The sequence below is a fragment of the Myodes glareolus genome, chromosome 2, assembly GCF_982192425.1.
Source record: "Myodes glareolus chromosome 2, mMyoGla1.1, whole genome shotgun sequence".
In the NCBI taxonomy this organism is placed as follows: domain Eukaryota; kingdom Metazoa; phylum Chordata; class Mammalia; order Rodentia; family Cricetidae; genus Myodes; species Myodes glareolus.
Window position 1 is genome coordinate 43,798,851 of NC_142027.1, and position 64,638 is coordinate 43,863,488.

Below are 64,638 nucleotides of genomic sequence, written 5' to 3' on the forward strand. Positions count from 1 at the left end.
CATGTGGAGACCTGCTGTGAAATATTTAACTATGTAAAGATGTGTTCTCTTTGTTTCTGTTGCATTTGTTTTATGAAAAGATGTGTTTCTGTTTCGCCTTGCCTGCCTAAAGCACCTGATTGGTCTAATAAAAAGCTGAATGGCCAATAGCTAGGCAGGATAAAAACAGGTAGGGTTGACAGGCAGAGAAAGTAATAGAAGGAGATTTCTAGGATCGAGAATAATGAGAAGGAAGCAGAGAATGAGGGAGAGAGAGATATGCCGGGGCCAGCCAACCAGGCAGTTCCCAGCCAGCCAGACACAGAAGAAGCAGGAAAAGTAAAACATACAGGAAGAAAAGGTAAAAAGAATGTAGATGAAGAGAAACAGGTTAAGTTATATGATCTAGCAAAATTCATGACTAATAAGACGTCTCATTGCCATGATTTGGGAGCTGGTTGGTGGCCTAAAAGAGAAAGCCTGTTACAGAGACCAAAGGGCAGTCCCTCAGGTACTGTTCCCCTGGTTTATTTGTTTGTGTACTTTTGACAAGGTGTCCTATTGTCCTGAAATTGACCAAGTAGGCTAAGCTAACTAACAGCTAGTGAGATTAGGGCCCTCCTGTCTCTGTCTCTTTAGCACTGCCTTTACAAGTGTATGCCATCATGCCCTGAAGGTTTTTTTTTTAAATGTAGGCTACAAACTTCAAGCTTACAAGGCAAGCTTTACTGACTGAGCTACCACTCCAGTGTGTGCTTTATTGTGTTGAGCTAGCTGGTGTCTTTCAACACACTAGTGTTTGTTTTATAAAATGACTGTGATAATGCTCAGTACATACATGCTTGGAATTATTGTATCCTCTTGATGGATTGTTCCCTCAGGCAAAGTGAAATGATATTCATCTCTATTGAGTAATTTTGGCAAGAACTTCTTAGTGACTTTTCTGTTGCAGTGATAAAATAATATGGCCAAAATAAATGTAGGGAAGAGTTTATTTTGGCTTTTAGTTCTAGAGAGATAGCATCTGCCATGACATGGTGGCAGCTGGTTGACTATATTTTTCTTCTTTCTTTCTTCCTTCCTTCCTTCCTTCCTTCCTTTCTTTCTTTCTTTCTTTCTTAATTTTAACCTTTATTGATTCTTTCTGGAATCAATTTCACATCACACATTCTGTCTTATCTCCCTGTCTCTTCAAATTTGACCTTGCAACCTCCCCCACAAATCAAAACAAAATTTAAAAGAAAAAAACAAAATCCAAACAAAAGATAGACAAAACTAAAACAAATAAACAAAAAGGAAGAATCTTGTCATGATAGCTGCAGTGGTCTGTGGGGTGTCACAATCAACCAGGAGCTGCCGGCCCTTTCCAGGCTATATTTTTATCATATACAAGAAGTTCAGGGGGCAGAGCCAAGGCTACTCTCAGAGACTTCCTCCAACAAACCCCTCTCTCCTAAAAGTTCAATAAACTTCCCAAACCCTAGCAACAACTGGAAACCAAGTTTCCAAATATATGAGCCTATAGAAACATTTCTCATTCAAATCACCACAGAAGTCCAAATTTTCAGATGCAAGCTTGGTTAGCCTTGCTTTTTCTCACCTTAAAAATCGTTTATTTTGTAGGGTGAAAGGACTAAGAAAAAACACTCTGACCTTGACTTGACCCCAGGACCAAAGTTTGACCCCAATCCCTGAGCTTGCTCCAGAGTAAGGCTGCAGAATCCCACCAATCCCTGAGCACAAAATCTGACCAATCCCTGAGGTTCCTGAACTCAAAATGCCACCAATCCCTAAGCACAAAATGCCACAAATACTCGAACTTGTCTCAGAATCAGAGCAAAAAAAAATCTACCAAATCCAAGCCACTCTGGAAAACTCTGCCCCTCTCCTAAGAAACCCTATACAAGGTTTGTACCCTGTTCAGTTTGCTGTTGTTTCTAACCCAAGGCAGCCACCCTCCTGGATTCTTTCTTCCCAATAAATCTCTTGAGTGAAGTTTGTTTTGTAGTATGACATGTTTGCCAGAGCGGAGTCCAGCTGTAACAGCTTTCACCAGAGCAGGAGCCGAATGGAGCAGAGCAGAGCAGAGCAGAGGAGAGGAGGGGAGGGGAGGGAAGGGGAGGGGAGGGGAGGGGAGGGGAGGGGAGCGGAGGGGAGGGGAGGGGAGGGGAGCGGAGCGGAGCAGAGCAGAGCAGAGCTGTAATTCTTTCCCAGGGGAAGCTTTCCCCTAGAAGAGCAGAGATGTTTCACTCAGGGCAACCTGAGCAGAGCTGTAACACTTTCTCCCCTCCTCCCACTTCCCCCCCCCCTGCCCCTGCTTCTCCCACTCCTCCCCCCCCCCCTCTTCTCCAGGCCAAAGAGCAGTCAGGGTTCCCTACCCTATGAGAAGTTCAAGGTCCTCCCCGTCCCCCCCGCCCAGGTCCAGGAAGGGGAAGGTGAGCATCCAAACAGACAAGGCTCCCACAAAGCCAGTACATGCAGTAGAATCAAAGCCCAGCGCCATTGTCCTTGGCTTCTCAGTCAGCCTCCATGTCAGAGACGTTCCGAGAGTCCGGTTTGATCACATGCTCCATCAGTCCCATTCCAACTGGCCTTGGTGATCTCCCATTAGATCTGTCCCACCATCTCAGTGGGTGAACGCACCCCTCGCGGTCCTGACTTCCTTGCTCATGTTCCCCCTCCTTCTGCTCCTCATTAGGACCTTGGGAGCTCAGTTTCTCTGGGGAAGCTTTCCCCTTGAGGAGCAGAGCTGTAACAACACTTGCTTCTTCAGACCTGAACAGAGCTGTAACACATCTTCAGAGCTATACTAACTTCACTGGGGAAACCGTCCCCTGCTGTAACAAAGTTGTTATACTTGTATTGGGGAATCTTACTCTGGAGTAGGGCTGTAAGCTGCTATGCTTGAGGTGACTTTGTGGTATTCCTTGGCTCCATACCTCCAGGATACCTTTCCATCTGATCTGTTTTACTAGATACAAATAGGGAAATCTTAAAGTTGAAGTATTAAGACTGCAACATTGACCAAAGACTTTCTTCTTCACTACACAAAATATGAACAGCAATTTTAAAAAAAGGTTTTTTTCCTTTTTCAATAAAATCAATGGCATGGCTTGATAATAAATAAATTTGAATACTATAGTCCAGTGAAACTTATCTGTTACCTTATTCAGAAAGTTTTGTCATAATTTACTGTATCTTTACGTACAAAATATTTAGCTCCTAAGTATCAGTCATTTATAGCAATTCTGGTAAGAACACCAATGGGAGAAAATGGTTTTAAAATGGTGTAAAAGTCGTTCTGGATTGTAGTACATCTTTTGGGAGCCAGCAGAGTCCAGCTCTACTGACTACCTGCAAAGGTTAAGGTCAGTTGCCACAGTATAGCCAAAGGGACTTAGAAAATCTCTAGTGTGAGAGGTAAGGAAATGAACTCACAGACACGCTGTTTGAGTCAAACTTTTTATTCTCCTGCTGGTACAAATTCCCAAGCATATATAAATCCATTCATTAGCAACTTGTTAGTAATTAAAAAATCTACAAGGAAAATTCTCAGGGATGCAGGAATTCTTTGAAGATACTAGCAAAACTTATACGTCAGTTTGTAGCTTATGGCAACTATAGTTGTGGGGAGGCACCAGCCAGTCTCTTAAAGGGACCACTATAGTTTACAAAGGGAGAAAACTGAACCATTGAGAGAGCTAGCGGAAAGGCAAAGAATACGTGTATTATTTTATATTTCTTAAGTGTGATTAATATCTGGATATGGTTAATCAATAAACAGCCTTTTTATCACCTGAATCTTGGGACCTAAACAAAGACAGATTATCTTCTGCATCAAAGCTGGTACAAAGTGTTAATTGCTATTTTGAATCAGAGCATGGAGGGGCTGGTGAAGGAAGCTCAGGGAAACAGTGCTATTGATCTCTTGAGGGACCGTGATATAACAATGACAGACACCTGTAAAACCACCCTAACTTGTCATATCTTTGAAGGACTTAGATCTAGCAAGGCCAGGCACCTGCAATTCCATTCAGTGAAAGGTCCTCCTGTGATCATCCCACAAGGACTTCTGTCTGGCCAAATCTCCTTGCCAGGGAATTAATTATAGAGAACAGGTTTCTAAGGTTTTTATTGCAGTGTGGGACAAAAGGTTTGACTGTCCTATTTTATTTGCCAGAATTATACAATTTGGGGAAAAAGTCATCCTATTAACAGAACACAGGAGGATGGTGCCTGACTTATGAGGATTACACTGTTTGAGAGTCCCAAAGCTGAGTTAGAAGGGGAGCATGTTGTCACACAAGAGAGTTTGCAGTTAGAGACAGTTAGCTCTTCAAAGGGCAGTGTTTTTCACGGCCGTGCCTATAGGAATTTAACCTCCATCAGATGTGTAAATCTCTGGGTTTTTGACCTCTAAATGTCATCTGATCTACTGTGTAACCTTGCAGATCTCATGATACAACATATTCCTGAAAGAATATGAATGAAGGTTTGTGATTTTATATATACACATACTTCCAGGAGTCGGCCAGTATCAAACTATTTCTATTGCTGGGTCTCAGAGTCTCAGTGGAGATGACTGCTGTGTATCTGAGTTTTTAAAAATATATGATTTGATAGTTCTCTTGTATGAATTTCAATATAATTTCTTTGCTTTATATATTTAGTATTTTAACTATAGTGTGATGTAGAGAGGTGCTCTAAGGATACTTGTGTTTGGATGGCCATCTCCTTTCTAGATTTGGAAAATTTTCTACAATAATTTTATAAAATGTACCTCCTAAACTTTTAGCTTATATTTCTTCTATGTCATGATATATAAATATGGTCTCTTAAAAATATCAAGTAGATCTTTTATACTCAGATTATAATTTCCTATTTTTGTAACCTTTTTCTATCTGAATGTCTTAATTCATCTACTTTGTCTTCAGGCCCTTACATTCTACCTTCCTCCTGATCAGTTCTATTGGTAGGTTTTACACTGAGGTCTTTTTATTTTATTGAGCTTCTCATTTCCAAAATTAAAATTTGATTTTTTCACATTCATAGAAGAAAATAGAACACCGATTGGATAAAATAAATTAATGGAATTAGTAGAAAGAAAGAAATATAAAACTGAAAGGCAAAATTATTTTTCTTTTCGTTAGACTTGTTTATTCAAGTATCCAAAAACACTCTTTCCACTTCCTCCCCTCCTCCCAATACCCTCCCGCTCTCCCCACTCCCCCCACTCTCTCTCCTCCTCCCTCACCATTCCCAAGAGCAGTCAGGGTTTCCTGCCCTGTGGGAAATCCAAGTTCCTTCCCCATCCCTCCAGGTCCAGGAAGGTGAGCATCCAAACAGGCCAGGATCCCAAAAAGCCAGTCCATGTACACAAAACAAGACCCAGTGCCATTGTCAATGGCTTCTCAGTCTTCATTTGGACCTTGGGGGCTCAGTCAACCCCCATGTCAACCACATTCAAAGAGTCCGGTTTGATCACATGCTCGTTCAGTCCCAGTCCAGCTGGCCTTGGTGAGCTCTCATTCGATCAGCCCCCTTGTATCAGTGGGTGAATGGGCCCTTCGCGGTCCTGACTTCCAGTGCTCCAATGTGGGTCTCCGTCTCTATCTCCATCCATCATCAGATGAAGGCCCCCTCTGATTTTGCTTTCCTTGCTCACGATCTCCCTCCCTCTGCTTCTCATTTGGACCTAGGGAGTTAAGTCCAGTGTTTCAATATGTGTCTCTGTCTCTATCTCCATCCATTGCCATATGAAGGTTCTGTGGTGATATGCAAAATATTCATCAGTATGGTTATGGGCCAAGGCCAGTTCAGGCACCCTCTCCTCTGCTGCCCAAGTACAATCTGGGGACCTCTCCTTGGGCCTGGGAACCCCTCCAGAATCAAGTCTCTTGCATACCCTAAAATGGCTCCCTTAGCTGAGAAATAAACTTCCCTGTTCCCATAACCATCCTTCCTCCCTCCCTCCCTCCCATTCCCCCAAGCCACCCCCGATCCTCCCGTTCTCCCCTCTCCCTAACCATCTCCCCTTACTTCCACCTCCCAGCCCCTGTGCACCCAAGTTTGCCTGGCAATCTTGCCTAGTTCTAATATCCAGGAGGATAACTATATGATTTTCTTCAGGTTCACCTTCTTATTTAGCTTCTCTAGGATCACAAATTATAGACTCAAAGACCTTTAACTATGGCTAGAATCCACTTATGAGTGAGTACATACCATATTCCTCTTTTTGGGTCTGGGTTACCTCACTCAGTAAAGCGTTTTCTATTTCCATCAATTTGCATGCAAAATTCAAGATGTCTGTAGGTACACAGGTCTTTTTCCCTTCTTCCTGGCGATTCGCAGGGCCGTTTGACCTCTGGCTCCCTGAAGATTCTGCACTAGCACTGGCTTGAGGGTATAGTTTAGAAAGAACTTGGCTCTCTTTTGTTATGGTGATTACACCTGTAAACAAGGTTCCAGCTGCAGGCCCTATACGCCTGCCATGCCTGCCTCCCGCAGCTGATTCTGGCCTGAGGCACCTGGCACCTGTCATCCTATTCCACTGCTCCTGATGGGAGGGGACCGTGCCCTTTTGAATCCTCTTGCCCACTGGTATAAATACCTGACTTGAGTTTAATAAAGTGGCCATTTACTCTTTGGTAAGTGAGCAGGTCTCTTTGTGTGTGTCTGTTTAAACCCTTAGGACAATCATCCATTCTCGTGGGCCCGAGTTCAGGAAAAGCACGCGCCTGAATCGGGCCTGGGTATCCACAGAAAAGTACGGAGGCTAACAGATGTCATCGTTTTTTACCGCTGAGTAAAACTCTAATGTATATATGTTCCACACCTTCCTTAACCATTCTTCTATTGAGGGACACCTAGGTTGTTTCCAGGTTCTGGCTATTACAAATAATGCAGCTATGAACATAGTTGAACAAATACTTTTGTAGTATGATAGGGCATCTCTTGGGTATATTCCCAAGAGTGGAATTGCTGGGTCCTGAGGGAGGTTGACTCCCAGTTTCCTGAGAAACCGCCACACTGATTTCCACAGTGGCTGTCCAAGTTTGCATTCCCACCAACAATGGATGAGTGTTCCTCTCACTCCACATCCTCTCCAGCATAGACTATCATTGGTGTTTTTGAGTTTAGCTATTCTGACAGGTGTAAGATGGTATCTCAAAGTGGTTTTGATTTGCATTTCCCTGATCGCTAAGGAGGTAGAGCATGTCCTTAAGTGTCTTCTGGCCATTCAAAGTTCATCGGTTGTGAATTTTCTGTTCAGTTCAGTACCCCATTTTTTAATTGGGTTAATTAGAGTTTTAGTGTCTAGTTTCTTGATTTCTTTGTATATTTTGAAGATCAGACCTTTGTCTGATGAGGGGTTGGTGAAGATCTTTTCCCAGTCCGAAGGTAGCCTTTTTATCTTACTGACAGTGTCCTTTGCTTTACAGAAGCTTCTCAGTTTCAGTAGGTCCCATTTATTCATTGTTTCTCTTATTGTCTGTGCCACTGGGGTTCTACTTAGGAAGTGGCCTACTGTGCCTATATCTTGTAGACTACTTCCCACTTTCTCTTCTATCAGGTTCAAAGTGGACAGATTAATGTTGATGTCTTTAATCCATTTGGACTTGAGTTTTGTGCATGGTGATAGATGTGGATCTACTTTCATTCTTCTACAGGTTGACATCCAGTTATGCCAGCACCATTTGTTAAAGATGCTTTCCTTCTTCCATTGTATACCTTTAGCTCCCTTGTCGAAAATGAGGTGTTCATAGGTTTGTGGGTTAATATCTGGGTCTTCTATTCGATTCCATAGGTCGACTTCTCTGTTCTTATGCCAATACCAAGCTGTTTTCAATACTGTAGCTCTGTAATAGAGTTTGAAGTCAGGGATGGTAATGTCTCCAGAAGTTCCTTCATTGTATAAGATTGTTTTGGCTATCCTGGGTTTTTGTTTTGCCATATACACTTGATTATTGTTCTCTTTAGGTCTGTGAAGAAGTTTGATGGGATTTTGATGGGGATGGCATTGAATCTATAGATTGCTTTTGGTAGAATTGCCATTTTTACTATGTTGATTCTCCCAATCCAAGAGCAGGAGAGGTCTTTCCATTTTCTGGTATCCTCCTCAATTTCTTTCTTCAAAGACTTAAAGTTCTTGTCAAATAGGTCTTTCACTTCTTTGGTTAGAGTAACCCCAAGATATTTTATGCTATTTGTGGCTATCGTGAAAGGTGATGTTTCTCTGATTTCTCTCTCTGCTTCTTTATCCTTTGTGTACAGGAGGGCAACTGATTTTTTTGGAGTTGATCTTGTATCCTGCCACATTACTAAAGGTGTTTATCAACTGTAGGAGTTCTTCGGTAGAGTTTTTGGGGTCGCTTATGTACACTATCATATCGTCAGCAAATAACGAAAGTTTAACTTCATCCTTTCCAATTCGAATCCCCTTGATCTCCTTATGTTGTCTTATTGCTATTGCTAGAACTTCAAGCACTATAATGAAGAGGTATGGAGAGAGTGGACAGCCTTGTCGTGTTCCTGATTTTAGTGGAAAGGCTTTGAGTTTCTCTCCATTCAATTTGATGTTAGCTGTCGGCTTGCTGTATATTGCTTTTATTATATTTAGGTATGATCCTTGTATCCCCAGTCTCTCCAACACCTTTATCATAAATGGGTGTTGAATTTTGTCAAATGCTTTTTCAGCATCCAATGAAATGATCATATGGTTTTTTCTTCCAGTTTATTTATATGATGGATTACATTGATAGATTTGCGTATGTTGAACCAGCCCTGCATCTCTGGGATGAAGCCTACTTGATCATAATGGATAATTTTTCTAATGTGTTCTTGAATTCGGTTTGCCAGTATTTTATTGAGAATTTTTGCGTCGATGTTCATGAGTGAGATTGGCTTGTAATTCTCTTTCTTGGTTCTGTCTTTGTGTGGCTTTGGTATCAGGGTAACTGTAGCTTCATAAAAGGAGTATGGCAATGACTCTTCTGTTTCTATATTGTGGAATACATTAAGGAGTATAGGTATTAGCTCTTCCTGGAAGTTCTGGTAGAATTCTGCATTGAAACCATCTGGTCCTGGGCTTTTTTTGGTAGGGAGATTTTTGATAACAGCTTCTTATTCTTCATGACTAACAGGTATATTTAGATTGTTCATCTGTTCTTGGTTCAACTTTGGTATATGGTACTTATCTAAAAAAATGTCCATTTCTTTTACATTTTCCAACTTTGTGGCATATAAACTTTCATAGTAAGATCTAATGATTCTCTGAATTTCCTCTGTGTCTGTGGTTATGTCTCCCTTTTCATTTCTGATCTTATTAATTTGCATGTTCTCTCTCTGCTGTTTTATTAGTTTGGATAGGGGTTTGTCGATCTTGTTGATTTTCTCCAGGAACCAGCTTTTTGTTTCATTGATTCTTTGGATTGTTTTCTGTGTTTCTATTTTGTTGATTTCAGTCCTCAGTTTGATTATCTACTCTTCCTGGGTGAATCAGCTTCTTTTTTTTCTAGAGCTTTCAAGTGTGCTGTTAAGTCTCCAATGTGTGCTTTCTCCGTTTTCTTTAATTGGGCACTAAGTGCTATGAACTTTCCTCTTAGCACTGCTTTCATAGTGTCCCATAGGTTTGAGTATGTTGTGTCTTTATTTTCATTAAATTCAAGGAAGACTTTAATTTCTTTCTTTATTTCTTCCTTGACCCAGGGGTGATTTAATAGTTGACAGTTCAACTTCCATGAGTTTGTTGGTTTCCTGGGGGTAACATTGTTGTTGAATTCTAACTTTAATCCATGGTGATCGGACAAGACACAGGTGGTTGCTAATATTGTTTTTGTATATGTGGAAGTTTGCTTTGTTACCAAGTATGTGGTCAATTTTTGAGAATGTTCCATGGGCTGCAGAGAAGAAGGTATATTTTTTCCTATTTGGGTGGAATGTTCTATAGATATCTGTTACGTCCATTTGATTCAATACCTCCAATAATTCTCTTATTTCTCTATTGGGTTTCTGTCTTATTGATCTGTCCATTGGTGAGAGAGGAGTGTTGAAGTCTCCTACTATTAGTGTGTGTGGTTTGATGACTGCCTTGAGTTCTAGAAGTATTTCTTTTACATAAGTGGGTGCCTTTATATTAGGGGCATAGATATTCAGGATTGAGACTTCCTCCTGATGAATTGTTCCTGTTATGAGTATGAAATGTCCATCTCTATCTCTTCTGATAGATTTTAGTTTGAAGTCAATTTTGTTAGATATTAGAATGGCCACATCTGCTTGTTTCTTAGGTCCGTTTGCTTGGAAAACCTTTTCCCAGCCCTTTACTCTGAGTAGATGTCTGTCTTTGTGGTTGAGGTGTGTTTCTTGTAAACAGCAGAATGTTGGATCCTGTTTTCATATCCAATCTCTAAGTCTGTGCCTTTTTATAGTTGAATTGAGTCCATTGATATTAAGTGACATTAATGACCAGTGGTTGTTGACTCCGGTTTTTTTTTGGGGGGGGTAGTGGAGTATATGTTTTTCCCTTCTTTGAGTTCTGCTTGTGAAGGGTCGCTAGATGTCTGAGTTATTGTAGGCGGTGTTGGGAATGTTGGATTCCTTGGGTTGTCATTTGCCTTCTAATACTTTCTGTAAGGCTGTATTTGTAGCTACGTATTGTTTAAATTTGTTTTTATTCTGGAATATTTTGTTTTCTCCGTTGATAGTGAATGATAGCTTGGCTGGGTAAAATAGTCTGGGCTTGCATCCATGGTCTCTTAGTTTCTGAAGTACCTCTATCCAGGACCTTCTGGCTTTCATGGTTTCCATAGAGAAGTCTGGTGTAAGTCTGATAGGTTTACCTTTATAAGTTACTTGATCTTTTTCCTTTGCAGCTCTTAATATTCTTTCTTTAATCTGAATGTTTTGTGTTTTGATTATTATATGGCGAGGGGATTTTTTTTTTGATCCAGCCTATTCGGTGTTCTGTATGCTTCTTGAACCTTCATAGGGATATCATTCTTTAGGTTGGGGAAGTTTTCTTCTATAATTTTGTTGAATATATTTTCTGGACCTTTGATCTGCAATTCTTCTCCTTCTTCTACCCCTATTATTCTTAGATTTGGTTTTTTTATTGTGTCCCACAGTTCCTGAATGTTTTGTGATGAGAATTTGTTGGATTTGCTGTTTTCTTTGGTCAGAGCGTTTAATTTCTCTATGGTGTCCTCAGAGTCTGAGATTCTTTCTTCTATCTCTTGTATTCTGTTGGTTATGCTTGTTTCTGAAGTCTCTGTTCGTTTACCTAGATTTTCCATAGCCAGCCGACCCTCGGCTTGTGATTTCTTCATTGACTCCATTTCAAATCTTGAACTGTTTCCATTACCTGTTTGATTGTTTTTTCTTGGTTTCCCAGAATTTCATTTATGGATTTACTCATTTCTTCAAACTTTTTGTTATATTTCTCTTCCATTTCTTTACTCATTTCCTCAATCTTTTTGTTATACTTATCTTCCATTTCTTTACAGCAGATTTTCACCTTCTGTTTAAGTTCCTCTATTATTTTCATAAAGATCCACTTAGAGTCCATTTCTTCTATTTCTTCTGGAGTAGGGTGTTCAATTCTTCTAGTTTCGTGATCCCTGGATTCTGGAGATGTCATGTTGCCTTTCAGGTTGTTGGAGGAATTCTTGCATTGGCGCCTGCCCATCTCCTCCTCTTTGGATGAAACTCCTCAGCACTCTGTGGATAGAACTCCTCAGCACTCTGTGGATAGAACTCCTCAGCACTGCAGCAGGGATAGCTGGTATTTCCAGGACCCAGGAGACAAAAGGGCGGCAGCAGTGGGGGCAGGGAGGGGTCCCATGGAACACCGAAGACCCTGCCACAGAAGCTGAGGGGGGAGGGGCTGTGCTTTCTTGGGGGACAGACCGTCCTGGCGAGCACCCACTCACCTCTCTGGATAGAACTTCTCAGTACTGCAGCAGGGATAGCTGGTGTTTCCAGGACCCAGGAGACAAAAGGGCGGCAGCAGTGGGGGCAGGGAGGGGTCCCCGGCAAAATTATTTTTTAACTGAGGTAATTGTATTGGAGAATTGTCTTTCTGGGTCCATTACAGTTAGAACCCACGAGGTGCGCAAGGGGCAAGAGCTAACTAAGGTTGTAACTAAGGTTTGTTGCGGTTTCTCCAAGATTCCATGAGTAGACTGATGTTGTATATAGGTGACCCTTGCTCACTTTTTCTGCCGCTTTGGAAATTAAGAGCATGTTGATCCTAGTAGGGATGTATTTACACCAAAGGGGCTTGCCAAAATGTCCCTGAGAGCTTCCACTAGCCCTGAAAATTTCAGAAGCATTTGTGCTAGCCAGATACTTCTGCCAGAGTCTCTGTGTGATGGGCTGTATGCTGAAGGATAAAGCCTCCAGGAGCTCTCATAAGACAGGCATGCACTCAGTCCAGACGGCCTCAGTCTGTTCATCCACATGTAGGACCTCTCTGTTCAAGCTAAAGCATATCTCGGAAGTCCAAGAGTAAATGGTAAGTGTGGACCATTGTGCTCACTGCTGGAGGAAGGATCGGTGACCGGAATTGAACAATCCACTGGCCTTGGTCTCTGTGCTTTTTACCAAGCAACTACAGTAAAGCATGTGACTCGTCTTTCTCCTCGCTCGCTCTGTTGTGCCTGAAGTCAAGCTGGAAGTTTCGCTGCCTCACAGTTACCCTGTAAACACAAGTGTGGGCATAGTAAGTGCCTCAACAGCGGCTTCATTTTCTCCTGGTGTCTTTGAGAGTATAAGACACAGTTACATAAATCCACCAGAACTGGCAGGGCAGGGCGAAGGTGCTGAGTGATCCTGCATGCCTTAGTGACCAATCACGCTTGTGTTCACACACAGGTAGTCTTTATATAGGTCAGCTACAGTTCCCTAGTTATTCAAGTGCTCTCCCTCCCCGTCTATAGCACGGTGGTCTTTCTCATAACATGGGCATATGTCAATAAATCTACATCAAGTCACAACCATCTTTCTGGGCCCATTCTGTACTTCATGGAGTCACTAGCTCAGCCAGTGGAGAAGGGGGAGCCTTTGGGGATTAGAGACAGACACCCCTTTCCCCGTGGGTAAAATGCTGTAAGATATTTATTAAGATGGTTCCTCACCTCCATTCCCGGGACTAGACTAGGAAGGTCCAGGACCCTTGTCTTTGCCTTCTTGCTGCTTGCATTGCAGGCTTCCTGCCGTGAGCTGGGTTGTTAGAGTTCGAGCCTGTACTCCTACAGAAATCACTGAGGCTTTTCTGTTCTGCTGCAAGCAAAACAAGGGGGTTCCCCACTTTTCCAGCATTTTGCCTAACGCTAACGTCAATGTTTGCTGTTTGTGTTAAAAATCTCAGGTTTACGATCCTTTATTTCCCCTGGTCTCTGTCTGTTGCTACTGCTGCGTTTTTGTTTTTTTTTTCCCCACTGTGCCCCTCTCTCCTCTCCCGGCAAGTACACACTTGGATTTCTATGTTATGTTTGTGGGCATGCTAGAAAGTACTGGGGGTCCCTAATTTGTCATCTTCCTCAGAGCTCTTTGCTTTAGTTTTTAATTCTTGATTTCAAAAGTCTTTCATTTCCCTTCCTTTAATTTCCTCCTCCAACAATTAATTACAGAATGGTTTGAGGAGGATATGGTGGGACTAAGGATTAAAAGTGAGTATAAGAAGTTCCTATCCAATAATATGTTGTTGATTTTTTTCTTTCCTATAACATATGGGTAATTCATGAAAGGTAAAAACTCTCTTTGAATTCTAGTTTCCAGCAGGTACTTTCTTGTCTCTCAGTAGAAGCTTCTTGAGCTACTTCATTTATTTTATAGAGTCATGGCCCAACCTTCCCCAACTCACTCATATGATCAATACTTAAGAGGCACAGTTGATCAGAAGTTCAATATTTTCTCAGCACCAGCTTCAGGAAGCTGCTTTGCCACACCAACTCCAGTATCGTCTGTGTGACATGACATATGTCATTATGCCGGATGGGAGCTACGTGTCCTATGGGACTAGGCTTCCTGGAGGTCAATGGCACCGGTATTAGCCACCCTTGAGGCATAGACAGGTTTCTCAATTAGCTGGCTATGCGGGATATGGGCCTTGCACAATCTCTTTCATAATAATGATAGTCTTTATATATACAAGACGAGGATTATTTTTTCAAGAACAGCTCTGAGATAGGGAAGCACAGTATGGGAATGTATAACACTACAGCAGAACCTTTGTCATACACAGGGTGTATGATGAACAAGGGAATAGACGGGTTAATGTTGATGGACAAAGAGTGTGATGTTATACTCTGAATTTTATGAATAGGCTTGCTAGATACCAACCCCCATGGTGTCTGCTGCATAAGAAGGTACAAAAAAGTATATTTCAGCAGGTGCAGCGAGCTGATTAGGAATATTTGATCACTAGATGAGATAAAGAAGGGTTAGAAAGAGGAAGGGCCATGATAGTGATAATGAGACAGAAACTTTCTATTCATAAGATGAAACCACTTGTCGGAGGTTTACGTTCCCAAGGACAAGAGTTCCTCTTCTAAGGATGTTTTATGTCTAACACCTGTTCCTGATAATATGTTTTCCTTAAATATTGTGATGTAACTAAAAGAAGTTTTCATACTGTGCCAACCAATGATACATGACCTTCTAATTTGTTCTTTGTTTGAATACTATATAATGAAAACATGAATTCAGTAAAATCGCAGCAGATTCCAACTACTCTCTTGTGTGTTGTGTCTATCTGTCATTCGCCGAACTTGTGCCTTCCTGTGTACCAAGACCCTGCTTCTCCCATGGTCTGAGTGGCTCCCCTGAGCCGGTCCATGGCACTGCTTCGTGATACAAAACTAGAAATGCTGACATAAGAGCTTGCTTCAATAACAGACAACAGAATGTAGAAAGTTAGAATGACTCTCGGTTTATATGACGATGCTGTCTTCCTCCATGATATAATAACATACAGTAAAATGTAGAAAGTTAAAATGACTCTCGGTTTATATGATGATGCTGTCTTCCTCCATGATATAATAATAACATACAGTAAAATGTAGAAAGTTAAAATGACTGTCAGTTTATATGACGATGCTGCCTTCCTCCATGATATAATAACATACAGTAAAATGTAGAAAGTTAAAATGACTGTCAGTTTATATGATGATGCTCTCTTCCTCATGATATAATAACATACAGTAAAATGTAGAAAGTTAAAATGACTCTCGGTTTATATGATGATGCTGTCTTCCTCCATGATATAATAATAACATACAGTAAAATGTAGAAAGTTGAAATGACTCTCGGTTTTTATGATGATGCTGTCTTCTTCCGTAATATAATAAAATTCTTAACTTAAAGATGTTTGTAAGGAGCTGTATATCAACTAAATATTTGATTTGCTTTTACCTAAAACTATTAATATAGCTACTCCACCTACTGAAAAGCCAGTGTGAATCACGGTGCCCATTCGCTATGTATGGTAAATTCCTAGAAATAGTCACTGGTATAAAGCTAAAAGAATGGGCAATACTTGGAACACAAGGTTTAAAATTGAATCATGGACTTCTTTCAAAATTCACAAGCTTATAAAAAATGTGTTTTCATACTATCTATTTAAGGAATAGTCAACTTCCAGAATTGGAATGCGTACCAAAACATGATGACAGCGTTCGTGCGTATGCTACCATGTTGGTTGGATTTTCATCACTGTAATAAAAATTTGAGACAAACAACTTAAAAGAAGAAGGGTGAGTTTGTGCTTGCACAGCGTTACAGTGGTCTCAGTCCACGGTCAGCTATCTCTGGTTTACCTCTTAGGTGAGGCAGCCTATCCTGGTGTGTGGTGCAGGACTCTGCTCATGTCATGGTTTCTGAGAAACAGTAAGAAAAGGAAAAAGGGGGAAGGGAAAAAAAACATTACCTAGAGACATGCTCCTAGTGAGCTGACTACTCAGTCTACATCTCCTATTGATCCAGTCACTTCTCCAAAGTCATTCATAGTCCAACTCAGACTTTAGCAATGCCCTTTGGGTGACAACTTAAATCCAAACCACAATTAGTAATATGTTACTTTCTCATAGTTCACAGTTATACTTTGTAAATTGCACATATTTTAAGTTATTAAAGATATAAAAACATATAAGAATATATGTACACATACGGGTACTGCACAGTACCTTGCCACACATGTAGTAAGAGCAGTAAGCACCAACAGAATCGAAGTTTTCTTTTATCGTCTCACTTCTTAATAAAAATTCATATGGAAACAGAAAAAAACCAGTATAATCAAAATAATCTGGAAAAACTGAATGACTGCTTGGTGAAACACCGTTACTAATTTCAACTTATACTACAGAATTAAAATCAACATGTTACTGGCATAAAAATATACACATTTGTCAATGAAATAGAATTGAGTGCCTGTATTTTCAATCCATGGTTCTACAGTTATCTGATTTTTAACAGGGGCCAAAAACACACACTGAGGAAAAGACGTATCTTCAACAATGCTCTAGTCAAATTGGAGAGCATCGTGTAGAAGAATAAAAGTAGAGGGTTCTCAAAAGTAGAAATTCAAATGGCTGAGAAACATTTTTTCAAAAATGTCCAATGTCCTTAGTTAGACACCAAAAAGATGTAAATTCAAACTAATTTGAAATTTCACTTCACCCCAGTCAGAATGGCAAAGATGATCAAACAAATGGGTTCCTTCTGAGGACTTGAGGAGAGCATTAACTTCTCCTGCTTTGTCCATGCCTGTGGGGGCATGGAAAAAGGGGTCACCTAGATTCCCAGGCTCCTCCCACCTTCCAGTCATCAGTACAGCATCTTCAGCCTTTCTCACCAACCCAGACCTTCATGATCATGATTCTGATCCTCTTGCCAGCCATATGAGAGCCTTGTAAACGAGACCACACCTTCTAGATATCATTCACCTCCCCAGTCCCAAATCCTTAGTCACACCTGCAACGTCCTTTCTACATATGAGTAACCTATTCCATATTCACAGAAATTAGGCCATCTTAACTTTGAGCACCATTGCTCATACAATCCCTTTGAGGAAAACAGAGGAAGATTCTCTGGCAGTCATAAGAACAAAATTTATATATGCACATATATATATTTTTATCAGCTCCCCTAGAACAAACTTTTTAAAGATTGCCAAGGCAGGGAGGATGAGACTAGAAATTAAAAACACTCTGCAGATTCACAGGTTCCAAATCAGTGTGGCAGGCAGAAAGCTGCGTGTTCTATTCTTCAACACCAACGAGTATTGAGATCCACTGAAGAGCCCATATAAATGCAAACAAATACAACCTAAATATTCTGCTTCAGTAGTAAAGGTGGACCTAGGATCTTAGGACCTAGTTCAAATCCCTCCTAGAAGACATTTGAGAGCCAAGCTTCTTGAATCAGATTCTTCACATGAAAGGGCAGCTCTACCATTGTGCACTCAATCCAGAACACATATTTAAGTTGCCTCAGTTGATAAAATGAAAACATTATTACAAAATTCTCCCGTAAGGCTGAGAACAGAAGGCATAGAAACAAACCTTTGCCATAAAGAAGTCAAGTCTGCTTCTGTCTCAAAAGCCACAAAGCTCTCCAGAGTGGCACCTCATTCTGCCTGATGAAGGAACTAGGGGATTTCTGTGTGGCTAGGTTAGGAAGCAAAGGATTGGGAGACACTGAACAGACTCTCCTTTGCCCCGTGTCATGGGCACAGTCTCTAGAAGTGCTCAGTCCAGTGTACCAAGGAAGGTTAGTATTAGGACAAGAGCTCCAATTCTCACAGCAAGAACACATAATCAGAAGACTAAAATTCAGGAGTACTGGAGCTGCCAGGGGGAAAGATTTGATAAGCTATGTGGTCAGCAGTGGTCAAGACTTTGCTGCTTTTTAGGGAAGTCATTCTTGGCCCAGCCATGTAGACGAAACAGCTGAGGAGCCATGTGCAAACTTGTGGAGAGTCATAAAACACATGCGTGTTATCTAATCCTCATGCCTGACTTACTAGTGAGGCCTATGTCTTCTTTCTCTCTCTCTCTCTCTCTCTCTCTCTCTCTCTCTCTCTCTCCCTCCCTCCCTCCCTCCCTCCCTCCCTCTCTCTCTCTCTCTCTCTCTCTCTCTCTCTCTCTCTGATACTAATTCTCTTATGCTTCCCCTGTAAATTTGGTTGGTCCTACCAACGGCTTTGCTAAACAAAGGAAGTAAGAATAGATATGGGTGGATCCAACCAGGTCCTTAACATTTACAAAGTTGTTTTACATGCACTAATTAATTTAATGATCCTAATCATTACCCCTTATTTAAAGATACTAATAAGGAGCTGAATGCCATGAGGATTATAATACATCTTGCAATCAAGTTATACTAAAGCCAGGTCTTAGCCATAAATCTATGTCAAAAACAAATAACAAAAAATTTAAATTTATTGTGCACCACCTATCCACCAGTTACATAATATGCTCTCAGTTCCATGAGATTGCATTTTATATCATTTGATACTTGACATGATTGTGTCAGGAAGTCATGACATTTGAAGGTAAATGGATGGAACTGGAAAAGACTCTATCGAGTGAGGAAACCCAGATTCAGAAAGACAAAGACCATATGTTCTCTCCTATATGTGGATCCTAGCACCAAAACTTTAGATTTGACTATAAAGCCTGCAGTAACTGAACAAGCCAATCAAGTAGAAAGTATCCATGGGAGGGCAGGTATTACAGGGGTAGAGAAGAAGAAGAGATAAAACAACACGAAGAGTGCTTGAAAAAGTCACAAACATTATATTTTAGAAGCATAAATTTAAGAAATACTCAAAGATTCTATGCCTTTTATTTAGATGAATAAATCATAGTATTATTTAGATCGTCTCTCAGTTTTAAACTGTATACCTGGTTATTTTATAGCAGTAAGCAGTCATTAATCAAAAGACAGAGCTCAATAGAAATGAAGAGACTGTAACTCTCCAAGACATAGAGCCTAACCTGATCATTGATAAATTCTGATCTGACATCAATAAGTTCATCCTGAAATGGATGTTTTTTCTTTGAATTTTAATTAGACAATGTAAGGGTTTTCCACTCTAGAGTCCATGGGAACCGGAAAAGTAGAGCTGATAAATGAGGCAGACTAAAGTTTCATGCAGTAGTCACCTTTATTCAGAGCACCAGACAAAGTACACTCTGAGGGTTAAAAGAATCACACGAGTAAAGTATATAATCACAAAAACAAGCTGCATGTGTCAAAAATGTGTTTTTCCATGAAGGCATATGAAGGATAGTTTAAACATTTAATTGAATAAAGGCAGCGAGCAATGCTGAGTAAGCTTTAGTAATCTCACTCCTACACACTATACCTGAGAGAAGCCCAAAAACACATTTCAAGAACAAGTCCATGTTTTGAGGAAACTGAAGTCACAAGACTCTTCTCTTGGTGTCTTGGAGTTTTCTCACGGGCACTCAGAATTCTCCTCACAGGATTTCATTCTTGGGCCATGTTCCAAAAATAAGAACCTTGAAAAACCTGTTATTTTGGAAGCGGACAGCACCAGCAACACTTCTCATGCTTCAATGTTGTAATTTCAAGCTCAAATTTATCCTGTAATTGGAGGATACTAGTCATCTCTTTTGTTCATAAAACAATAACATAGACCCCTTCCCATTTATATGAAGAGAAATATTATCCATATTTAGAATGTCAGCTGCTTATTGTAATTGTATTTTCTGTAATTTCTATTGTGGAGAGAAAATTTAAGATGAAGACCACAACAATCACACATAACTCATCATTTCACTTCTATCATGGTCTTAGCAAAACCTCTATTTGTTAGTCATATATGAAGAACATTCCTGCAAAATAAATCAGAAACTAGTCTCATAAAAATTTTTTAAATGTATAATGCCTAGAGGCATTTTGATTAAAATAAATTATCTCATATCCTTGAAATTTTCTTATTCTTGACTATTAAAAATAAAGTAAAATATTATTTTATTTTTCATCTAGAATCTATTTCAAAAAATTCTCAAAATGTACGTGTAGTAATAAGCTGTTTGTTTGTTCCTGTCTGCTCAGCCTCAAAATAATCACACAGAAACCACATTATTTGCAATACTGTTTGGCCAATATCTTAAGTGTATTTCTGGATAACTCACATCTTAAACTAGCCCATCTCTATTAATCTGTGTATCACCATGTGGGTAAAGTTCCAGCTTCTGTCTCCAGTGAGGCTACATGACTTCTCCTTGAGTCTACCTCCTTTCTTTCAGCATTCAGTTTTCACTGCCCAGCTCTACTCTACCCTACCACAGGCCTAAGATAGTTTTTTTATTAACCAGTGGTATTCACAGCATACAGAGGGGAATCCCACGTCACTTCCCCTTTTCTGTTTAAATAAGAAGAAAGGTTTTAACTTTAACATAGAAAAATTACATACAACAAAACAGGTATAAGAAAAGAATTACAGTTACAATATTTATATTTGCTTTATCTTTTATTATATCTAAGTAAGACTATAACTATAACTATTTCTCCTTCAACTCCATCAGACTCCAGAAGGATATACTATTACCTAAGTAAACAGGAAGTGCATTGTAAGTAATTTCCAAAACTCTAGAATTGACAGAGACATCTTGCTGCCTGGACTGTCACCCAAAGTTCTTCTGTATCTTTGAAGTACCCATCTTCAGCCTATAGGGCCATAACATTCAGAATTTTCCACAAAGCAGGAAATTTCAAAGACAGTTCTGCTTATATTGCCAGTTTGTCAGTTACTTTCTTCTGTGTCCTGCAGAATGTCTGGCAGACTCTTTCATGAAGAAGAAACTCTGAAGGACCATATCACCTTTAGGTAAGTTCATCAGTCATTTCTCTGTGGGTCCTGCATGTCCAGTTCATGCAGCATAGCATCAAGCAGACAAGGCAAGAGCAGTTTCTTACCCAAATTGCTAACCAACACCGTAAGGAGCCTCTTCAGTGCCCATCTTCTTCTTGAAGTAGCTTGGTGCTGGCAGGAGCAGATGTGTCTCACTGTCATGAAAAGTCCTAAGTTTTAAAAACATTTTAAATGCCATATTTTATAGTATTTGAAAAGTTTGAAGAATGCCTATCCATCTGAAATACATATCTATCCATCTAGAAAACCTAATTAACATGACCACAAGCTTGACTATTACAGATGATTATCTATTAACCTGAATTTCTTAATTATATATTACACTTTTAGATGAGCTGCACAAACCCAATACCTTAATCAAGAGCAGAAATATATATATATATATATATATATATATATATATATATATAACAAAATTGACCTTAAATTTGTATTAAAAGACCAAGATCCATACCAATGAAGAGTATTCATATCTATATCATATCTTCTTTTAAATGTAAACAAATATTTATAAACAATATTTGGAAATTTGGGCGTAGTTCTCTCCAAACTGTTTCCTGCTTTTTGTTGAAGTATTTTTGGGGAGAGTTCATGGTGACCTTTTCGGGGGGTCTTGGTCCATCAAGTCACATTAGTCTGGAAGCAATCCACAGGTTCTCATCTTCTGTGGAAACAAAAGAAGAATTTCTTTTCCAAAGCAACATATTCTTGACCCAAATTTTCAAGACAAGATACCTTTAAAGTATATACATTAGTTACTTAGCTACTTCACAGTCAAAAAGTTCAAGGAAACACAATAATATACATAATCCAGACTATCTGTGTATATTTCATCTTTATGTGCTTATTTGTTTTTACTGTTACTTTTTAATATTATTTTATTATCTTTACTCCTTTAATTTATGACTATACTCTGCCTCTTTAAAGACTGCTTTATTTATTAAAATCCATTTACACTTCTTTTTATAACTCTCTATACTCCTTTTCTTTTCTTTCCCAAGTCTATGTACATTTATCTAACACTGTGACTCGTTTAGAGTTCTTTTATGTCTGAATCTGTCCTATTTTATATCTGTAATTCTTTTCTGTCCAGGAGTATTTCTTAAAATGCTAAGTGCACTCTAAGGCTGCTTTGCCTTTTGGCTCTGCCTAGTCCAACATGGCAGGGTGGAGGTCTGTTTAGTGTGAGTCATGCTCATAACCCCGTTTTCAGGCACACAGTGGGTCTATGTTGCCATTAAGCAAGTTGTAGCACTCTGCTCACAGAACCCATTTAAATGCTCCATAGCCGGATCTTCTGAAAGAGTCAGAGTTTAGTACAAACTCTGTATGGCAGCATGGCCCAGGAAGATTTCTTTGAAACCTGCACATTTTTTTTGCTACTACCACTGAATCAGGACGACCTCTCTTAAAGGAGCTGCAGTATGCCACCAGCTGAAAAAAAAAAGGGCAGCTAAACTTTGGTTTTTTTTGTGTGTGTTTAGAGTTACTTTTCAAGCGTTCTCAGGTTTTATGTGGATATAGTAGACCACGTTGGAGCATCAGTTTGTAGTAAGAGGCTGCTTGTTTGTTCCTGGCTGCTCAGCCCCAAAATAGTCACACAGAAACCATATTATTTGCAATACTGTTTGGTCAATATCTTAAGTGTATTTCTGGCTAACTCATATCTTAAATAAACCCATCTCCATTAATCTGTGTATTGCCATGTGGCTGTGGCTTACTGGACAAAGTTCCAGCATCTGTCTCCAGCAGACATGGCTTCTTCTTGACTCCGCCCCCTTTCTTCCCTCATTCAGGTTAGTTTTCATCACCCAGCTCTACTCTACCCTATCACAGGCCCAAGACAGTTTCTTTATTAACCAATGGTATTCACAGCATACAGAGAGGAATCTCACATCATGTATGTAGTCAAAATGATACACAATTACATGAAAACGATTTTCATGGATACACATGACACAATTTCATTAAAACATATTATACTTAGTAAGACAAAGTAGAAGGATTTTTATCTCTAACTACCTGTGGGCTGTCTTTTTGCTTTTCTTTCTGCCTGTTATTTTCATGGGGGAAGCTCTGTCCTATAAGATTATCTTGTTGGGGATTACCCTCTTCCTTTTCTGAAAGTAGAGAAAATTCACCTTGCAAAGCTTGGTTTCTGAATCCTTGAAAATCAGACATGGCTGCAGGTGATGGTTGATGGAAGGTGTCCTTTGATGCACTTATATGCTCAGTAACCTAGCCTTTGCATTTGAAGCAGGCCTAGCCTCTGCTTTTATCTCTAAAGGGTCTTTTGGTGGACAGGTTCATTCAATGGAGCCTACAAGAACAAACACAATTATTTGACATGTTTCTCTCTTTTTGTCCATTGTCTTTTGTATTTTTTCATATTTGGTTATTGATTATTGAGAAGGAAGTATATGACTGCTGGGTCTATGTGTTCTGAAGTCTCATATGAAACCTCTGAAGCTTTAAACAGATGTCAAGTTCTGAGTGACTAATGAAATGTTGGCATAGAAGAGCTTATCCCTTTGATTTAATGAGGATTAAGATTGTTGAATTGTTTGAATGCCTTAATTGTTTGATAAATAGGGTGGGGCTTGTTCTTTCCTTTCTTGAGAAATCTTGGTGTTATTACCGTTAAAATGTTTCTTAATGTAATATGTTGAAACTCTATCGTCATTCTCTGTTTACCAGTCCCTGCTGGGGTGTTATAATCCCAAACAGTGGATTCTTGATTTCGGGGGAGCCAATCCAGATTAGCTCCTCCGAAATCATGTGTGTTCTTGAAAGCCATTTTCATGTAATTGTCTGTGTATCATTTTGTACTTAAGCCATGCTGGGACAAGACTCAGTCTACCCTTAGAATTCACCAGAGTAACTGAGTAATAAAACCTATGTAATATGCATGAACCCTGGAGTATAAAAGAATAACAACAAGCAATATCTAGACCCTTCATACAGGACTGAAATGGAGCCTCTCCTACCAAGTCTCTCCACTGCTCCTAGAGAGAATATTTCTTTGCATACTCCACTCTACATAAAAATTACTTGACCAAAAATTCTATATTATTAATAATTTCCCAGTACTTTTATAAACAATGCACAGATAGTTATACATTGTATAAACTCCGTAGTTCTCACTTCTGTTTGGATACAAATGTTATATATCCTTACTTGTCCCTATATTCATCAAATATATTTCATCTTTGTTTATGAAAACAACAAAAAAATAAAACCTATGTACCCTTTATTTTGTCCATTATTTTAATTTGTGATAAAAAGATTATTTGGTAAATACCTGTGCTTCTGGTAGATACCCATTAGGATTTTAAGGAGTTACCCAATAGCCAAGACTAATTCTTGGTGAGTATAGATCTTTCCATGTAAGATCATAAGATAAAGTTTAGGCCAAAAAATCACTAGTAACCTGGGATAGAGAAGTTTCCTAGGTTTTCCTTTCATTGACTGATGATCATGAACTCTTCCTAACAGGTCTCTCTCTTTTTTTTTTAATGTTTTTCACCTTCCTCTTATTCTGAGTAAACCATTCTCCTTCACTCTTCAGGCCTGGAGCTCCTTTGCTGCTTGGCACGTTGGGCAGGCAGCTCTCCTCCATTTTGGACTCTGTCATGACCACTTTGGCTGCCACTTCAACCCCTGCCACCATCTTTTCTGCATCTACACAGTCTGTCGATTTCCATTGTTTTAACCATAATCCAGGCGGATTAACCACACTGAAAAATGGAAGTAAGAAAGAATTGTCATGTGATAGCTGAAATAATTGCTATGCTCTGCCAAGAATGAACATTTCAAGGTTACTCTGACCCTCTTGCAACTTTGATGTGAGTTGTGATCTTTGAGAGTTTTGCCATTAAATATTCTGTACCCCTGAGCTTAGGTACCAAGAAACTCTGAGGCATAAGCCTGCTCTTGGTCCAGTTAATAAAGGATTCATACAGTTTTAATTGGGTTAATCATAATGGTTTCAATATCTTTCTTCTGTTAATGATTACAAAACAAGAATAACTAACACTCCAAAAGAGTAGATGGGAAGAAAAAAGAAAAAGAAAAAATGGAAAAAAATAGAAACTCAGGGTCGAAATCAATCAAAGAGAACCAAAATCAAAGAGTCAATGAAACGAAGAGTTGGTGTTGGTTCTTTGAGAAAATCAACAAGATTAACAAAGCTCTAACCTTAAAAATGTGCACAAATCATTCAGAGGAAAGTTTCGATAACATAGAGTCACCACATCCCCTACTTAATCCTTCTAATGGCCTTGCACTGCATTTTCAATCAAATCAGATGTTTATGCCAACCTAGAAGTCCAGGGAATTATCCTGCCCAACCTATGTATCCACCTGTTCCATTTCCTCCTTTGCCTAATAGCTTTCCCCAGTGCTAAGGGAAAGCTGTCAGGTTTTGAGTGAAAACAGATTCAACTAGAGAATGCCTAATGACTGAGACAAAGAGCTACACTTTGTTTTCTCAGCTATTAGATCAAGCAGGGAAAGCACTTCCACTAGCATCTTTCCAGTAATGGGAGCCTTTCACTAGTTTCAAAACAAATAAGATGTCAGGCCTAAAACCAAGTCTCAGGCAAAGGTCTGCTTTACAGGTATAATGTACTGCTCCTCTGTCAGCCTGTTCTCTCTTCACGACTTACAATTAATTTTGGGCAGTTCACTTCCTTTGCTAGGCGTATGTCCTTTGTGGGCTAAGAGGATGCAAGAGGCCCTTGAGATTAGACAATAAAATGTTGGTAGCTGATGTTGTTATTACTACTGAAAATTCCTTGGTAGGGAACATGTCTACCATTGTTTATTAATTACTTAATGAACTGAGTGCAAACACAGATCTGGGTACAATGGTTTCCTGGTTGGTTTGGCTTGGATATCTAGAGCTTACTGTCTAGAGAGGCTCTTGTGTGGATGCATCCTGGCTTTCCCTCCATCTCACCACTGTGCACTTCTGCAGCAACGAGTCTCTTGCCCTATCACAGTGATCTGAGCTTTCATTGTTTTTGTTTGCTAATTGTGATAACTATGACAACAAGTCTCACATTTTAGTTTCAGGAAATTTTTATTCAAAAGATTTGGATGTTGGGGAATATGTGATCACACTGTGCACCCTGAGTTTTCAATTACACCAATTAAACCCAATACATGATTTAAAAGAAAGCAGTTCCCCCATAGGCTAAATTTTGGTACCATTCTTGGCCCAGAACAAAGCTGAAGATTATAGTTAGGAGAGCAACTCAACTCTTTAACATCTGTTACTTCTACCCTTTGTAATAATTTTCTAAATATCATTGCTTTACTTCATGTTTTTGTCATAAGACATCCAACTGCACATTTCGTATCCGTATTTCCCTTCACCTCGCATGGTTTCTGTCTTAAGCAGAAAGGAAATAAATAGTGTGTGCTTAGGAGTTTCAGATGATGAAACTGGCAACAGTGACTGTGGATGTTCACTCTTGAGTTTTCTTAATCTTTATTATGGTTAGGCCATTGGATGGGTACAATTTGGAGTCTTATCTACTTTCTTTCGTGAGTGGCTGAGTGAATGTCAACTGTTAGCCTTAGAAGACTGGCCCCGAAGGAAGCAGAGTCATGGGTGTGCCTAACCCTACACAGAGACGTTCTAGTTACATGTTTCCACACTGGACAGCTGAATGAACAATTGCACCGAAGACATTTGGTGAGAATGAAAATAAATAAGGGTCCTTCCTACAGTTAGGAGTCCTTACTACACTTACTACACACTTCGTATAGGAGAAGCGCCTGCTAACAATGCAGGAACACTTTCACAAAAACAGACAAGTAGCTGGGAGCTTAACTGACGAGCTGGCCATTATTTTTCTCCGTCTGATGACACTAATTGCAGGTTGTCATGGGCCAGGTTTCTGTAGGTGTGGTAGATTTAACGCTATAAGCCCAGGAAGGAGCATGTTTCTGGGAGATGCCAGTGTCGTCTCTGGGATGCTGCAAGGATAACAGACTTCCCAGTGTAAGTGGTCCCCCCGCCAGCAATGAGGAGCTAGTCCTTAAGCTCCACGTCTTCCGTCCTCACGACTCACGGGCGATTAGAACAAGGGGAAAATTGCGGTAAGTTTTCTGTACAGTTTTGTATTGTCTCCCTAGTCGCTCTTGCAATAAGCATTTGTATATGAGTAAAACTGAATGTGATGTGTTAAATGTCAGCCTATTTATTATTTTTTTTAGAAAATTTTCAGCTTTACTTGAGAAAAAAGGACCAATTTTTAGCAGCCTCTTTGTTATTGGCCCAGCCTCAACTTTAAAGAGAGAAATATACTGAAACACAGCAAGATGAATAACTCAGAAGATCCCACTGGGCAGAGACACTTCAAGGTTAGCTTACCATTTCAGAATAAACCTTTTTGGGTTTCATCGTATGAGTCTGTCTCACCATGTAGCTCAGAATGGCTTCAAATCCATGCTGACTGCGGTACGTCCAGTCCAGTTCTGCAGTAACTACTGGTTTACTACAGTAACTACTGGTTTACTACAGTAACTACTGGTTTACTACAGTAACTACTGGTTTACTGCAGTAACTACTGGTTTACTACAGTAACTACTGGTTTACTACCTTGGAAAGATCAAGAATGTTTGATTCAAGCAGACTTAATTTGATTCTAGACTTTACTGGGCATTTGAGATGTTGTACAAATCATTTACTTTCTTTGCACTTCAGGGTTCTTGTTTGTGATGGGGGTGTGGATGTGATGTCAGGTCTCCAGGGTGGTGAGGACGCTATGAGATTTTGTCTCCAGAGAGTCCAGTGTTGTGCCAGTTGTGTGGGAAAATGTGATAAGATGAAAAATGGTTGTCTAGAGTCTGTCAGCCTTTTTTCTGGTCACCTTTTCTTTTATATATATATTCTTAACTTGTCTTATTTCTAACCAGTTATTTATTTGTTTGCTTGCTCATTTTTTACATCCCAGTTCTCCCTCCCTCCTCTCCTCCTGCTTCCCCTACCTTCCCTCCCCCCACCCCATCCCCCATCTATTCTTCAGAGACAGTAAGCCTTCCCTGGGAAGTCAATTAAGTCTGCCCCATCACATCCTTTTTTAGGCAGGACCAAGGCCCTTCCCCTCCTCTCTCACGGCGGCACCGAGAAACGTATTTCTCCATAGAGAATGGTCCCCTTTTCTAATATGGGGGAACGTATTTCTCCATAGAGAATGGTCCCCTTTTCTAATATGGGGGAAACAGGCCATCACATTTGATATTTGCAACAGCAAGTGACCACCGAGACAGCTTATCGTGCATTGCAGATGGCTGGGACAAAGCTGAGAGCACTCTAATGACCATGACTCTGGGGAAATACCTTTCCTTTAATGTTGGATCTAGCTCAGTGGGCCGAAAATAGGTATTTTTAGTGCTGGCTTGTATTTCACTTGACGTTGGTGGCCTTCACCTCTTTGGACCTTCAGGATTCTGATAGCTGTTGTGTACGTAAAGTCATGCCACTGGCTCTAAATTTTTAACCTGCCTTTTTGTTCCATCTATTTATCCATGTGTTTGCCACTTCCAAACTGAAACTTTTATCAGGTGTAGTTCTAAGAGCTTAGAATCTGGCAGTGAACAAATAGAAAAGTAGCTGTGGATTCCTGGGGAACTTGCCCTAGGAAGGGTGTGGAATAATCACAAGTAAAGAAATTGTGTATCATCTGCAGAGACTTGATCCAAGCGCCTCAGCTTCCCGTCTTTCTACTCATCTTTACGCTGCCATCTATCTGTCTTTGGGCTGTGTTTGTTTGCTTGTTGGGGGTTTCAAGACAAGGTTTCTCTGTGTAGCTGTGGAGCCTGTCCTGGAACTTGCTCTGTAGAACAGGTTGACCTCGAACTCCCAGAGATCTGCCTGCTTCCCCTCTGGAGTGCTGGGATTAAAGGTGTGCACTGCCACCACCACCTAGCTCTATTTGTTGTTGTAAGTAAACCCTTCGGAACCAGCTGTGATTTCTTTACAATAGAGTTTGCTTCTACCTTCTGTAGATTTCAGGGCCCATGATCACTTCCTTGTTGGTCTGGCAATAGAAAGATGTCACAGGCTTGGTCCTGAGGAGTTGCTCCCAGGCACAACTTTGTGCAGCAGCACCTCAAACTGAAGAGATACCTTTGGGGTGTTACCATGGGGGTGGGGGGAGGAAGGTAGGTTGGGGTTTGTTCCTCAAGAATATCTGGTGTCTGAGTGTCTATTTTGTTCCAAGTAGTCAGCAAGGAAATAGAGAACTTGAAATTAAGGTAGATCAGAATGGCTTCAGAGAAGACCACAAGTGAGCACAAGGACTGAGGAAAAAAAAAAAAAAAACGGAAAACTTCCTCAGGTGTGGCCACCACTCAGGATTCTGCCGATCCTGACTGCAAGCAGGGCTAACCTGCCCGTGGACCCAGCCTTCCTGTGGACGTGAGTGTGGAACTGGGCGCATTAGGAAAGATCAGTCCTGAGCTGATTCTAACCGATGACTCATTTGATTCAGACAAATGGCTGGCTATTGTTTCCTTGAGCCACCACGGGCAGATACACACAAAGCCTTCTTGTTATTGCTAACTAGCATACCCAGTCCTTTTCGCTCCTGCTTTTGCACCGTGTTTTTCTTATGCAACAGTAGCAAAGAATACAGAAGGCGAGGGTTGTTACAGGTGTTTTAATGATAGCAGATGCTAGGCAGAAGGAAACTAGGAAAGTTCCATAACTGGCAGTCTCCTTCCCTGTACCACTGAGACATATGGATAGCCATACGCCAGCTTCTGCTGAGACAAATTTCATGGGCAGTGTCAACTACACCCTTCACGAATGATACGACAAGCCTTCAGGAACTCTTCCTAAAGTGAGAGTGGGTATTTTTCCATATGAAGATCAGGTAAGAAGGAATCTCCTTTAAGAGGCAATATTCCTTCTGGGTTGAAGAATAAACCCTGTAAACAATTTAAAGAAGGCCAGCCTAAAGCCAAGATAAGAGATTGTTGACACACCTGAGAATGAGATAAGATAATGGGAAATGACACCTCATATGTCCTCAGAATGCCTGGTCTGTCAGGGCAGGCAGGTTCAAGTGCAAAGGTGGCAAATCTCTGAGAGCCTAGCAACTCATTTTTAAGTTCTGTTCTTCACTGTCAGATTCAAAGTAAGCCAGAGCTGGCCTTTCAGTAAGAGCCTGTGATCTCCAGACTCCTTGTAAGTGCTTGGGAAGTTAGATAGCCAATGGCAGGAGCTGAACCTGCTACTTGAGGGATGAGCCGATGGCCACAGATGTCATTAGCTGTTTCTTCCTGGCTCCAAACTAAATAGCCAATCAGTCTTGGCCCCCAACTAATATCGAAAGAAACAGTTCTCACCTCCGAGGAGTAAAGGACACAGTTTATTCTTGAGCGTGTATGAGGGACTGTGGCCCAGGTCACAGATTTAGGTCATCCAAAATGTGATGTTTCAACCTGAAAGCAGCGTCATGAAGTTTCACAGAACAATGGATGTCACAAATTGAGGCAAGTCTAGGGTACATCGGTGGGTACATTAGAGAAAAGGTTCAGCAAGCTGGGGGCAGTTTTTCTGTGAGCCTAAGATGATGTCTGATGACATTCTTAGCTTTTGGGTATGTGGGCCTGCTAAGTTAATCGATTACAAAAGGATTATTATCTATTACTCACAAGATATTAGTTCCCAGGCAATCACAGTGTGTCTTGTTGTGACTCTTTGCCAGGGTGTTTGGAAATTAGTGGCCCATGCCTTGGACAACCCGGGAACATTGGGAGACGGTGTTATTGTTATGGAAGGCAAGTGTCCCTGCTCATGCTGACATTACAATCCACAAAACATGAGGCAGTGTCCCCTGTGTATTTTTTTCAGGTGCTTTGTAAGACTCAGTAAGCAGAGACTCTACATATAGATTAGTGATAATAGCTCTCTTCCTGAAAATTAACAGTAAGCAAGCCTTTGGAAAGATGGAAAGAAAAAAAAATAAAATTGTCCTCTCAAAAAAAAAAAAAAAGACCCAGACCTATCAAAATGTGTGTTTGAGCCATCTGGGGCTCTTTTCAAGTTTTCGCTTCTAGCTCTCCTACTGACATTCTCACAGCATACCATAGCTATTGATAGGCCCCAAACTAAAAAGCCAACTTCCGTTTTTCGGTGTAATTGGTTTCTCCTCAGACAATGCACGTATAATCTCAGTGAAGTGGTTGATATAACACAGTGTCTGAGAACTATTGATCGCTTTTGCTATGGCTATTGCTATTGATTTTTGAGTCACATAGAATGGGAAAAGTGTAGAGAGAAAGAAACACAATAATGGTGGAGAGATGGAGATGGAGAGTTAGGGTCTGAGCCTTGCCTGTTATGAGCTGTTTGACCTGAGCAAGCTACTTAGCCTGAAAACAGTCATGTAAAATATAAAACTGGGGTGGGGTTCAATCTCATAGAACTGAGAGCACATTATGTAACTGGTGGATAGGTGATGTTCATTAAATTTAATTTTGTGTGTTATTCATTTTAGAGAGATTTATGATTGACACTTGATTTTATTACAACACAATTGCAAGCTGTATTATAAACCCCATGACACTTGGTTCTTTATTATTATCTTTAAATAAGGGGTAATGATTAGCATGATTAAATTAATTAGTGCGTGTAAGACATGTTGATAAAATTGAGAATCTGGTTGGTTCCACCCATATCTATTCTCACTTTCTTCATTTGTCAGTATAAATGGTAGGGTCAAGCAAACTTACAAGGGAGGCATAAAAGAATTAGTATCTGAGAGTTTAGAAAGATACTTTTCCCATTCTATGTGCCTCAAAAATCAATAGCAAAAGCAATGAACAGTTCTCAGATGCTGTGTTATATCAACCACTTCACTGAGATCTATACGTGCATTATCTGAGGAGAAAATGATTATACCCTAAAGACAGAAGTTGGTGGGCTTTTTTAGTTTTAGTTCCGAGAGAGAGAGAGAGAGAGAGAGAGAGAGAGAGAGAGAGAGAGAGAGAGAGAGAAATCAGTCCTAGGCCTCATCCATAGATTCTGATTTAATAAGTCACAGGTGAGGATTAGATATCACATGTGTATTTTATGACACTCCAGAAGTTTGCACATGGCTCCTCAGCTGCTTCATCTACATGGCCAGGCTGAGAACAATTTCTCTAGAGGGCAGCAAAGCCTTGACCATTGCTTATTTGACATAGCTTATCAAATCTTTCCCCCTGGCAGCTGAATTTTAGTCTTCCGATTATATATTCTTACTGTGAGAATTGGAGCTCTTGTCCTAATACTACCCTTCCTTGGCACACTGAACTGAGCACTTCTAGAGCCTGTGCCCATGACACGGGGCAGAGGAGAGTCTGTTCAGTGTCTCCCAATCCTTTGCTTCCTAACCTGGTCACACAGAAATCCCCTAGTTCCTTCATCAGGCAGAATGAGGTGCTACTCTGGAGAGCTTTGTGACTTTTAAGACAGAAACAGATGTGACTTTAGGCAGCGACTTTTTTACGACAAAGGTATGTTTCTATGTCTTCTATTCTCAGCCTTACGGGAACTTAAATATGTGTTCTGGATCGAGTGCACAATGGTGGAGCTGCCCTTTCATGTGAAGAATCTGATTCAAGAAGCTTGGCTCTCAAATGTCTTCTAGGAGGGATTTGAACTAGGTCCTAGGATCCTAGGTCCACCTTTACTACTGAAGCAGAATATTTAGGTTGTATTTGTTTGCATTTATATGGGCTCTTCAGTGGATCCCAATACTCGTTGGTGTTGAAGAATAGAACACGCAGCTTTCTGCCTGCCACACTGATTTGGAACCTGTGAATCTGCAGGGTGTTTTAAATTTTTATTCCTATCCTCCCTGCCTTGGCAATCTTTAAAAAGTTTGTTCTAGGGGAGCTGAGAAAAACATATAGCTCGATAAAAGCTCTGGAGAGTTTTGTGATTTCTGAGACCGGCACAGCCTTGACTTCAGGCAGTGACTGCTATTCGGCAAGGGCATGTTTGTATGCTTCTTATCCTGGCCTTACAGGAGACTCTTATTAATATCATTGTTCATAATTTTTTTGAATGAGGGGAGGCAGCTTAAATATGTATTCTGGACCAAGTGTGCAATGATAAAGCTGTCCTTGAATACAAATAATTTGATTCCTAATTCTGGGCTCTCAAATGTCTTCTAAGAGGCATTTAAACAGGATGACTCCTGGCTCCACCCTGGTTACTGAATCAGAATATCTGATTGTGGCTCAGTTATTGGCAGGTTTCTTCTGAATGTTTTCAAAAAATATAGCAATATTTTTATTAACTCTTTGATTACTTCATATATGCATACAATGTATATTGGTCGTGTTTACCCCATACTCCTCCCTTTAGTTCCTCTCAGATCAAGCCCTCAAACCCCTATCACATCCAGACTTTTGTTCTTTCTGTTTCTCTCTCCATGTCTATCTCTGCCTCTTCCCCTCCCCCATCTCCACCCTGTTCTTAAATTACCTACTGAGATCACGTTGAGCTTCTTTATACACATGGGTGTGGGGCCATCTACCCAGGCATGGTTGACACACCAAAAAACACACCCTTAAATGTCCTATTTGTGGCAGAACATTTCAAAGATACCTGGATCTGAGGGCCCAAGAACAAGAGACTTGGCCCCACTCCTTGTTGTAGGCTGCTTGGGATGAGCTAGGCAAGGTAGTGCTGACGGATGTTTGGGTGGAAAGTTCCATCCCAGGCCCCTCCCCTGGGCGTTGCCTCAGTCCAGACTCCACCTCCAATGTTTGTGTGAAAAGTTCCATGCCAAGTCCCCTCCTCTGGGAGTTGCCTCAGTCCAGACTCCACCTCTGAGAAAGCCTGCAAAACGATGACCCCTCCCCAGAGAAGCTCCAGACCACTCCCGCAAGCTATTTAAAGTGTCTCCCAGAGACCAAACGTGATTTTCCAGCCTTCCTTTCCCCTCTCCGAGGTTTTCCAGTCTCCCTTACCTGGTCACCCGGGAGCACTGGCATCCATTATACCTGGGCTTTTTCTAATTCCGTTTGGTGCAGAGTGATTGCCTTACATCTCTCCTCTGGTTCCAGGCGAGATCCTGGTTGACTGTGGGGAGGAGGCGACTTCTATGTCCATCACAGATTCAGGTCCTTGTTGAGCCTGAGGCTCCTAGTGGATTGTGGACATTTTTTGTAAATATAAATTGCAACATTTCTTTTTATATAAGCTGGAATAAATATTTGAAAAAAAATGTACATAATCATAAAATACTTAACAACTGAATTGGTCACATTTTAATTTTTCTGAAAAAAAGTAGTATTTTGATTTTAAAAAACCAACATTTTCAAAGATTAAACGGTCTTTTAGGCCATCATTTGCCAATTTATAAAAGGATAAGATTGACTCCCCCCAAGAAACATTTATCAGCCTATAGAGAGTGTTGGTTGTCAGACTAGAGGAGAGGGTGGGTACATGCTACCAGTGTCTGGCAGGTAGATGTCAATGCTGTAAACATACTACTGTGCTCTGGGCAGTAGCTACTCATCCCACCCCATCAGAGAATTATCTGGTCCCAATAGTAGCGCTTCTGTGGAATTCTGTCTTCTGCTGTTGTTGTGATAGGAATCATGTGTTGATTTGGGTCAAATAAGGACTCAGAGCCTATAGGTCTGTTGTAGGACATGAGCTTCTGCTTTTCCAATAAAGCCATAGGTTTGGAGTTTATTTGTTTTTAAATACCAGAATGATTATCTTACTTTGAGTATCAGTGTTCTAGACTATCAGATGGGTTTGCCCAGAGAGAGGCCAATGAGAGGCCCAGAAATCGCTTGCATATGGCGTAGATATACCACTCCTTGACATATGCCCATACCCTATTCCACAGATACTTGCTCAGCAGGGTTCATAGGCAGTCTTAGCTAGGAAATGGAAACAGCTGAATTGTCCTTTAACAGATGAATAATGAACATATGGTACATATATACATTATAGAATAGTATTATGAAATTTGCGGAATAATGGGTATACTTAGAAAATATCATATTGAGTGAGGTAACCCAGACCCAGAAAGATAGATATTGAATGTTCTCTTCCCTTATCTGCAATTCCTAGCTCCAACATTTCTGATGTTAGTATATAACACGTGGGAACAACAGAAATCAGAAGAGTAGAAAGGGATCATGGTGGGGGCTATTGAGAGGGGGAAAGCAGGATATAGGTAATAAGAAACAGTAAGTGGAGAAACAGCCCGGGGCCCTAACTGGGAAGGAAAACGGGGTGCAGTACAGAAAAGGGAGGGAGAATGGACAAATAACACCAAGATAGTTTGATAGAGTCTCAAGGAATCATATTTTATATTAACCTAAAAGTGTACAATAAATATAAATGTGTCTGTATACAATGCACACACATGAATGCACACACGCACGCATGTGTACCAATCACCAGAACGATCTAGGCTATTGCTGTTGCCCTTGGATGCCTCTTAGAGGTTTAAGAGAAGCTTCTGTTAAGATAAAGACATCACAGACTTAGCACAGAGGACTTGGTTGGTTCCAGCTGGGTCTAACCCTGAAAGTATTACTGCAGTCTAATTTCCATCGAGCCAGAAAGTGCTCTTCGCAAGTTGTCAAGGGAGGGGATTAATTAGTAGTCCTACTCAGCTGTGACATCTATGAACCACAGCAATGACTGGCATGACGAGATACCCAGAAAGGTGTAATAGTGACGCTCACATGTGGTGGTAAACAACAGCTGTCTAAGTGGATTTTAAGGCCCACTCAACAGAAATACAGAAGCTTCCCAGGACTAGTGAGGTTGTGAATCTTAGAAGAGAATCTACTACCGCCACTTTGCTAGACTAGCAAAATTCCTTAATGTTTGCTAAATCTTGACTTTCAAACCGTAGATAAGTGTAGTTACTACTTCTCGCCAAAGACTCTTCTCTTTACAATAAATGAAGACAGTTACAGAAAACCACAACTGGGTACAAACATAAAGGCCAGTGGATTGTGGAGTACCCACCTCCAGTGTCTACATCCGCAACATAGCTCCTACAACCATGGCTTAGGGAACTTGGCAGAAGAGGGTGGAAAGAACCAGAATAACAGGTAGTTTGCTGTGTGACTGTCTTTCTTCTAAAGGGCAGCATAAATAAGATCTGAGTAATTGAAATATCAATAGATACGCCGATGAACTATGGATGAACTATGGGCAAAATCCCTTGGCTCCTATCCTTGACTGAGAACTATAGTGAAATTCTTCATTGTCTTGAGATCTGGACAACTCATTTAAATTCTCTAAATCTATGCCTCATTTTAAAATGGTAATCCTTCTTCCTTCATGCTTGGGCATCAAAAATTAGGCGTGTGAAACAGTTGGCTTGGTACCTAATATTTGGTGTTTAATGACTGGAAATTTTAATTCTTATAGGTGTTATTGCTATTATAGTGAGATCTATTGTAAATTCATGGTCAAAACAAGATAAACTTCTGTATGGAGATGAGAGATTCCAGAAATGCTATTATTATCTGCTGCTTATTCTTATTTCTGTAGATCCCAGGGGATTTCCAAGGTCATGCCCTCCCAGGATCTTTCTTGATTTTTTTGAGTCTTTGGTGGAATTCAGTGAATATTCTGAAGTATATCTGCAAAAAACATAAACAGACTTACCTTCAATCTAAAGCATGGATCAATCGAGCAGAACTTTTGGATGGAATTATACTAACTGGCATGGTTTTATTCGGTGAGTGCTTCTAACTTCAGAGTTCCGTTTTCTTTTTGTGTGCATATTTCCATGTGTATAAAGAATATTTAATAGAAAATAAAGTACTAAAGATAATTTTGTTTGCAAAATACCCCTTTGTATATATTCAAATTATAATTTTAATCTTATGTACTTTATTAGAAAGATGATTGGTTTTTTATTTTATTGTTCTTTATTTTTTATTGTTTTATTGAGCTATATATTTCTCTCCACTCCCCTTCTCCCATGGTCCCTGTGCTCCCAATTTGCTCAGAAGATCTTGTCTTTTTCTACTTCCCATGTACATTAGATCCATGTGTGTCTCTCTTAGGGTCCTCATTGTTGTCTAGGTTCTCTGAGATTGTGAATTGTAGGCTGATTTTTTTCTTTATGCTTAAAAAACACTTGTTAGTGAGTATATATAATAATTGTCTTTCTGGGTCTGAATACTTTACTCAATATGATGTTTTTTAGATCCACCTTTTTGCCTACAAAACTCAAGATGCCATTATTTTTTCTGCTGTATAGTACTCCATTGTGTAACTGTGTACTACTTTTTTCTTATTCATTATTCAGTCAAGGGGCATTTAGGCTGTTTCCAGTTTCTGGCTATGACAAACAATGTTGCTATGAACATAGTTAAGCACATGTCTTTGTGGTACGATTGAGCATCCTTTGGATATATACCCAAAAGTGGTATTGTTGGGTCTTGAGGTAGCTTGTTTCCTAATTTTCTGAGAAATTTGCCATACTGAAATCCATAGCAGCTGAACAAATTTCCATTCCCACTAGCAATGGAGGAGTGTTTCCTTTATCCCACTTCCTCTCCAGCATAAGTTGTCATCAGTGTTTTTGATCGTGGCCATACTTACAGATGGAAGATGGAATCTCCGAGAAGTTTTGATTTGCATTTCTCTGATGGCTAAAGATGTTGAGCCTTTTCTTCAAGTGTCTTTCAGCCATTTGAGATTCCTCTATTGAGAGTTCTCTGTTTAGAGCTGTACCCCATTTTTAATTGGATTATTTGTTCTTTTAATGACCAGTTTCTTGAGTTCTTTGTATATTTTGGAGATCAGCCCTCTGTCCAATGTTGTGAGGATCTTTTCCCTTTCTGTAGGCTGCTGTTTTGTCTTGTTGACTGTGTACTTTGCTTTACAGAAGCTTCTCAGTTTCAGGAGGTTCTATTTATTATTTATTGTTCTCAGTGTCTGTGCTACTAGGGTTAAATTTAGGAAGTGGTCTACTGTGCCAATGTGTTCAAGTGTACTTCCCACTTTCTCTTTTATGAGGTTCAGTCTGGTTGATTTTATGTTGAGGTCTTTGATCCATTTGGAGTTTAGTTTTGTGCATGACAATAGATATGGATCTATTTTCATTCTTCTACATATTGATATCCATTTATGCCAGCACCATTTGTTGAATATGCCTTCTTTTTCCAGTTTTATATTTATTGCTTTTTATTGAAAATCAGGCATTGTAGGTGTGTGGACTGATATCTGGGTCTTCGATTCAGTTCCATTGGTCCTCCTGTCTGTTCTTATACCAATACCAGGCTGTTTTAAGCTCTTAAGTTCTGTAGTAGAGTTTGAAGTCACAGATTGTGATGCCTCCAGAAGTTTCTTTATTGTACAGGATTGTTTTGACTATCCTGGGTCTTTTGTTTTTCCATATGAAGTTGAATATTGCTCTTTTGAGATCTGTGAAGAATTTTACTTGAATTTTGATGGGCATTGCATTGAATCTGTAGACTGCTTTTGGTAAGATTTTCATTTTTACTACGTTAATTCTACCTACCCAAGAGCATGAAAGATCTTTCCATTTTCTGATGTCTTCTTCAATTTCTTTCTTGAAAGATTTAAAGTTCTTGTCATACAAGTCTTCCACTTGTTTAGTTAGAGTTACTCCAAGACATTTTGTGTTATTTGTGGCTATTGTGAAGGATGATGTTTCTCTGATTTCTATCTCAGTCCATTTAACATCTGTGTAAAGAAGGGCTACAGATTTTTCTTGAATTAATCTTGCATAGTGCTACATTACTGAAGTTGTTTATGAGTTGTATAAGTTTCTTGGTAGAATTTTGGGAGTCTGTAATGTAAACTATCATATCATCAGCTAATAGTGAGAGTTTGACTTTTCTTTTCCAATTTGTCTCTTCTTGATCTTCTTTTGTTGTCTTGTTGCTCTAGGTAGGACCTCAAGTACTGTATTAAATAGATATGGAGAGAGTAGACAACCTTGTCTTGTTTCTGATTTTAGTGGGATTGCTTTGAGTTTCTCTCCATTTAGTTTGATGTTGGCTGTTGGCTTGCTGTATATTGCCTTTTATTATGTTTAGGCAAGTTCCTTGTATCCCTGCTCTTTCTAAGGCCTTTATCATAAAGGAATGTTGTATTTTGTCAAAGGCTTTTTCAGCATCTAATGAAATGATCATGTGTGTTATTTTTTTCAGTTTGTTTATATGGTGGATTATGTTGACATATTTTCATATGTTGAACCATCTCTGCATCTCTGGAATGAAGCAAACTTGATCATGGTAGATGATTTTTCTGATGAGTTCTTGGATTTGGTTCACCAGATTTGCATTTAGAATTTTTGCATCAATGTTCATGAGGAAGATTGGTCTAGAATTCTCTTTCTTAGTAATGCTTATGTGTGGTTTAGGTATCAGGGTAATTGCCGCTTCATAAAAAGAGTTTGGCAATGTTCCTTCTGTTTCTATTGTGTGGAACAATTTGAGCAGTATTGGTATTAGTTCTTCTTTGAAATCTTGTAGAATTCTGACCTGAAACCCTCTGGTCCTGGGCTTTTTTTTGGGTTGGGGTACTTTTGATGACTGTTTCTATTTCTTTAGCAGTTATAGGTCTATTTAATTTACTTCTCTGGTCTTGATTTAATTTTGATAAGTGACATTTATCCAGAAAATTATTCATTTCCTTTAAGTTTTCTAGTTTTATGGAGTACAGGTTTTCCAAATATGAACTAATGATTTTCTGGATTTACTTCACGTCTGTTATGTTCCCCCTTTTGTTTCTGATTTTGTTTATTTGGATAGCCTCTCTGCCTTTTGGTTGGTTTGAATAGATTTGTCTATTTTGTTGATTTTCTCAAAGAACCAACTCTTTGTTTCATTGATTCTTTGTATTGTTTTCTTTGTTTCTATTTTGTTGATTTCAGTTCTCAGTATGATTATTTCCTGCCATCTAGTCCTCCTGGGTGAGTTTACTTCTTTTTGTTCTAGAGTTTTCAAATGTTCTGTTAACCTACTACTGTGGGATTTTTCCAGATTCTTCATGTAGGCATTTAGTGCTATGAATTGTCCTCTTAACACTGTTTTCATTGTGTCCCATAAATTTGGGTATGTTGTATGGTCATTCTTATTGAATTTTAGAAAGTCTTTAATTTCTTCCTTTATTTCTTCTTTGACCCATTGATGATTCAGGTGAACATCGTTTAATTTCCATGAGTTTGTGGGCTTTCTGTAATTAGTGTTGCTGTTGAATTCTAATTTTAATCTATGGTGATCCAATAAGGTACATGGGGTTATTCCAATTTTTTGTATCTGTTGAGGTTTTCTTTGTTACCTAGTATGTAGTCAATTTTTGGGAAGATTTCATGAGGTGCTAATAATACGGTATATTGCTTTATGATTGGATGGAATATTCTATTGATGTCAGTTAAGTCCAGTTGAGTCATAATATCTGTTAGTTCCCTTATTTTTCTGTTAATTTTCTTTCTGACAGATCTATTCAGTGGTGAAAGTGGGGTGTTGAAGTCTCCCACTATTAGTATGTGAGGTTCAATGTGTGATTTAAGCTTTAGAAGTGTCTCTTTTATATATGACGGTGTTTTGTATTTGAGGCCTAGATGTTCAATATTGAGATTTCCTCTTCATGGTTTTTTTTTTCTATGACTTATATGAAATGTCCTTCTTTGTCTCTTTTGATTGATTTTAATTTGAAGTCTATTTTGTTAGCTAGTAGGATAGCTACACCAGCTTGTTTCTTAGGTCCATTTGATTGAAAAAAATTTTCCCAACCCTTTACTCTGAGGTGATGTCTGTCTTTGAGGTTGAGGTGTGTTTCTTGTATGCAGTAGAAGGACGAATTCTGTTTGCATTTCCAATCTGTTAGCCTGTGTTTTTTTATAGGTGAGTTGAGTCCATTGATACTAAGGGATATTAATGACCATTGGTTGATAGCTCTTGTTATTTTAGTTTTCATTGTTGGTGATGTTATTGTAAGTGTTTTTCCCTTCTTTGGCATTTTCTGCTGTGAGATCATCTATTGTCTGTTTTTGTGGATGTATCCAACTTCCTTGGGTTGGAGTTTTCCTTCTAGTACTTTGTGTAGGGCTGGGTTTGTGGCTAAGTATTGGTTAAATCCTGTTCTGTTATGGAGTATCTTGTTTCATCCATCTATAGTGATTGCAAATTTTACTGGGTATGGTAATCTGGGCTGACATCCATGGTCTCTTAATGCTTGACATACATAATGCTTGACCAGGACCTTTTGACTTTCATTGTTTCTATTGAGAAGCCAGGTGTAATTCTGATAGCTCTACCTTTATATGTTACTTGGTTTTTTTCTTTTTCTGCTCTTAATATTCTTTCTTTATTCTGTATGTTTAGTGCTTTGATTATTATGTTGCACGGGGACATTTTTTGATCCAGTCTATTTGGTGTTCTATAAGCTTCTTGTGTCTTCATATGCATATCTTTATTTTGGTTGGGAAAGTTTTCTGCTATGATTTTATTGAATACATTTCCTGTGCTTTTGAGTTGGGCTTCTTCTCCTTCTTCTATCCCTACTATTCTTGTGTTTCATCTTTTCATGGTGTTCCATATTTCCTGGATATTTTGTGTTAAGCTTTTGTTAGATTTAATGTTTTTTGACCAATGATTCTATTTCCTCTATTGTATCTTCAGCACTTGAGATTCTCTCTTCCATCTCTTATAGTCTGATGTTTATGCTTACATTTGGGATTCCTGATAATTTCTTCATAATTTCCATTTCTATGATTTCCTCAGTTTGTGTTTTCTTTATTGTCTCTCGTTTGGTTTTCAAGTCTTGAGTGGTTTCTTTCATCTGTTTGATTGCTTTTTTTTGGTTTTCTTTAAGGAATTTGTTGATTTTTTTTCCAATTTTTTGTTTGTTTTTTTTCTTTGAGGAAATTTTTCATTTCCTCTTTAAGGGCCTCAAACATCCTCTTAAAGTTTTTTTTAGGTTGTTTTCTTCTGCTTCATCTATATTTGATTGTTCAAGTGTTGTTGTTGTAGGACCACTAGATTCTATTGGTGTCATATTGCTCTTTGTGGTGGTGAGTGTGTTCTTACCTTGTCTATGCATCTTTCCTCTGATTGCTATAGTTGGGGCTGTTTCTCTGGTGATCAGTCTTCTAGGTACCAGTGGATCCAAGACTCAAATGGTTGCTCCTCATGATACAGTCAGGGCCACAGTTCCTGTCACCTTGGAGGTCACTCAGTGTTCCTTGAGGTCACTCAGCACTCCCAGGGGTTATTCTGCAATACTGGGGGTCATTTAGGCCTGCTCCAATGCAGATTGCTTTCTTAGGGTTGCTCCCGCTGAGATCACTGCCTTGGGCCTGCTCTGGCAAAGGTTGCTAATTCGGGCCTGCTCCTATAGAAGTCCCTAGCTTGGGCCTGGTTTTGCGGAGGTCTCTGGCCTGCCCCTGCTCCCTCAGATTTTCCTGACTGGCATCTGGACCTACAGAAGTCTCTGGCTTGGGTCTGCTCTTTTAGTGGCAGCTTCCTTGTACCTGCTTCTGTGGAGGTCTTTTCCTAGGGCCTGCTCCAGGGGAGGTTACTGGCTCAAGAATGCTCCTGTGGAGGTTGCTACTTCGGGCCTGCTCTGGTTGAGGTAGCTGACCCAGGCCTGGTCCTTCAAATGTCCCTGGCTTGGGCCTGCTCCTTCAGAGGTCCCTAACTGGTACCTGGTCCCACAGAGGTGTCTGGCTCAGGCCTTCTCCCTAGGTGATTGTTCCCTTGTACCTGCTCCTGTGGAGGTCATTGCCTCGGGCCTCTAGATAGCTCTTATATCTTAAACTAACCCATCTTCATTAATCTGTGTATCGCCACATGGCTGTGGCATACTGGGTAAAGTTCTGTCCAGTGTCCACATCTGTCTTGGGCAGGGCTACATCTAGAGAGGTGATTGTTGATGTTTACTCAAAGGCCATTCTTTAATGAATTAGTCATATAATTGAATTTACCCACCCCATATTGGTGACTTTCTTTTATAAAATTAGTTGGAATGAGTGAAATAATCTCAAATCAGTTGTTCCGCTCTATCAAAAGTCCCTCTGATGGTAGGAAGACTTTAGTAATACATCAGTGCTGAGAAGTTTGGAAGAGAAATCATAGCTAAGGAGGGCCTCATTATTCACTCATTCCCTTCTTAACTTTCTGAATCAGAGAAGACGTTTAGACTAGACAATTTGCCATTATAACAGGTAAACTATTTAATTTTCCCATTAGGATTTTTCATGCTTTATTAATGAATAGGTCTTTGTTATGACCTTCAAATTATAGACTGGTTCTTTTCAAAGAGAGGCATTTCTCTGTCAATTTCTATAGAGTAACAAATAAGGCAGCATCACTAACAACATTAAACAGTTTATGGAGCTGACTAATCTGCATGCTGTGTCCATCAGGCTGGACCAGTTATCTCAGGGTTAGGGTTATTTAGATTATATTCATTAATTATGGAAAGCTGAAACTTTAGAAGTATTTTATTGAGAGCAATGACTTTATGTTAGTGATGTAATATCTAGAAATCAAAGAGTCAGCTGCTCTCAGGTTGATTTCTTAAATGTCAACAACCTAATCTTTTGAGATTTCACTAAATTGTATTGGGTACTTGAACCAAAACGACTAGTATTGAAGAACTGTTTTCATAGAGGATAATACATTTTAACACTTGTTAGCACACCCTAGAACTGATGGAGAAGGCTGTTTGTACTGTGCTGTGTTCTCTTACAGGCGCCATCAGCCTACAAATATATGCTCCTGTCTCAGAGAGTCAGTTGATGCGGGTCCTGCGCTTGCACCACACAGTCATATACATCTTCTTTGGGCTCCTGGGTGTGACCAGAATCTTAAGCTCTATCATTAGTTCTTTTCCAATCTCCCTAACCAAGTTGGCATTGTCGAATGCTTTCCTGGTACAGGGTAAGTATCAGCACTTTTTTTTCTTCTGGGCTGTTCTCAACCATTAGACATCTAGGTAACTTTTTAGAAGGTACCCTTGATATTATGGTATAGCCTTGATTGATGAGATCATTTCTATCCCAGCCACAGTGAGATATTTGGGTGTCAGAATATCAAAGATTTTCCTTCCCTACTAATTTATTTAATAGACTTAGACCATCAAAACCATTCAATGTATTCATTCATGTTTCACCTTCTGTCTTAAAGACTCATGTATTAACATCAAGATATTTTCTATCATCTACTGACTCTTTAAAAATATCCAAAAAGTAAAACTCTGCTAGTATGTAATAAGTAACATCTTGAATATTTAGCCATATTTAAAAATGAGGTTGTTGGGGCTACAGAGAGAGGTCAGCAGTTAGGAGCAACTTCCTGTAGCCCCTCTTCTAGACCCTACAGATATATGCAGTCACATATGCACACCCACCGCCCAACGACACATACATTTAATTAAAATTAAATATTAAAGAATGTGGTACAAATTTGGAGAGTTCAATGATAAACTGAACATTCTGTTCATTTGGTTTCCCATCTTAATGTAGGGGAAAAGAAAGCAAGTGCTTAGTGACTTGTCTTCATTTATTATACACATATGATATACATTAATTATGCAAATCCAAAAATAACCAGAAGATAGTCACTTCCTATCTCTTCCTCTTGCCTTCCATGTCTGTTGAAAGAACCTGCCTGCTACTCTTTGAGAAAGAGAACCAGATAAAAGACGAGTACCAACAACCAACAGCATGGTCCTGTTCTCTCAAATGTTACTACATTGTACATTTCATGAATGTATTTTCCTCTTTAAAGGAAAATTCCTCTTTAAAGGAAAATGGTGCGGGAGAATTATCTGTATTCTGTCAATCATGTATTTTAATAAAACGCTGATTGGCCAGGCAGGAAGTATAGGCGGGTCAACCAGACAGGAAGTAGAGGCAGAGTAATGAGAATAGGATAAGGCTAGGGAGAAGAAAGGTTCCTCAGCCACTCCTGCGCAGATCACTGAAGAGGCAGCATGTAACTTGCCCAGCTGAGAAAGGTACGGAGCCATTATGGCTAACATAGATGAGAATAATGGGTTAATATAAGTTATAAGAGTTAACAAGAAGCCTGACCTAATGGGCCAATCAGCTTTATAACTTATAGAGATCCCTGTGTGATTGATTTTTCTTGGGGCTTGCTGGCTTGTTGGGGTACCGGGCAGGACAGAAACCCCATCAAGCCAGCCCCCTCATGTTACAGGAAAATGTTTCAAAGAATTTGTAATCTATTCATAGAATGATACAGTGCATGTATTTAAAACTTCTTGAGGAATTCCAGATAATATTGCTGTGTGTATTAAGGTCCAGACTTTGTTGACTCCCCAAGGAAGGACTTACCCTCTCTGAAAAGTAGATGGAGGGTGGGAAGGGGGGAGAAGGGGAAGCAGGAGAAGGAGAGGGAGGGGTAATGAGGTTGGTATGTAAAATGAAAAAACTTTAATTAAAAAAGTCCAAGGTTATGGTTTATGTATGTATTTATATCTCCCAGGGGACTAATGTCCTGATGTGAGACTTCAGCTCATTTATCCGTATAGCTGTACAGTTCATAGTTCCCCAGCCCATTAGTTTCTCATTCATCATTCTGTATAGAGAATTCTCTAACTTATAGTTGCTTGAGGATGCTGGGAAGTGGTAAAGGAAAAAATAAATGTTACAGGAGGGGAAAGGATGCTTATCATTGCAACGTTCAATTTTGAAGAAACAGTCATGGCAGTGGGCAGAGAGAAGAAGAAACAAACTGTGAACAGCTCTTGGTTCCATTGTATGACAAACTGTTTTCTTCCCTCTGTCAGCTTTTATCATGTTCAACCACACTCATGGCCGGGTTGTAGTGGACATTTTTTTGCACAAGATCCTGGCTCTTGTCACTGTTTTGACAAGCGTGGTTTCCTTCATGGAGGTCCTCACAAAGAATAACATAACTCTGGAGCTGCTGCGGTCGAGTCTCATCTTGCTCCAAGGGACTTGGTTATGGCATGTAAGTTGGGACTGCGAGGTGATGGCTGTGTGCCTGCACCTGTGGCTCCTCATTTTAATGGAACTTGTGACTCTATAGTTCAAGACCTTCTCTCTGGTGTGTTCTCTGCAATACTATGTAGACCGCTGAGAAATTACGTTTTTTAAATGCTTGGTTGGAGGCAGATAGTATATATACTCAAGAAGTCAGCAAATAGAAAGTCTGAATTTGTCAAAAGCCATTTGTGATACATTTTGCTGCCCAATGACCAGCAAGTTCAGAAAATCAGTGGGAGGCAAGACATTGAGGAAGACTGGTGCTCGTGGCACACGCCTTTAATCCCAGCACGCGGGAGGGAGAGGCAGGCGGGTCTCTGAGTTTGAGGCCTGCCTGGTCTACAAAGCCCAGAAGAGTCAAGGCTGCTAAACTGAGAAACCCTGCCTTGAAAAAACAAACAAACAAACAAACAACAACGACAACAAAAAGAAATTGAGGAAACCAATATTTTCCGTGAAGCAACTACATAGTTGCTATAGAAGGGCCTAGCTCACTATAAGCCATGGCATCCATAGTGCTATATGAAAACAGGCTGAGAAAATCATGAGGAGCAAGCTGGTAAGTAGTATTCCCTCATGACCTCTGCATCAACTTCTGTGTTGTATGAGGATTGACAGGCTGTGTCCCGCCGCCTGGCTAGCTTAACCCCCGAAATAATCACACAGAAATCTGTATTAATTAAATCACTGCCTGGACCATTATTTCTAGTCTCTTATTGGCCAACTCTCACTTCTTGATTTAACTCATTTCTAATAATCTGTATCACCATGAGGTCGTGGCTTACGGGGAAAGATTCAGCATGTCTAACTCTGGCAACTCCATGGTGGCTATCTCTCTCTCTGCCTGCCTTCTTTCTCCCAGCATTCAGTTCTCTTTTCCCCGCCTACTTAAGTTTCTGCCCTATCAAAAGGCCAAGGCAGTATTTTTATTTGACCAATGAAAGCAACACATAGAAAGAAAAACCTCCTACACTTCTGCCTCCAGGTTCCTGCCTTGTCCAAGTTCCTACCCTACCATCCCTCAACGATAGATGGTGCTGTGGAAGTGTAAGCTAAAATAAACCCTTTACTCCCTAAAGTTGTTCTTGGCTATAGAATTTATTCACAGCAGTAGAAACCCTAGCTAAGACAGTATGAACCAAAATGTGTTTTCATACAGGACTCAACCACATTTGTTGAAAAAAAATATTTATTTTGAAACTATCACCAAATTTCAGAACATAGAGTTGAAAGTCTGTTTTCTTGTGTTTTGTGATTGTAGAGAGAATATTTGGATTTTTAGATAACTTTGCATGTACTGGGAACTAAGTGTCTCTTGTGGTCTTGATAGGAAATGTTCATGGCAGACTCATGTTTTCAATGCTTAGTCACAGCTTGTGGCTTAATTTATGCCATTCTATCTTGGAAAGATGTAGTTTTTCTTTTGATTTTTAAGTGGCTCTCCATTAATTACCTTGAGTCTCATAAAAGACTTTGGATTTGGACTTTCAAACAATATTGATGCTACTCAATATTTGAAGATGATTAGAGACAGTATAAATGCATTTTCTACTGTGAGGTCAATGGTCATGAGCCTTCAGTGCCCATGTAGTAAATGATTAGCTTTGAAAACATAAAAAAGTAATATTGTATGAACTCAACAGATTATATTTGGGAATATATATATGTATGTAAAAATACATATATGCATGCAGCAACAATCAAGACAAAAAGAGACCATGAATTTAAAGAAGAGTGGGGAAGAGAGTGTTTGGAGGTAGGAACAGGAAGGGAGAAATGTTCTAATTAAAACACAATCTCAAATACAGACAAGACTCAACTGTGAACTATCCCTGACAAGCTCACGCTTTGGATGTTTGGTCTCCATCTGGCAGTGCTACTTGGGAGAAACTCTGGAAACTTTAGGAAAGAGGCTCTAGTTTGAAGAAATAGGTCTCCAAGGGCAGGGTCTTGGGAAAATCTTGTTCCTCTCCTCTCATTTTCTCTGCTTTGTTCCTGGATGAGGCTCTTTTCCACCATATTCTTCTGCCCTGCCATCTTCTACAGGAGCACATGGAACTATGTGACCATGGATCAGACCCTGAAACCCTGAGCCAAAATATATTCCTCTTCACTTTAAGTTGCTCTTATCAGTATTTGTCGTAGAAATGAGACAAGTAAATAGTACAGGGCTAAAATTAAAATTCATTCTTTCCATGTTACACTATGATTGTCTCATCATCATTTAGTGAAGAGACTATTAACTAACGTTGACAAATTCATTAAATACCTTTGGCACATTGTAAAACACTAGACTATACTTACATATATATGGATGCATGTATGTTTATTTTTGAAATATGGATTTTATTTTCTTGTATCTATATGCCTATCATTATACCAACACCAGAGTTTTAATTACTGTATAGTTGTAGTAATTTTTAAATCGTGAGTTATGCAACTTTTCACTTTCAAGAATTGTTGTTTTTCAGAATCCTTTGAAATTTGTATGAATTTCAAGATAGATATTTTTTAAATATCTGGAATAAAGAACATTTGTATTTCAATAGGTATTAGATTGTATTTTTAGAGTAACTCATTTAAATTTCATTTAGGGGTTATTTGTTGCTTGTGTATAAAGATTATAAATGACTTTTTTGTGTTGATTTTGTACTTGCAGATATACAAAATTAATTTATTACTTTCTAAGGAATTACTTTATAAGCTATTACCATCTCAATAATATTAAGAATTCCAGCCCATACACGTGTTACAGCTTTCCATTCCCTATCTTTAGACTTCTTATTTTCTTTAACAGTGTTAGACAGCTTTAGTTTACAAGTCTTCTCAGTTTTTCTAAATGTATATATGTGCCTTTGTTGCAAGCAGAGGTCTCCAGAGGCTAGTGAGGGCAGCAGGTCCCCTGGAACTCCAGCCCCCTTTAATTTGGAGGAGGGAGCTTCTTGGGGTCTTTAGCAGGACCTAGACTATGGTACACAAGTAATATGCTATGGAGCAACATCCTCCACCATGAATATCTGTGATTAATTTTATTCTTACATGTTTGCTATATGTAAGATCAGAATATTTACAAATGTGGAGTCTTATTTATTCTTTTCTATCACTTTGTTTTTTAAATTTTTTTCTTGCTTAAGTGTGCTGTCTAGAGTTTCTAATACAATGTTGAATAGAGGTGATAAAAATAACTTATTTCTTGTTTTTTATTCAAGAATGAGAGCATTTATGCTTTCAATATAAAATAGGACATAGTCTATTGGGCCTTATTAATTTTAAAATATCCAGTCATAATTTTCCTTTATTGAAAATGTTTTTCCAGCATGATATTTTTATTGATTATTTGGAAATTTCATATCATGCACTCCAATCACACTGACTCTCCAGTCCTCCCAGGTCCGCCCACCCCCCCCCCCCCACTCTTGTGACCTTCCATCCAGAGAGAAGAAGAAAAAAATAAACAATACTTATGTGGCAAGCGAGGCACCATGTTCAGAAATAGGCTTTTTTTCTCACATAATATATCCTGTTTATAGTTTTCTTTCCTTTTACTCCTTCCATTTCCTCTCCACCTCCCCTCCCATCCAGATCTACCCCTTTCTGGCTCTCACTAGAAAACAGACAAGCTTCTAAGGGGTAATAAAATAAAACCAAACACATGGGATTAGGAGAAAACAAACAAACAGAACGCAAAGAGTCCAAGAAAAGGCACAAGAAACAGATATAGATGTAGAGATCTACTTATTTGCACACCTGGGAATCCCATAAAAACACTAAACTGGGAGCTATAATATATATACAAAGAACTTTTAGGGTAAAAGGAGAAGAAATATATAAATAAAATAAAAATTAAGAGTAAAAAAACCCCGACATGACACTGTGAGACAAGGAGTTTATTTTCTGTGGCATCTACTGCTGGGCATGCAGCCTACCCTTAAGAGTAGTTTGTTTCCCTAGTGAGACTCTTTTGGAAAAAAAAAACCCAAAAACTAGATTTTCATTTTCAAGTGGCTATAAATTGGAAATGTCTCTGGGTTAGGAACGAGGCGTGTCTACTTTTAGCTCCAGGGTCTGGCGCAGACCCATGCATACCCTGTGTGTGCTGCTAAAGTCTCTAGAACTCTTATGTATACCAATCTTGTTGATTTCGAGGTCCTGTTTCCTCAGTGTCCTCCGTCCCTTCTGGCTCTTACCCTCTTTCTGCCTCCACTTCTGCAGGGTTCCCTGAGCCCTGGAGGGTGTGAGGTGGAAGTTGATGGAGACATCCTGTTTAGGGCTAAGTGTTTAAGGCTAAATATTATATAGTTGTGAGTCTGTGTTTGTTTCCATCTGCAGTAGAAATCTTCTCTGATGATGACTGAACAAGGCACTGATGTATGGGTATAGTAGAATGCCATTAGGAGTCATATTATTGCTGTGTTCTTTTTGTAGAACAGTAGTATTTGCTTTAACCCGAGATCCCTGGGCTATCTAGTTTCAGGCTCCTGGTCATTTAAGTATTGTCGGGAATGGGTTCCATCTTGTGGAGTGGGTCTTAAATCAAATCAGGTATTGGTTAGTTACTCCCACGAGCTTTGTTTCACTGCTGTGCTAGCATACCTTGCAGGCAGGATACTGTTTTAGACCAAAGGGTTTGTCACTGGGTTGGTGTTTACGTTTCTTCTTTGGTAGCGTGCAGGATACTTTCTTGTACCAAACATGCTTGCCTGAGGGAGGAAAGCTAGCACATTCTGTAGGACTGGATCTGTATAGATAGATATTGTTTAAATTAGGTTTCTATAAATCATGGAATGTCTTATTTTCACCATCTATTACAACTGAAGTTTTGCTGGTTATAGTAGTTTCAGATGGCATCTGTGGTCTATTATGGTCTGTAGAACATCATTTAAGGAGCCTTGGCTTTTAGAGTCTCCACTGGGAAGTCAAATGTGATTCTAATTGATTTGCTTCTGTATATTACTTAGTCATTTTAGTCATTTTTCCTTGGCACTTTTTAATATTATTTCTTTGTTCTATATGTTTAGAATTTTGATTCTTGTGTGTCAAGGGAAATTTTCTGGTTCAGTCTGTTTGGTGGTTTGTCTTGTACTTTGATAGGCATCTTCTTTAGGTTTTAGAACTTTTCTTCTATAATTTTGTTGAAAATACTTTCTATACCATTGACCTGAGTTTCCTCTCCTTCCTTTTTTTTCTTATAACTCTTAGATTTGGTATTTTCATATCATCCCAGATTTTCTGGATGTTTTGTACCAATACTTTTGAGATTTAACATTTTCTTTAACATGTTCAGTGTTGTAGTCTTATTGATTACAGAGTTTTCAAGACTTACTGTTTCATGCCATGTTTTCATATGTCATAGATAAAGGTTTGGGTGTATAGTCCAAACAAACTTGTAAAGTTAACTGATGCCTTTACCTTGCTCAAATATAAAACAAAAAAATCATCTGTAGCAAGTCTTTCTTTGTACCACTAGCTCCCAAATAATGACCCAGAGACTTATTGATCATCAAAGCTTGGTCTTAGCTTATACTTGTCCCATTAGCTCTTATAACTGAAATTAATCCATTTATTTTAATCTATGGTCTGTTGAATGTCTCGTTATCTCTCCACAGTGATCATGTTGCTTTCTCTGTGTCTGTCTCGTGATCCCCTTCCTTCCTTCTTTCCTTCCTTCCTTCCTTCCTTCCTTCCTTCCTTCCTTCCTTCCTTCCTTCCTTCCTTTCTTTCTTTTTCAGGTGAGTGCTTTGTTATTTGGTTTCTGTTGCTTTGATTCTTAGTAAGTCTTGGTGCCTATGTGTTACTTGGTAGGAAATTCTGGGAACCTGCTAGGTGTTTCCATGGGAGTTTCTGGGTAAAATGTGTTTCTAGGTATTAGGAGATGGCATTTAGGGATGCAAATGGACTGGGGGAGTTGGGGGATGGAGGGTCCACAGGAGGGAGGAGAGCAGCTTGTTTAACCAGGACCTGCTTAGTCTCCTGGGGATGGGGACAGAGAGCGAGGAGAGGCCACAGCAGGTAGTTGCTTTAAAGCTGGAGGAACTGGATCTGCAAGAGCAGAGAGAGAGAGAGAGAGAGAGAGAGAGAGAGAGAGAGAGAGAGAGAGAGAGAGAGAGATAAGAGCTGAGGCTTGTCCACCTGCTTCACGGGCCTACTTGCTTCTCTGTCAGGCTGGACTGGGAGTTTCCCAGGGAGTGCTGGCTTGAGTTGGGGGTTTTGATAATAGAATGAGTGGGGAGGAATGTTGGAGAAGATTTGTGTGATCTACTGGAGATAGAGAGGAGGGGGAGGCCATGGAGCTGGGAATGAAATTAGGGGATTTGAGTTGGAAGAGAGAAGGGAGAGCCAAAGACCTACAGTTAGCCTACCTGGTTCCCTGACCAGAGTTTATTTTACAATTTTATATAATCTAATTTTGAAATAATAGAATAGATGAACTTTCTGAACATCTTCACATAACAAGGAATGCTTACTATTCATATTTTGAAAATTGATCATTAAATTTTCTTAAGATCTGTTTTAAAGCTATGACTTGATATTGTCTCTGTTACTAAATCAGGCCAAAACACAATATTTATCTGTGACATCTCAGTTGATGGAAGTTATCTTAATCACCAGACATTTTAAAATTTGCCATTATTAGCAATATGTTCCTTTATTTTAATGTTGAGGTTTTTATTCTGTTATGTTTATCTTACAGATGGGGTTTGTTCTCTATAACCCAACTGGGGGTTTTGAATGGGATCTGACAGATCATCACAGCAATATGCTTCTTACTGTGCATTTTTGTTGGCATTATGCATTTGCCTACATCATCATTGCAGTGAACTATGCTGTTATCACTTGGTGAGTTAATGTTTTTTGCTCATGGCTATTTCATTCTTGATATGTGATCATCAAGACATAATAATATTGAAAGAAAACACCTGAAAGGGCCACCTTCTTACTACCACGTCTCAATGGATTTCCTAATCCAAATCACCAGGCATGCAGACTCCAGTTCATGGTCTGTCAGAGTACAGCTCTGACTGCAGTATTTCTATCTAGAGCATCCCACTTAGTGGTCACTAGCCCTTGAACACTTTAAACATGGCAAGTGTCACATTAATTTCAATAAATCAAGTACCTAATAAGGTCGAATCTCTTATATACTATGTTTAGAAACTACACATGTACTTTCCAGTCTCTCCCTATCCGTGACACATTTCATTCTGGACTTTACAGTGGGTACTTTCTGCTACCTGGCATACTCACACTAAGCGGCTAACTCTTCTTAAAGATCCTGTGATTCCTCCAACCCATTCATCCACCGGATGTCTTAACAATGATGCTAACTATTAGTTCATCTGTGTTAGTCCTTCCCATTGTCTTGAGCTGTCATAAGGGCACACTGCCCAACATGCTGCAGTTAATCCGTCATTGCTTATTTGTTACTAAAAGACCTGTATTCCAGATAAAATTAAAGACACTGTACAGCCCTCATTTATTTTGAAAAAGTCTTATAAGCTGTTTAGTTTGGCTCTTTTATTAATATTGTAAGATTTTATTTTATTGATATTGAGATTCAGTACTACCTTTATACGATTAAATGGCTGGCTAATTCAGCCCTGAAATTCAGGATAAGGAATTGTAAAAATGTGGTAGTAAAGGTTTCACCACGTGTTTGTATCTCATTCACATGGACGAAGTATCAAATATTATATAATTCATTTGGCATAGCATAGTGATAGTCATGCAGCTTAAGTAGCATATGGAATAACTGCGCCCAGGATTCCTGAAAGATGAGGCTATCTGCCGATTTCCTAAAGTGATGGTTCAAGGATAGCGTCATCCTGTCTCACACCCGCAGTCTCAATTACGATGGCTTTTAAACCGGGAGTTATCTGCTCAGAAATCTTTTTATATGCTTAATTTATCTTACTTTTAACACCATCCGTTGCAAAGAACTATTTCACAAGATCTCCTCTGTGGAAATAACAGGAAATAACAACCAATTAAAGTCAGGTTCCCAAGTGATAATTCACTTGAGCCATTTTGATAAGCAAAGTAGAGATTATCCAGATACCAGGCATATGACTGCTAAATGACAGGTCAGCTCTTGTCTTTCTTACATACGTGATGGGACTATATGAGATCAAAAGATTGTATCTACTTGGAACCTAGCTCCTGAAATTGGCCCCACTCTAGTGAATAGTGGTTACTTTCCATGCTTCTTTGTTGGCTTTCTACTGCCCCCTAGAGGCCATTTCTGCATCTCTACATCGTAGATGAAAATCAAACCTGGTAAAGACTTCTGAATGTGACTGGAGTAAGTTTGTGGCTTGTGATAAGGACAGACAAAAAGCAGAGAAAAGGAAGACAAAGTCACTAGGGGCTATGAAAATGATAAATTCATAGGCTAGAGAAATCGCTGTGTGGTAAAGAGCACTTGCTGCTCTTCCAGAGGACCCCAGTTTAGTTCCTAGCCCCTAAGTCTTCCTGCTCCCTACCATCCATTACTCCTGTTCTAGAAGATCTGATGCCTTCAGGGCAACTGCATACGTGTGGTCTACACAGACATATACAGAAATTAAAATTTTAAATAATTAATATGATAGAAGCAACTACATATACTTAAATTCGCTATATTGAAATCTCAGTAACAAAACTAGTTCATCAGTTAGTCAACTCTTTACATTTTCTCCATGTGGAAGTTGTGCAATGAGGAAATAATGTGTGGCTTTAAAAAGTAGCAAAAGGAAGCTCTCAGGCTTGCACTTCTTACAGAGTATTAGCCTTTCATGCAGAAGTGACGTGAAGGTTTGAGGAGGACAGTAGGAACAATATTAATAGTCAATAACCAAGGTCAATCACGTTAAGCAGTTGTCTTCAGCTCTTGAGTCAAAAGATGTTTCAGAGACTAACCACCCATTGTTTACTGGAGGAGAGAGAGTGAGTTGGCCGAGGCTCAGGAGTTAGTTTCTGCTCACAGACGAGCAGTGCGACTCTACTGGCAAAGTGTCCAAAACATTACAGCCAGAATCAGTTCAGAAGGCTGGGGTTCGGGAAGCAGGTAGGATGAAGTCTCTGCTCTGTTGATCTTTTAGTGAGACTGAGAGTCCAGAGCATTGACAGAGATGTGCAGAACTCCATCCAAAAAAAGACAGGAAGTAAAGGTCATGTGTGGGTGGCCTGGTGAGCTTTCTCTTAAAAGAATAATCTGAAGGGTTTGCTTTATCAGATATCTTTCTATAGACTTGTGCATTTCTGGAAATCATAGCCTATTCATGTGGTCAAAATCACAGTGTCCTTCTGAAAATCACACATGTGAAAAGGTTTTCTTATGTCTTAATATAATACCGTTTCTCGTCAGAGACTCAGAAAACCTACTGAGCTGGGTCCACTAAGTAACTTCCTTTCTTCCAGTGTCAAAAATTATCATCACCACTTCCTTCTGAGTTTCTCTTGAAGTGATAATACTCTCAGGGGAGAAAATCATTCTCTAAAGTTCCTAACTCACCATGGGCAGGGCAATCACCTGATTCTGAGCGCTCTGTGTCCTGTGCAAAACCACATTTCTGAAGAGGCAAGGAGGGATTAAAAGTCAGCCCAGACTGCCCCTGCCCCTTCCCTGGTATGCCATGCAATGGCAAGGGTAAAAGAAGTGTGCCCTTCCCCCAATCCCTTGCCACCTGCAACAGGTAGGAGAGACCTTGGAGGCACTAGGACAAAAGATCTGGTTCTGCCTCTCACCGAGTGCAGCAATTCAGAGAGCAGGCCATGCACCTTTCCTGGGCAACACAGTAGATCTGGTTCTCTTGGTGTGAGTGCCGGTGAAATAGACCAGACGGTGGGAGAGCAGGATCATAAGCTCCATTCCTTGCTGTCTGCTACATTGGGTGAGCTAGCCAGGGCAGTGCTGGAGAGTAAGCCTGGGTGGTGATGACAAAGGAAAGCTGGCAGGCTGACCAACCCAGCTACCACCCAGGCCCAGAACCTGGATTACATGGTAGCCTACCCTAACACCCACCTCATCTATGAACTACTCGACCATGGGAAGGGGCTGGACCTACAAGATCCGAAGCTATGAGATCTCCATGGCAAAAGACAACAATAGGATATCCAAGAGGATTCCCAGTGAGGGCCCAGTATCGAGGGTGTAGCAGAAGCCAGAGGCCTCAAACCAGACCCATGACTCATTGTAATGAACACTTACTAGTAAAGACATAAGGACCAAAAGGTAAACTGTGTGACTCACTGTGTCATGCTGCAAGTTCCATGCCAAGAATTCTGTTTGTTTGGTTTGGGTTTGGATTTTTTGTTTTGTTTTTTAATTTTGGTTGGGGTGGGGAGAGATGAATGGGGTCAGGATGCATGATGTGAAACTCACAAAGAATCAATAAAAAGTGAAAGGAGGGAGGAAGGGAGGGAAGGAAAGGAAGGAAGAAAGGAAGCAAGGAAGGTAGGAAGGAAGGAAGAGAAAAGAAAAAGAAAAGAAAAGAAAAAAGAGAAAAAGTTAACTCAGAATTGCCTTTGGGCTGCCACCCCGGGAACAGTCTCAGATTCACATAAACCCCTCATAGGAAATAAAATTCCCTTGCAGCCCATGGGAGTGGTTTTGATGCCGAAACTCCACTGATCTCAGTTTCATCCCCTGCTCAGCCCACAGATTCTCTTATTTGTTTTATAAACAATAAAAAAAATGTTCTCATGCCTAGTTAAACAATCATGTAATCCATTTAAAAGCCATTTTTTATGTTTCCTTATGCTTGACTTTAATCTACATAAATTTTTAGGAATCTCTGACACCGAGTAAACACAATGTGCCTTTTTTGAGTGGCCTCCTCTAGGTACAGAAATAAACTGGAGTGTTAGCTGTATATTGTTCTCCATTTTTATTTTAGGTTTTAGGTAACCAAGATTATTCTTCTATTCTCCCATCCAGGTTTGTTAAATGGAGATTTAGGAAGTTCAGCTCCACACAAGTTCCACTCCTGAAAAATTCTGGGCAAGAACAAGAATCGGAAGAGATGTGAACTTGATGGGCAGCCATTCTCTCTTGCATCAACCTTTTTTTTTTTGTAATGAACCTTGCTTTCATTTTGTGTTTGACCTGCATTCAATACACACAAAAGATCTGTACTGTTTATACTTCCAATTTTATTAAAGGTACTTAAATGTAACTATTTTATTTATATATTTGGAAGTACTTTGGATGACAAGTTTACTTCACACACATGGTATTATAGTCAGAATCATACGTAAAAATATTCATTTTAATTTGCCACGTGGATAGTCTCCAGACTCCTGTGTAGCACGTAGGGCCTGCTTGTTTGTGTTTTCTGTCCCCGCCTGGTACCCCACAGCCGGCAGGCACCAGAGAAAATCACACAGATCTCTATAAGTTATAAAGCTGATTGGCTCATTAAGTCGGGCTTCTTACTGGCTAACTCTCATATCTTGATTAACCCATTTTCTGATCTATTTTAGCTATGTGGCTCAGTACCTTTTTCAGTGGGGCAGCTCACATCCTGCTGCTTTGGTGATCTGGGCAAGAGAGGGAAGAATCAACTTCCTCCTCCCCAGAATTCTCCTGCTCTCTTTGCATCATTTCCACTTCCTGTCTGGTTTTCCTGCTTACACCTCCTGCCTGACCAATCAGCGTTTATTTAAAACATGATTGACAGAATACAGACAATTCTCCCACACCACTCCTGGTCTTGCTGTATCTTGCAATTCATTAAAAATGGAGCAATGAAAATAAATTAATATAGAAACTTCATGTCCTTGTTTTCACTGTTAGGCTATACCATATTTGCATGTGGTACAGAAAAAGCTGAGTTATTCAGAAATACCTTTCTGTGAAACATTCCCCATGGAGAAACAGACATAAACCAGGATAGTTGCACATATTTTTAATCCCAGGACTCATTCTTTGAGATTGGGAAGCACAGGTAGGAGAACTTCTGGAAGCTCTCAGACTGGCTAGCCCTGTGACACCATGGTGACCAACAAAGAGACCATATCTCCAGGTGGAAGGTAAAGACCAACATGGAAGTTGTCTTCAGACATCTACACATGTGCTATAGTATCCACATTCACTGACTTCATATCTACACACACACACACACACACACACACACACACACACACACAGACACATATCACACACACAAATAAAATAATATAATTTGCAATAACAATTCTCTTTTCAATAGTCATCTTTATGTGAAAATATATTTATGAGTTTAACTTTTGACAGGATTACAATGGGTGACTATGAACCTTCTTTGTAAGGTTTGTGACCAAAACACTAAGTGTGTGTTTTCTAAAAAACAATGGTGTGGATGATTTGGGTAATTCTTGTAAATTGTGACTTAATTTGCTTATTTTTTCACATTATCACTTAATTTTGATGAGAATACTATTTTTTGTTGTATAATTTATTTTTATTTCTTAATTGGTCTAGAATTTAGTCTCACACCATATCAACTTTTAGCCTCCAATCAGTGGTCTGTTTGCTCTCAGTAGTCCATTTTATTGGTCACTTTAATGATCCATCTTAGAACAATCCTTTAGCTTCATTATACCTTTTTGAACATGATCTTTGAAGGGATAAGATATGAATAAATAATATTTTCTGCTTTCAATATGTTCTCTTACAACATCAAGGATACTGTGGCTTTTAAAATTTCAGCATCACATTGATCTCTAAGGGTACCCTTCAGTACCCTTGAGTAGAGTATGTTGGCAAGTTTCTGTGTTGTCCTCCCCCTCCCCCCACTGTCCCGCAGCTGTTCAGTCCCAAAGAAATGCACGGAGGCCTACATTAATTATAAACTGGTTGGCCTATTAGCTCAGGCTTCTTATTATTTCTTACATCTTACTTCAAACCATAACTCCTGTCTGTGTTAGCCATGTGGCTTGGTACCTTTTATCAGCGAGGCCTTCTCATCTTACTTTCTCTATGTCTGGGTGACAACCGCAGACTCAGCCTTCCCTCTTTCCAGAATTCTTGTATTCTCACTGCCCTGCATCTACTTCCTGCCTGGTCATCCCACCTCTACTTCCTGCCTGGCTACTGGCCAATCAGTGTTTTATTAAAACAAGAGAGTGACAGGGTACAAGACCATTGCTCCACAGCAGGAGTACCCATCTCTTTCCTGACAGTTCAAGCCTATGTCCACCATATACTTTTTCCTAAATGTTTGCCTGTTCTCGTTTATAGTATATTTTATCTCACCGGTCTTCTCTGGGTAACTCAATGCTTACAGAACTGGATACTTCATGAAAGCATTTGTTAAGATTGCTGTCAGTAATGACTCTGAGGAGGTTTTCTCCTTTTATTTATTTCCTTTTGTGGATTGTCAGGAGCTCTTTGAAAAACTAAATAAATTGCATGAATTGCTCTTTAACTTGCTTACCTTATTTATTCTAAATGGTTATACAGACGTGCATTTAATTTGCTTTTAGCCTATATGCACTCCTACTACTTATGTGGTTGCATCCAGCTTCTTGGTTAAAAATTGAGAAGGTAGTTGGGCCATGGTGGTGTATGCCTTTAATCCCAGCACTCAGGGAGGCAGAGACAGGCAGGTCACTGTGAGTTCAAGGCCAGCCTGGTCTATAGAGTGAGTTCCAGAACAGCCAGAGATACACAGAAGCCCTGTCTCAAAAACCTAGAGAGAGAGGAGGGGGGAGAGGGAGAGGGAGAGAGGAAGAGAGAAGGTAAAGGAGGGACGTCAATTTTATGGCTGCCTACCCCTTTTACTATATGGATGATAAAGTACTGTATGTGAAGACAGAGTTCTTACATATTTTCTCTATCTTAAATACTGTGTAATTATTTACAAAATGAGTGCAATTTACGTATTATAACTGGATACTGTGAGGTAGAAAAAGCAAATTGCAATCGTTTGTGTTTGGTTCTAAATTGTTATCCCCAAAGCAATGAGACTGACTTTTTGAAGTGATTGGATCGTGAAGGGCTGTAGCTCAATGTTGGGTCTATGAGGAGATGGAGCTGGTTTGAGGAATCAGCTCACTGGGAGCATGCCTTCGGGCTTATATTTTGTTCTTTGTCCTTTTCTCATCCTCTCAACCTTCTCTAGATACCATGACATGAGTAGTGTCCTTTTATCATACTTTCCCACCATGCTTTACTTCAGTGCTAAACCAAAAACAGTAGTAGACCTTGGACTGAAACCACTCAAACAGTGAGCAAGCATAAACTCCTCTACATTGTTTGGGTCAGGTATTTTGTGTTTATAAAACAGATCTGTTTCTAGGTTTTCTATTCTGCTGCATTGGCCTATTTCTTCAACAGTGCCTGAGTTGAAGCACAGAATTTTGGGTCCTATGTCCACAGCAGCACCTTTTCTAGGCAAGTATAATGGTCCCTGTTAGGGAAAGCAGGGGGCTAGATCCAATGGTAGAATAGAGTGTCTTCTCATGCCAGAGTTCTAGACATGCTAGAGAAGCGGTTCTTCCAGTGCTAAGTGTTGCTGTTTCTCCAAGTATGCGATAAAAGTCTTAGCCCAGAAAGTGGATGCAGTAGTGACATGAATACCTTGGCAGTAACCAACAGGTCTCTTAATTGTACTTAAGACCCATACAACAGGGGAAAATCATGCCTTGTACTGGAAATGTAACTAACTATTTAGTGCTGGTGGAATCATGGTTATAGGAGAAGAATCTACAACCACTAGTTTACTAAACCAGCATAATTCCCAACAATCTATAAACATTTGTCCTTATACCCACACATAAGAGTAGTTTTCACCCCTCATCAAGGAAACTTCTTTTTGCAACAAAGACTACTATATAAAACCACAACCAATCAATATGCAGAATTGCAGTACCTGGTCTCAATAGATACATCTACAAAACATTTCTTCCCCTAAGGCTCAGGGAACACAATTTGTTTTGCTCCTGGTCATTGAAGGTCACAAGCCTTCAATAATGAACTTTCCTGTGGGATACTTTATATCTAAACCACAGTAAGCTGAGACAATCCATATTATCCCTTATCTTGTACCAAGATTTGTACCGCCATAATCCTGGTTCACATGCCTTTAGAGTCAGACTGAATTACACTATTTGGTTTAAAACTCTTCAGCTTTTAACTTGGCTCATTTGAGGACTCTACAAATTCTCTAATCTCTCTCTCTCTCTCTCTCTCTCTCTCTCTCTCTCTCTCTCTCTCTCTCTCTCTGTGTGTGTGTGTGTGTGTGACAACTTTCTTTCCAACCTAAGAGTCTCCCGTCCATTCTAACAAATTTGCCTTAGTTGTTTTATATAGAAAGTCTCAAAGGCACTTAAATATTGATTCTGTTTCCCTATAGAATCTTGTTTTAGCACAATGAGTACTGTTATAAAAGAGACACAAGAATAATGACATCTGTGTTTTTGGGACAAGTGAGAGTGCAGTGAGGATAAAGCTGTCTATAACCTAGTTCGTAGGTGCCTACCAAAAATTCGTGCTTCTGGTTCACTGACCTTGGACTTCCCAGACACCAGATGTGGTAGTTTGAAAAAAAAATGGCTCCCAGAGGGAATAGCACTATCAGGAGGTGTGGCCTTGTTGAAGTAGGTATAGTCTTGTTGGAGGAATTGTGTCATTGTGAGGGTGGATTTGAAGTCTCATATATGTTCACGTCACGTCCTGTGTTTCAGACCACTTCCTGTTGCCTCTGAGTTAAAAGGTAAGAACTCTCAGCTCCTTCTGTAGCACCATGTCTGCCTGAATGTTGCCATGCTTCCCAACATGATGATAGTGGACTAAACCTCCAAATTGTAAGCTGTCACAATTAAATGCTTTCCTTTCTAAGAGTTGTCATGGTCATGGTGTCTCTTCACAGTAATAGAAACCCTAAAATACAAGAAATGTAAGAAATATAGATTTATTTTTAAATTTTTAAAGCCAATCCATGTCACTTTTGCTTAGAAACTTGAAATGAATAAGACTTTCTTTGTGCTGAGCACATATAAGATTTTCAGATTCTCAGAATGGAAGTGGAACTCTAGTATAAACATTTTTGTGCATAGAGTAGGCCAAATGAGCCATCGCTGTCATTTAGAGGGAACTTTATTTCATCAAATACCTAGCAATCAAATTCCCCATCAAGTCAAAGGCCAAAGGGAAAGTAGGGCTTTATAAATACAAACACCTCAGTCTTGTGATGGTACTGTTTACTTCACATTCTTCAATAACTACACTATTAGTTCTGTCTGTAAGGGGAAGGCTTAATGCTCCATAAATCAAACATTACTGATATTCAAAATGTCTCTTTATTTTCTTCAATTAGATAATGTCTGATCTGGTTTGCAATCATCTACCTATAAGACATTTCTTCCATAAAGAACCTAGAAAAAGGGAGTTCCTATTGTCTGGTGCCCTCTGAGTCTAGCTTAGTGAACCAGAGAGAATACTGTGATTATTTGCTGTTGTGTAACAGTTTCTTCTGATATTGAAACATTCCATCCTGCAAGGAAGGTCCTTAAGCAGAAAGGTAAACAACTCAAAGAGCTCAGGACGCCTCTGAAACTGACCAGATTCACTAGGCTCCTCCCTGTCAGAGTAGGCAATAAAGCTACAAAGATTCTCAGAGGAGCCAAGCTGCAGAGAAGACGCTGAAGCTAGACCAGTGACCTAGATGAAGCAGAACAAGCTGAGGTGCCTGGAAGAGGTTTAGACAAACTGAGGCACTTGGAAAGGATATTCTCCCACTTGCTGAGTTGACTGAAGGCTGTACAGTGTGCTCCAGGTTCCCAGCTTTGTGAGCTGTCACCCATACTGGGGTAGGCTTTGACAATGCAACTTTCTTTGAGTTATTTCTGCTCGTGTAAGTAACCTCTCACCCATATTCCCATAAGTATACTAACTCATTTGTTCACCAAGTTGTACTTTAATGGGATCTTTACTTTGGTCTGTTTTGGGTTCCCTGTAGTTGAGTAGATGTCTCATCAGGAAAAATTTTTACCACACAACACTTGCAGGAGCATAGGTGAGGAGTTATATACCATAGCATGGGTGACTCACTCCAATATGGGTAGTAACTCCAGAGAACTTCATTCCTGGAGCTCCCAGAACAATTTACAGGCAGTTTGGCCAGGCATAGAGTCTCCCCTCTCAATCAGCTGCTTACTACTTTTAAACTTTGGGTAGAGACATTGGAAATCACAAAACTTTTGGAATCATCCCGAGCCTGTAAGTTCCATGTACTTCCTGAGCCTTGAAAACTTTGTTTACTAAGTTTTATATAAGACTTACATGTCCTTATAAGTCCTAAGACTTATATGTTTCCCTCACCTTCTAGGATTGTATGATAGCTTGAATTGCCTCCTCCATAAACTCATAGGGAATGACACTATGTGGCTTTGTTGGAGTAGGTATGGCCTTGTTGGAGGAAGTATGTCACTATGGAGGTGGGCTTTGAGGTCTCACATATGCTCAAGTCATGCCTAGTGTTTCAGATCATTCCTGTTGTGTACAAGTCAGGACATAGCTCTTTCTCTAGTTTTAGCTCCTTTTCCAGCACCATGTCTGCCTGCATGCCACTAGGTTCTGCCATAATGATAATGGACTAAACCTCTGAAACTTTAAGTAACTCAATTAAATGTTTTCTTTTAGAAGCATTGCCATGGTCATGATGTCCCTTCACAGCAATAGAAACCCCAAGTAAGACGGAGGGAATATTTCATTCCATAGGAAATAGCTGTACAACATTCCATCTCTTCCTCCGGTACTTTTATTCTTTTTTTTGTCATCTTTTGCAATGTTTTCTGTACCATGGAGGGAATGAAATAGAAAACTTGGTTATTTTCTTTCATCTATGGCTCAGCATTGAGCTAGTATGCCACAGCAACAACTGTTTGTTCTCAGGAGCTGCATGGTTATGAATTCCTGAAGTTCACCCCTTCTATCTGAAAAAAAAAAAAACCAAACAGAAGTTTCCCTCCATAACTGCAAATATATGATGGCTAATTTGGTTGTCAACTTGACTACCTCTACAATCAACAAAACCCAAATAGTTGAGCATTCCTGTGAGAATTTTCTTGATTGGACCATTTGATGTGGTACAACCCACCTTAAGTCTGAGCCATGCCTTCTGGTTGTTGACAACATATAAGGACACGGAAGAAGGAAGCTTTATCTTTTTCCTACTTGGCCTCATTCTCACTGGTAAGTTCATCTATTCTGTTGCTGGGGCATGTCTTAACTGCTAGTAGAGCCTACTTCTTAGGAATTACAATGCAGATGCAAACCAGCAGTTCTCTAGAAATTCCCTGGAATTCAAGTACCAGATTGGGACTATCGAGATGTTCAGATGTGAATTCCTTCCTATGAAATGGGCCTTAAATCCAATCAGAAAACAGTTGGTTTTGCCCATAATAATCATGGCATTATTATGCCACTGGGCACATCTTACTTGACATGTTAGTCGTTAACCACCAGGATCCATAACTGAGCAAGACTGTTGGTAACTCTTTTCTACCAGCACTCCACAAAGTTCCTTCTGGCCCTACAAATGCCAGACTGTAGAACAGAAGCTTTCATCTCAGTCCCAGATTGATTCATTCATTCTTTGTAGCCAAAACAAGTGTAATTAACAACATAACCAATAACAGTGGTAATAGCCTAGATGGTTTATGGGACTTTGGAAGCTTCCTTTTTCAACAGCTTGTAGTGAGGTAACCTAATTCCCACTTGGCACTGGGAATTTTAGTCAATAAGTCAACAAGAGCTTTTAGGAGTGTTCTTTATCACTTAAATAG

The 64,638-nt window shown here is 39.7% G+C and overlaps 1 protein-coding gene across 1 annotated transcript; it reads left to right on the top strand.

Annotated features, from left to right (window-relative positions):
* The first annotated feature begins 26,834 nt into the window (after positions 1-26,834).
* On the top strand, positions 26,835-59,276 carry LOC146895671 (transmembrane protein 45A-like). The gene is made up of 7 exons (XM_085685646.2): positions 26,835-26,989; positions 27,107-27,253; positions 36,423-36,612; positions 43,610-43,798; positions 45,672-45,856; positions 52,583-52,728; positions 56,807-59,276. The coding sequence occupies exons 2-7, from the start codon at positions 27,212-27,214 to the stop codon at positions 56,895-56,897; spliced, it is 843 nt and encodes a 280-aa protein (XP_085541772.2). The 5' UTR covers positions 26,835-26,989; positions 27,107-27,211; the 3' UTR covers positions 56,898-59,276.
* Positions 59,277-64,638: the final 5,362 nt, after the last annotated feature.

What these genes read in the sequence shown, in the direction of transcription:
- LOC146895671 (XM_085685646.2), top strand. Translation starts at nt 27,212, where the DNA reads ATGAATAACTCAGAAGATCCCACTGGGCAGAGACACTTCAAG. An exon ending in GAATGCTTTCCTGGTACAGG is followed by an intron (nt 43,799 to 45,671) that starts GTAAGTATCAGC and finishes TCCCTCTGTCAG; the next exon opens with CTTTTATCATGTTCAACCAC. An exon ending in AAGGGACTTGGTTATGGCAT is followed by an intron (nt 45,857 to 52,582) that starts GTAAGTTGGGAC and finishes TTTATCTTACAG; the next exon opens with ATGGGGTTTGTTCTCTATAA.